Below are 72,089 nucleotides of genomic sequence, written 5' to 3'. Positions count from 1 at the left end.
GCAGTTCTGGGAGGCTATTCTGACTTCATGCAAAGAAATACAAGCAGAAACTCTCCAAAAACTCACAATTTCAATGGATGCAAGAATTGTGAAGGTGATATCAAAGAAGGGTTCCTATGTTAACATGTAACTTGGCCTGTTAAGCTATTTAACTCCAAAATATCCTTTTTGTTCAGTGAATGTGACCTCCTAATGCTGCAAATTCCACAAATGAGCATTTTCAGTTCTTTAAAACATATCAAATGTTTAGAAATTCTACTGTGCCTAATAATTTGGAACAGTGAAATTTGAGTTTTTATTCATTTTAGAGATTATACTGTTATTATTGGGAGGTTTCTTCAATAAAATTTGATGTATACTCTAACCGGTGATGACTTTTATTAGACTGACTGTCATTTGTACTGACTATTTAGGAAAATCAGAGAAAAATATCATTTGCATAATAATTGTATATCCCTTCTGCATGTTATTACATGTGCACGGTGCTGCTCTTACAGGCGCTGCAGTAAATGCGGTACTAATGTGCCTTGTGCTGGATGGCACAATATGGCACTAAGTGAGGTGCTGACATGGAAGCACTGTGGCACAAGGCAATGCCACTGGTAGGCGCTGACTCTAACTACAGTTCCCTATTACATGCGTATCCAAGGGAGGGGAGTCATAATGAGTCAGTCACCAGTCTCATGCATCCATCATTACTCACACACATAGTAACAAGAGTCTATATTAGCGCATGGCCGAGCGGCCATGCGACTCTTTTATAGCGGTGTCCTTCCAGGACCTTCCCAGTGGACCAATCCAAGCAGAAACGGAATCTGCGCATGTGACCTCCGACCTCCAATGAGAGGTTGTCCCACGGGCATGCTCAGTAATCAAAAGACAGGACTTTGTCCCAGAAGCATCTGCTTGCTGCTGACTCAAGCATGGTGTTATAGCAGAGCCAGAAGGAGCAACCTCACATCTAGCATCAGCCTGGGCAAGACACCAGGACCAAAGTCTCTGCTAAGCAGGAATCTCTGCAGCTGCAAAGGAATGGGAGACTGCAGAGGACAATGGCTTGAGATTCCCCCTGTGCAGTGGGGGAAGCTCGACACATAACACTGTGCTATATACTATGCGGGCTGTGTTATATACTATAGGGGTATATTATATTCTATGGGGGAAGCTGTGTTATATACTATTGGGGATATTATTATATTCTATGAGGGAGGCTGTTATATACTATCTGGCTGTGTTATATACTATTGGGGGTATATTATATTCTATGGGGGAGGCTGTGTTATATACTATGGGGGGTACATTATATTCTATAGGGGAGGCTGTGTTATATACTATGGGGGTACATTATATTCAATGGGGAAGCTGTGTTATATACTATGGGAGGTACATTATATTCTATGGGGGAGGCTGTGTTATATACTATGGGAGGCTACATTATATTCTATGGGGGCTACATTATATTCTATGGGGAGATTGGCTGTATTATATTCTGGGGGGCTACATTAGATTTTATGAGGCAGGATTGCATCATACTCTTTGATGGGGCTGCATTACATTCTATGGGGAGATGGGCTGTATTCTATTCTATTCGGGGCTACATTTTATTCTGTGGGGTGGCTGTATTATATTTATATTCTATGAAAGTTGATTGCATCATACTCTATGAGGGGGCTACATTATACTATATGAGGGGGGCTGCATTATATTCTATGGGGGGGTTAGATTATACTCTATGGGGTGGCTGCATTATACCATATGTGGGCTGCAATATACTGTACCGAGGACTATAGAGAATACATTATACCAGGCCCGGATTGGCAATATAACCAACCGGGCATTTTCCCGCTGGGCCGCTGTCATGCGGGCCGCGGGCGGCTGCGCCCGATCATCTGGCCGCTTGCCAGCTGCTGCGGCCACTGTTGCTCCTGCCGCCGGCCCTCTGCGGGCACGGCGGTGATAGTTTCAAGTTCCTCCCGCACTGCAGTGAGATAAACGCCCACGCACCCCATCCTCGCCTTAGCATGAGACCCCCTCCCCCCCGCAGCCACTCACAGCGTCGCACTCGCTTGCCTGCTCGCTCTGTTCGCAGGACCTGTGATGAGGTCACAGGAGGGGAGGAGTCAGGGGGTCACATGATCAGGAGCCTTTGTCCAGACCCCCGATCATGTCACCCCTGACTCCGCCCCTCCTGTGACCTCATCACAGGTCCTGTGCGCTCAGCCTTGCCTCTACCGTCTGCAAGACTCTGCTTTGCTGTTGTCATGGTCCTGGTTGAGGTAAGTATGTGTGGGGTCAGGATTTACAGTGTGGATGTAGCAGGGCTGTGTGTGTATGAGGTGTACGGAGCGGAGCCGCGTGTGTACGAGGTGTACGGAGAGGAGCCGCGTGTGTACGAGGTGTACGGAGCGGAGCCGCGTGTGTACGAGGTGTACGGAGAGGAGCCGCGTGTGTACGAGGTGTACGGAGAGGAGCCGCGTGTGTACGAGGTGTACGGAGCGGAGCCGCGTGTGTACGAGGTGTACGGAGCGGAGCCGCGTGTGTACGAGGTGTACGGAGAGGAGCCGCGTGTGTACGAGGTGTACGGAGCGGAGCCGCGTGTGTACGAGGTGTACGGAGCGGAGCCGCGTGTGTACGAGGTGTACGGAGCGGAGCCGCGTGTGTACGAGGTGTACGGAGCGGAGCCGCGTGTGTACGAGGTGTACGGAGCGGAGCCGCGTGTGTACGAGGTGTACGGAGAGGAGCCGCGTGTGTACGAGGTGTACGGAGAGGAGCCGCGTGTGTACGAGGTGTACGGAGAGGAGCCGCGTGTGTACGAGGTGTACGGAGAGGAGCCGCGTGTGTACGAGGTGTACGGAGAGGAGCCGCGTGTGTACGAGGTGTACGGAGCGGAGCCGCGTGTGTACGAGGTGTACGGAGCGGAGCCGCGTGTGTACGAGGTGTACGGAGCGGAGCCGCGTGTGTACGAGGTGTACGGAGCGGAGCCGCGTGTGTACGAAGCGGAGCCGCGCGTGTACGGAGCGGAGCCGCGTGTGTACGAGGTGTACGGAGCGGAGCCGCGTGTGTACGAGGTGTACGGAGCGGAGCCGCGTGTGTACGAGGTGTACGGAGCGGAGCCGCGTGTGTGCGAGGTGTACGGAGCGGAGCCGCGTGTGTGCGAGGTGTACGGAGCGGAGCCGCGTGTGTGCGAGGTGTACGGAGCGGAGCCGCGTGTGTGCGAGGTGTACGGAGCGGAGCCGCGTGTGTGCGAGGTGTACGGAGCGGAGCCGCGTGTGTGCGAGGTGTACGGAGCGGAGCCGCGTGTGTGCGAGGTGTACGGAGAGGAGCCGCGTGTGTGCGAGGTGTACGGAGCGGAGCCGCGTGTGTGCGAGGTGTACGGAGCGGAGCCGCGTGTGTGCGAGGTGTACGGAGCGGAGCCGCGTGTGTGCGAGGTGTACGGAGCGGAGCCGCGTGTGTGCGAGGTGTACGGAGCGGAGCCGCGTGTGTGCGAGGTGTACGGAGCGGAGCCGCGTGTGTGCGAGGTGTACGGAGCGGAGCCGCGTGTGTGCGAGGTGTACGGAGCGGAGCCGCGAGTGTGCGAGGTGTACGGAGCGGAGCCGCGTGTGTGCGAGGTGTACGGAGCGGAGCCGCGTGTGTGCGAGGTGTACGGAGAGGAGCCGCGTGTGTGCGAGGTGTACGGAGCGGAGCCGCGTGTGTGCGAGGTGTACGGAGCGGAGCCGCGTGTGTGCGAGGTGTACGGAGCGGAGCCGCGTGTGTACGAGGTGTACGGAGCGGAGCCGCGTGTGTACGAGGTGTACGGAGCGGAGCCGCGTGTGTACGAGGTGTACGGAGCGGAGCCGCGTGTGTACGAGGTGTACGGAGAGGAGCCGCGTGTGTACGGAGAGGAGCCGCGTGTGTACGAGGTGTACGGAGAGGAGCCGCGTGTGTACGAGGTGTACGGAGAGGAGCCGCGTGTGTACGAGGTGTACGGAGAGGAGCCGCGTGTGTACGAGGTGTACGGAGCGGAGCCGCGTGTGTACGAGGTGTACGGAGCGGAGCCGCGTGTGTGCGAGGTGTACGGAGCGGAGCCGCGTGTGTGCGAGGTGTACGGAGCGGAGCCGCGTGTGTGCGAGGTGTACGGAGCGGAGCCGCGTGTGTGCGAGGTGTACGGAGCGGAGCCGCGTGTGTGCGAGGTGTACGGAGCGGAGCCGCGTGTGTGCGAGGTGTACGGAGCGGAGCCGCGTGTGTGCGAGGTGTACGGAGCGGAGCCGCGTGTGTGCGAGGTGTACGGAGCGGAGCCGCGTGTGTGCGAGGTGTACGGAGCGGAGCCGCGTGTGTATGGAGTGGAGCCATATGTGTACGGGATGTACGGAGCGGAGCCAAGTGTGTACAAAGCATACAAAACGTGCTTTTCCCACGGACACAGGAGTACACGGCGGAGCCCCGAGGAGCATTTTAAAACACACACATGACATTCCACCTGAAGTGATGTGCTGGAAGCTGACCGGAAATGAGATAATTTCTTGAGGAGATTGTGACGGAACCAGGAATGCTTCAGATCCATCACCGTGTCCTCCTCCGACAGCGCAGACAGCAGGATCGCCTTGGAATCGGGGATGCCGGCCATGTGAGCGGATCATGATAGGTCCTGCACCGGGAGGCTCAGGTGGGCACTACAATGGGAGCCGGGCTGCTATAGTATCTTTGTAGAATCTTTCTTTATTTCTTTCTCTCTTTTTCTTTCTCTCTCTGTTCTTTCTTTCTCTCTCTGTTCTTTCTTCCCCTCTTTCTTTCCTCTCTTTCTCTCTGTTCTTTCTTTCTTTTCTTTACTTCTTTCTTTCTCTCTCTGTTCTTTCTCTGTCTCTCTCTGTTCTTTCTTTCTTTCCCCTCTTTCTTTCTCTCTCTGTTCTTTCTCTGTCTCTCACTGTTCTTTCTTTGTCTCTCACTGTTCTTTCTTTCTTTCCCCTTTCTTTCTCGCTCTCTGTTTTCTTTTTTCTCTCTCTCTGTTTTCTCTCTTCCTTAGTGCCAGTCAGTGTGCCCATAATGCCAGCCACTGTGCCCTCAGTACCAGTCAGTGTGATCAGCAGTGCTAAATGGGTGTGGTTGGGCGTGGAGATGGGTGTGACTAGTTGTTAAATGGGTGTGGCTGGGCGTGGAAAAAATTTGCAGCGGCGCGCTGCGCGCGCCGCAGTCTTTGTCCGTCTTTCCCTTCTTCAAAAGTTGCCCATGATAGGGGCAGCTATGACCAGGGGGTCTGGTTGCCCAATAGAGAGCAGTTCTGCCAGGAATTCTGTAATCATGCATACAAAAGGGGACAGAGATTTGGGAGGAGTACTGTACCTAAAAGCAATAAATAGGACTGAGCTGAAATACTGGGCACAGCTGTGACTACATGTTATATAGTCGTGTTAATCTCCGCTCACTTCTTGTAACCTACAAGTGTACAAAGATATTATATAGTCACCATGTGACTAGTGGCCCTGTGTAACTTCAAATGCCAGGGCTGAATTTTAGTCCCAGTCCGGCCCTGCATTATACTATAAGAAGAACTATGGGGTGCATTATACTATGGAAAGTGAATTGTACTACATGGATGACTATGGCGGTGCATTATACTATATGGAGCACTATGAGGAGTGTATTATACTATGTGGGGAACTGAGCAGTGTATTATACTATATGGAAGACTATGGGAAGTGTATAATACTATATGGAGGACTGAGGAGTATATTATACTATATGTAGGACGGGGCATATTAAATATATATGGAGGACTATGGGGTGTGCATTTTACAATATGGAGGACTGTGGTGCACATTATAATATATGGAGGACTATGGGGTGTATTATACTAAACAAGCAAAATGCTGCATATTCATTGAGTGACTGGATTGTTTATGCCGGAACAAAATTCATTGTTCTCAGCAGCACATCGCCTGTGTAAACTGTAGATGTGCTGCTGATAACATGATATTGTGTTCTGTCGCCATCATTCTTTCTCAGTTGGTGGAAAGAGGCCAGGAAACAAGCATTGAGCTATTTCAATATTGTCGATCACACTCATTTAGCGTCCTGAACTCAGCGCATGTAAATACAACCGAAATGCTTCTGTGTGATGTGCAATTTGTTAGCATTTTGGGCACCATTATAAACTTTGCCTAGGGCCCCACTTTGCCTAAAACCGGCCCTGCCGGCACCATAGTAAGAGAAACATGGCCATATCATGATGCTTGCACCACCCACCACCATGCTTCACTGTCTTCAGAGCGTACTGTGGCTTGAATGCAGAGTATAAGGGTCATCTGACAAACTGTCTGCAGCCCTTGGACCAAAAAAAAACAAAACAATTTTGCTTTCATCAGTCAACAAAATCTTTCTCCATTTCTCTTTAGGCCAGTTGATGTGTTCCTTGGCAAATTGTATCTGCTTCAGCATGTGTGCTTTCTTTAACAGCAGGACTTTGCCAGGACTTCTTGCTATTAGATAAGCTTCACATAGGTGTGGCGCCCCTAAGGTTTCAGTCACCACAGAGGCACTGCACCTCCTCCTGAGGTGTGGTACCCCACCATTCAGGTAAGGTTAACCTGAACCCCTAGCAGTGGTGCCCCTGTCCACTGTGGGTAGAGGCCGGTCGCGGGAGGAGGAAGAGGAGACGGAGGCCAGATGCCAACAGACTATCCACCAGCTGGCAGCCGAGCAGAGGGAACGGGAACAGCGGAGGATGGCAGTGCTGGGTCCTGATAAGGACCGGAAAGAAAGGGTCCGTGCCGGTCACTATGGTCCCCGGGACTCGGCAGGATGGGGTCAGGTCCGACACCCAGAGGATCTCTGACCTCTTCTTTAGCAGGAGGGATGTTGAGTCTCACCTCCGGAGGGGACACCCTGCTCGAGACTTGCACCCGGGGGAGTATGTAACTTTCACCCGACATGAGGGACTTCGTGACTGGTACGCCATGAATGTGCGCCACATCCCAGAAGACTTTATTGCAGCCTACAAAAAGGAAAAAGCGTACGTTCCCCCGGCAGGATTACCTCCCACCGTGGTAGTTGTTCCTACAAAAGTCCGGCAGGTTACAGCCATTGAAGTGCAACACCCCAAGGTACCAACAGCTGCCCCTGCAGTACCACAAGCAGTCATCCCCAAAACTCCTGCTGACTACCGACAATTCATTAATCCGCCAGGAGGGGGACATCCAAATCTTCTCCCCTGGAAGCAGCCAAAGAGACCAGGTTCCACTACCCCAGGAGGGGATCCCCAATAAAGAAACACTAACTAATTGTTACCCAGGAGGGTATTTGCACCGTTGTGCCTTCTTTTTGTTATGTTTTCTTTAGTTTTACAAGTTTTTGCCTAGTTGCATTGGCAGTATATTTTTCATTGAACTGCAGAGATCATGGACAATGAATGATCCACAAACTGTGTTGTATATAGTTGCACCTCTTTAGGTGCCCTTTCTTGGTTTTACATAGATCTTTTATGAATAAGAACTACCTCATCATGGAGCATAGCTCCAATCCAAGGACACTGCAAGAAATCCCGGCTGGGAGCGGCGTCCAGCACGTGCAAGAATTATTGATGTCTTAATGTGAAGTATTGTGTGATGTGTCTTATAAAAAGGTTGATAGATTTTATAGAGAGCTTACTGATAGTAGTATTTAGGTATTTAATTAGGAATGGATATTTTACAGAATTTGATAATGTTGAATAAAGATTTGAATGCAGGTGACGAACCCGGCATCAGCGGTTGTCACCCAAGTTGAACAGAGACAGTAAAAGAAAATGTGAAAGATAAAGAGAAGGAAAATGTGTTGATGATAGTACTTGAACTGGTAGTAAGTTTATTTTCATAGCACTTTAAAATTAGGTAATTATAGTCTGTTAAATTGTTTGCAATGTTCAAGAATGAGTGCCTCCCACATTGGGAAGTTTAGATAAGAATTGTTTATCAGCATTCAAAAAAATTTTGTATGTTCCTTTGTTTTGTCTAACTTTGTTTCACTTGCAGCCCGCGGACGTGCTGTGTTTAACGGGGGGTATGTGGCGCCCCTGAGGGTTCAGTCGCCACAGAGGTACTGCACCTCCTCCTGAGGTGTGGTACCCCACCATTCAGGTAAGGTGGAGACACCTGAACACACTCCAACACCTGCATCCCACACAACATAGTAGTGTAGCAAAGTACCCTTTGGTGGCTCCCTGCTTGGAACACGAAGCGTGCTGGGAGGCGGGTGGAGTTTAGTCTGCACCAAAAGAGCGGGAAGAGTTTAGGATTTAGGCAGTCTGACAGAGTCAGTGGAGAAGTGAAGATTCCCTGAGTGGGATGGATGAAGGAAGTGCTGCAGCCGAACTCAGTGACCTGGGTCCGCTAGCACAGGAAAGAGATATTGATGGGAAGCCTGACTCTCTCCATAAGAAGGAAGGATTAGTACGGAATGTGAGGAGAGGAGGACTAAGGATTAGAGCAGAACCCTTCCCAGGTTCACAGCGCAAGGCCGGGGTCCGGTCCCCGAGGTTGTACGGATACTAATGTCCTGCAGCAGACACCGGAGGAATAGAAGTTGTCACCACTTTATTCCCACACAAGACTTGGGGGCACAACAGCAACGATAGTGAGCCGGGACTTGGTAGCAAGGAGTCGCCGAAGCAGGCTACAGCTGTCTGCCGTACAAATAGAGTTCATAGGAACATCTGACAGGAGGAACTCCAGTGTAACTCAGTACTGAGAGTACTTCACTATAGGCGCAAAAGGGAGACGTTCAGAAAAGGCACTTATGTTGGCGGAGTGTTGGAATGGAGTACTTCATCTTGCCTGGTGGTTGGCTGAGCCCCTGACCTGGAGAACACGGCACTGAGGCGGGCACCTGTATTCATCACAGACTGTGGGTAAAGCTTTGGAACTACATGCCCTGGTGTCCTCCACTTATTCCTGCGCCAATACACTCAGCACTGCTACATCGCTGTGCCTGACACTGCACCATCTACGTCTCCTCCCTATCTCTTCACATACACTGCCGTGGGACTACGGCCCTACCTGTGGAGGGCCACAACACCATTGCTGCACCACACCATCTGTCCCAGAGGATCTGTCTGCAGTGTCAGCTTAACATCTTCATTGCCGAACACCACAGGTGGCGTCACAAATCAATCACTAATAAACTTTAATCATCATCCACACACACACTCAACATTTCCCCCTTTTTACAATGGACGCCCAGGGCCACGGACCGGGTCACAGCTACCGTGACAACTTCCATTGAAATCCACCGGGCCCGGCTCTGAGTACCCCGCCGACCTGGCGAAGACCCTGGGGGCGCTCCATAGGCATCTTCTAAAGGGTCTTTCACACATAGCGAGTTCGCTAGCGATATCGCTAAAGCGTCACCGATTTTGTGACGCAACAGCGATATCACTAGCGATCTCGCTTTGTGTGACATGTACCTGCAACCGCGCCCCCACCGACCAGCGACGCATGGTCGCAGGCGGATGCCGTCATCATCGCTGCCGTGTGACAGGTAAGAGCGACCGCCGACAGATCGCTTATCGCTGCTGCTTTGCTGGTGATATCTGCCTGTTTGGCAGGTCACTAGCGACCATTTAGCAATGCACCAGCGATCCAGATCGGGTTGTATCGTTGTCGGGATCGCTGGTGCATCGCTAAATGTAATGGGACCCTAACTCTCACAGGTAACTTGAGACTGTCTTTGATCATCCTGGAGCCGATCATTGGCTGAGCCTTTGCCATTCTGACTATTCTTGTATCCATTCTATTCCACGTAAATTCTTCCATTAATTCAAATGGTAGTCTTCCATTTTTTTCCACGTCTCTTGTTTGGCTTTCCATTTTGAAGCATTGGAGATCATTTTAGCTGAACAGCCTATCATTGTCTACCCTTCTTTAACCCCTTCATGACTGGAGGTATTTCCATTTTTGCATTTTGGTTTTTACTCTGCTTCTTCCCAGAGCCATAACTTTTTATTTTTCAGTCAATATGGCCACGTGAGGGCTTGTTTTTTGTGGGACAAGTTGTACTTTTGAACGACACCATTGGTTTTAACATATCGTGTAATAGAGAACAGAAAAAAAAAAATTCCAAGTGCGGTGAAATTGAAAAAAAGTGCAATTCCCCAATTGTTTTTTGCTTTGCTTTTTCACTATGTTCACTAAATGCTAAAAATGAACTGACACTATGATTCTCCAGGTCATTTATTTAAGTGGTGAAAAAACATTCCAAAGTTTGTTAAAAAAAATGCACCATTTTCTGATACCTGTAGTATCTTCACTTTTTGTGATCTCAGGTTGGGTGGGGGCTTATTTTTTGCGCTCTGAGCAAAACGTTTTTAATTATACCATTTTGGTGCAGATACGATCTAACATAATTCTGGCGTTTTGACTTTTTTTCTCATTACGCCGTTTAGCGATCGGGTTAATTTTTTTTATATTGATATATCAGGCGATTCTGAAAGCGGTGATACCAAATATGTGTATGTTTGATTTATTTTTATTGTTTTATTTTGAATGGGGCAAAAGGGAAGTGATTTGAACTTTTATTTTTTTTATATTTTAAAAAACTAATAGTTTCCATGGGAGACTAGAACTTGCTATAACCCGACCAGCTCTGCTACATACAGGCGATGATCAGATTGCCTGTATGCAGCAGAATTCCTGACTTGCTATGATCGCTGACCACCGGGTCATGCTTATGGCAATCTGGCAGTGACAACCATAGAGGTCTGCAGGAGACCTCTGGTTGTCATGCCAACCCATCGGTGACCTGTGATCACATGACGGGGGTCACCGATGGGCGGATTTCTGCTCGCTTGCCGTAAGCGCGTGTTAAATGCCGCTATCAGGGTATGTGCACACGTTGCGGATTTGACTGCGGATCCGTAGCAGTTTTCCAAGGGATGTACAGTACTATGTTATTCTATGGAAAACAAAAACCGCTGTGCACATGCTGCGTAAAAATCCGTGCGGAAACGCAGTGGTTTATTTTCCGCAGCATGTCAATTTTGTGCGGATTTCGCAGCGTTTTTACACCTATTCCATTCTAGGAATCCACAGGTATAAAAACGCAGGCGAAATCCGCAGGTAAAACACAGGCATTTTGACCTGCGGATTCTGCGGAAAAATCTGCAGACGAATCCACAACATGTGCATATACCCTCAGAGTTTGACAGCGGCATTTAACGGGTTAATAGCTGCAGGTGGATCTCAATTCCACCCGCAGCTGTTCTGGGCACATGTCAGCTGTGCAAAACAACTGACATGTACCGGGAAAGATGTGGGCTCAACGCCGAAGCCCACATCAAAGGGAGGGTGTCTGACTTCGGCGTATTATTACGCCCGATGTCGGAAAGGGGTTAAAAAGTTGATTGGAGGGGGTAAAATTTGTAATCCAAAGCAATGCTGTTCTTCTGAAAAATGTCTCAAACGACCCATATTTCTCAGGCTTTAAGGAGAAATGCATGTACAACATGTCCTGGCTTCACCCTTAAATAAGAGCCACCTGATTCACACCTGTTTCTTCACAGAATGATGGTCCTCATTAGTTGAACTCCAGACTGTTATTATTTTGATCACACCCCCTTTCAATTAATTATTCTAATTCACGAAAACCTGCAGATCATGAAGGCTGAATCTGTTGGTTTTCTTAGAATCTACTGCACCAACTGGTAAATTGTTTGACATGTGGTGCTATAATTTACACCAAAAACAGTGAGTAATATGGTTTGTCATACTGGACTGCTATTATTTTGAACACTACTGTACATCCACAGATATCTATAATATACCTGTATATATCTATATCTGCCTCTTCCAAGAAGTCCAAACCCTGCAGTAACCACCGATCCACGAAACCGCTCCACAACCAGCTCTACCCTCACCTATCGTATTCTCAGCCAGGTCTTGTAGACTGTGAGCCTTCAGAAGCAGGGGTACTCTCTCCTCCTGTACCAGTCATGACTTTTAGGCTGTGTTCACACATTGCGTTTCTCACGTTTTTGCGGCGTTTACCGTGCGATTTTGCCGCGAAAACGCAAAAAAACAGCATCCCATGCATTCCGCAATACTGTGGATTTTCCCATGGTGGAATCGCATTGCGGAAAAATTCACAGCATGCTCATTAATTTTGCGGAATTGCGGCGATTCCGCCCACATAGGTATGCATTGTTCTGCTTACTTTCCGCATGTGGCTGTGCCCACCATGTGCCCACCCCCGGAACACAGCAAAATACTTCCGGGGCTTAGTTAACCGGCGCATGCGCAGTCAGGCTTTTCGGCTTTGCCCATAGTTGGGCAAAGCATGCGCAAGCCAAGAATGCTTAGCGCACGTGCGAAAGATGGCGGACACCTACTCCTATTCATGAAAAACTGTGGACGGCGGCCAAGGATGGGTTGGCGGCAAAGATCGGAAACACCGCCCATCGGACCGGACAGACCTCATTTAAATAGCCCACCAAAAGTAGGTGACAGATTCCCTTTAATTCCCGAAACACATTCCGGTTCTGAATGTACTTTGTAAAGAATGGTATGTACTTAATGCTGCTATATGTATATTATTGTTCAGGGAAAGCGTAGTAATTTAGTTAGCCCACTAGAGGGGAGAATTTTTAGCAGATTAGGATAGGCAACAGTTAACTTAGGAGGGGCCAACTGTGGGTAAGCCAGCGAGTCCCCCATTTTAGTCAGTAGGGCAAGGGAGCCCAGACCGTTCAGTAGGGCCCTAGAGCCCGGGCAACACAGTTGACCACGTAACGTTCAAGCTAGGTGCCCTGTCGTCCAGGGCTTGGTAACCGAAGGTCACAGCAGCAGAGGAATGCAGGGCAGCACTAAGATGTGGCAGCTGACTACATGAGCAGATGCCCTTAGGTCTGGGGCTAAACAGATAGGGGAACTCCTGAAGGTAGTTAAGCTGGACAAAAGGAATGCTATGGTACCGGACGAGTCTGTACGACCCAGGAGCATTCTAGATGAAGCACAGGAATAGACAAGGATGTGTACTGTGGTGTTCCCTGTGATGTTGCTGTAACTGAGCTGGATGTACTGCGAATGGATTCAAGTAAAATTGTTTGGTACAAGTTGAAACTGGACTGTCTCCTTGTATGAAACCAACAATAGTGAACCTACAGCAGATCAGAGAGGACCCTGATGGTTCAAAAGGCTCTAAAGAAGGTACGCTGCAAAGGGGACATTGTATGCATGTGGTGGGAGACCAGGGCATGATTGCGCAATCTAGGTCAGCCACGACTACGGCCCTGGCAACCCTTACAACTACTCTGGACATCTCGTTCACCCAGGGAACTCCTCTGGGTGTTGAATCAATCCCTAGCCACCATAGGAGGGAATGGATCACTGTCTCTGGAAGGATTAGCTTGTCTTCCAACCGCAATACTGCCTTGTTCTCCAAGACACCACAGAAGGCTTTGTGTGTGGTACTGGGTCCATTTGACTGCTGGTATACAGGCGGTTAGCAAATCCAACAAGGACATTGCTCTTCTGAGGGACATTCTTGAACTTGCTGAGGCTGATGAGAAGGCTTTTGATGCTCCTTTCCTTCTCCGGAGGCGGCATTCCTGTCTCACCAAGTCTATCACTAGACCCAGAAAGACCTGTGATGTTACTTGTTCTAACCTAGATTTTTTCAGGTTCAGGTGCCCAAAGGGGAGAGCCCTGTACTGGAAGTGTCTGATTTGTGACTAAATCTGTACTGCAACTCTGAGGAACCTTCGATCTTGTTTGTGAATAGGTACATGGTAATAGGAATCCTTGAGTTCCAGGACTGCCATGGAACAGTCTGGAAAAAGAGCCTTCTGTGCTGTCCTTGCTGACTCCATCTTGAATGAAGGGAGTACTAAGAACTTGTATAATGCCTTGAAATTTATAATGGTCCTCAAAGATGCATCCATTTTTTTTTTTTACCAGAAATAAGGAGTAGAACTCCTTTCTTTTCCCTAGGGGAATTTCTTCCAATACATGCTTCTCTTTGAGAGACAGGACCTCTTCTTCCATCACTAGTTGTTTGTGCAAAGATCGTTGCACAGGGGTCTTCCCATATATCTCTCACGAGGTGGTGTGTGGAATTTTAATTTTAGGCCAGATCCTATGATGTGAAGGACCCAGGCACTGGAATAAATATTTCCCAGGCCGGGAGCAAGAGAGAAAGCCTCCCTCCCACCTGGGAAACCGACTCATTTGGGGGTCTTTTTGGTCTCCCGGAAGGGTTTTCCAAAGACGAAACCTCTCCCTCCCTTAGGCCGCCTCTCTGGTTTGTCCTGGTCCCTGAGCAGTTTCTTGTGGAAATAGCAACCCTTTTGAAAGGACCACCGAAAGGATGGAAAGGTTGCTCTAGGGAAACCTTTCTTCCTATCCCCTGCTTTTTTGAGGATTTCATAGGAGGACTGGACCAAACAGGAATTTCCCTTTGCAAGGGAGAGAACAAAGCTTAATCTTTGCCTGCATGTCCCCGGGCCAACATTTTAGCAAGACCGTTCTGCGACCTGATTTGGACAGTGCGGCCAATCTGGCTGCCAATATCGCTGAGGCATCTGCTAGGAAACCTGCTGCTCCCTTGATGGTTGGGATTGCCACCAGGATGTCTCCCTCGGTACTTGCTGCTCTTGACTGGTCTTCCAAGTTGTCCAGCCAGACCTCCAGGGATCTGGCTGTGCATGTGGCTACGATGGCTGGTCTTAGGGCCAGCGCTACAAAATAAACAGCGCGCAGGAGAGACAAGAGAAAGAAAAATGGCTGCACTTTCTCATAGATCACTCAGACGCTTTATACGGGTACTGGATCACGAGGTTGGATGACGTCAGAAAGATCTCCTCAGAGACTTTAGACTCCTCCATCCTTGCACTGCGACAGCTGTTTGCTGTTCCCTGCCAGAGTGGCCCCCACTGCTGCTGCTCCGACAAGGCTGCTGGGGTGCTTGCTTCCTCTTCTCATGTGGACGTGATGGGCATCTCTTTTCCTGCTTCTGGGGCAACTCCTGTTGCTCCTGCTGATGTGGTGGCTGTAGCTGCTCAGGCAATTGCTGAGCTTCCATCTTGATGCCATCTGCCTGCCAGCGTTCCCCTTCCATACTCACATGGGACCACCGGCTGGCACGCACAGCCCCCGGTATGTAGGGGCATGTGAAAAAAAGCCCTATCCTTTTGCCATTTAATCTATGTATATAATAGGGACAGTACAGTTAAGGTAATGGCCACTAGATGGGGACATGGAGTTCCTTATCCAGGTAGTATAGTGTTAAAGGTTAACAATAGGAGGGTTTAGCTGGATAGGAATAGGGGGGACTTCCTAGTTAGAAATTAGTTAGGTCAGGGGTGTTTGAACCCTGTGGACGGGCTTAGTTGCCCAGGGTTGAAAAACCACCATGGTTACTTACCGGTAGCCGGTTTTTCCGGAACCCATGACAGCACCACATGAGAGAGGGATCCGCCCCGCCAGGACAGGAACCTACTGAAATATAAGGGGTGGCACCTCTCCCCCGCTTCAGTTGGATTACAGAGCATTGAGAGGACTTCCCGGTTAGTTACATGTTTATCCAACACCATATCACACAAATACACCCGACTATTGTGCACACCCATACGGTGAAAAAAGGGGGGGAATATACGGGTGCTGTCATGGGTTCCGGAAAAACCGGCTACCGGTAAGTAACCATGGTGGTTTTCCCTTCACCTATGACAGCACCACATGAGAGATTTTTGGAGACTTCGAAACACCTTAGGGAGGGACCACCGCTTGCAGCACCCTTCTACCAAAGGTCAAGTCAGCCGAGGAGGATAGATTTAATCTATAGTGCTTAAAAAAGGTTGAGGGTGAGGCCCAGGTAGCGGCCTTACAAATTTGCTCAATTGATACCTCTGCCTTTTCAGCCCAGGAGGTCGCCACGGCTCTGGTGGAATGAGCCTTGATGCCATCAGGAATCGGAACACCACTAGCTGAGTAGGCTACACTAATGGCCTCCCTAATCCACCTGGCAATAGTCCCTTTCGATACTCCATAACCCTTCCTGGCACCCTGGAAGGCTACAAATAGGGACTGGGACCTCCTCCACTGGCTGGTTACTGATATATACTCTAAGAGGGCTCTTTTCACATCTAGATTATGGAATTTCTCCTCTCCTGGGTTTTTCAGATTTTCACAGGAGGGGAGGACGATTTCCTGGCTACGGTGAAAATCCGACACCACTTTCGGTAAATAAGCAGGGTCTGTTTTTAGGACAATTCTGTCCTGGTATACCTGGGTATACGGTGGACTAACTGATAGGGCCTGCAGGTCACTTACCCTACGTGCCAACGTAAGGGCCACTAGAATAATGGTTTTTAGGGTAAGATATTTCACTGATAGTTGTTGTACTGGTTCAAATGGTTCCTTTGTGAGAGCTTCTAACACAAGGTTTAAATCCCAGGGAGCCATTTTTTGCGATGGGACTGGTCTAGACCTGTGGCAGGATTTAATAAACCTAGCTATCCATCTGTTTGCCGCTATGTTACAATTATATAGAGCGCCTAGCGCTGAAACTTGTACTTTGAGTGTATTTACCGCTAGGCCTAGCTGTAGACCTGCCTGTAAGAACTCTAAGATAGTCTTGATCGGGGGTTCTTGGTCTAATGGTTTCCCCAGAAACTGCAGAAACTTATTCCATATTCTACCGTATATATTAGTTGTTACTGGCTTCCTACTTTTCATCAGTGTAGCCACCAACCCAGGGGAGAATCCTCTATTACTTAAAAGTGACCTTTCAAATTCCACGCCGTCAGATGGAACCCCTTGACTTGCGTGTGGAATACCGGACCCTGAGCTAGCAGGTCTGGAATCTCTGGCAGTACCCACGGATCTGAGAGGGACATTATCTGTAGTAGTGAGAACCATGGCCTTTTTGGCCAGAACGGGGCTATTAAGATCACTCTGGCCTGATCTTCCCTTATCTTTTTCACTACTACTGGGATTAGAGCTACCGGAGGAAAGGCATAACTTAGCTTGAAATCCCACGGAATTTGCAAAGCGTCCACTGCCCATGGCTCTTCCTTTGGGTTTAGTGAACAGAATCTTTTTACCTGCCTGTTGCTTCTGTTGGCAAAGAGGTCTATTATTCGCTCTCCCCAAAGATGTACTATCTTTTGGAACACTACCCGATTCAGGGTCCATTCCCCCTGTTTTAGTGTGTTGCGGCTTAGGAAATCGGCTTGTGTGTTTTCTACCCCTCTGATGTGTAGGGCTGATAGGGAGTGTAGGTGTCTCTCTGCCCTGTGAAAGATCTTGTTGGTTTCGAGCATAAGGGAGCGTGACCTTGTCCCTCCCTGGTGGTTGATGTAGGCTACTGTTGTGCTGTTGTCCGACATAATCCGGACATTGCGGCCTTCTAGAGTGGGCATGAATATCCTTAGGGCTCTGTTTACTGCCCGTAGCTCTCTTAGGTTGGAGGATGCGTTTTGCTCTAGGTGTCCCCAGGGTCCCTGGGCTACCTGTCCCCTTAGGTGCGCTCCCCACCCCGAGGAGCTTGCGTCTATCATTATCACGTCGGACACTGGCTTCTGCCACGATGTCCCTGTTAGTAGGTTTGCTCTGTCTAGCCACCATCTGAGAGAGCCTTTGGTTTTTACGGAAAGTTCCAGCCTTCCTTCTAAACAGCCTTTTAGCGACTTCTGTGCTGATAGGACCTCTGCTTGTAGTTGACGGGTATGAAATTGTGCCCATCTGACCGCTGGGATACAGGCTGTCCGAGTGCCTAACAAGGACATTGCCCCTCTCAGGGTCGTGTGAGGTTGATCTATTGTTGCCAAGATCATATCCCTTACCTTTTCCACCTTGGCGTCTGGTAAGAGACAAATTTGTTGATTTGAGTCCAAGATGAAACCCTTTGTAAGGGTTGTAGCCTTGACTTCTTGACATTCACCATCCAGCCAAGATTCCGTAGGGTATCTATCACCCTTTCTACTTGCTCTGTGCAGTGACATTCTGAGTTGCCCACAATTAGAAAATCGTCTAGGTAGGGTATTATAATTGTGTTGTGCATGCGGAGGAATGCTGTCATCTCTGCAACTACTTTTGTAAACACCCTCGGTGCTATGGATATGCCGAATGGAAGGGCTCTGAACTGAAAATGTTTGAGGTTGCCCCGAATGTAGAGCGCTACCCTTAAGTATTTTTGGTATTCTGAATGGATCGGGATGTGGTAGTAAGCATCCTTTAGATCGACTACCGCCATGAAACAGTTGTGGTGTAACAGCCTTATAGCTGAAGTCACTGACTCCATTTTGAAGGTTTGGTTCTGTATCCAACGGTTGAGGCCTCTCAGGTTTATAATCGTCCTGAACGAATGATCCGGTTTTTTTATTAGAAAGAGGGGCGAGTAGAAACCCCTTCTTTCCTGTCCTCTTGGGACCTCGATCAGGACATGTTTGTCCAGCAGGCTTAGGATCTCTGCCTCTAAGGCCAACTGTTCTTCTACCCCTCTCCTGACGGGGGTCACCACAAACGATGCTCTTGGCTGTTGAAAAAAGGGGAATTTTAAACCTTCCTTTATGATGTTTAAAATCCAAGTATTGGAAGATATATTTTCCCAGGCCTGACCAAACAGCATCAGTCTCCCCCCTACGGGGATGCCGGCGTCATTGAGGGGACTTTTTTGCGGATGAAGCGGCTCCCCCGAACATGAATCCAGACTCTTTCTTCCTCTTGTCTTCCCATCTTTTCCGATCTCCCGGAGGCCGGCCTCTATTGAATTTCCCCCTCCGAAAGGGCGGTCTTCTTTGATCTCCCTGAAACCTGGGGAAGCCCTTCTTATCACCCGCTTTTTCTAGGATTTCGTCCAGATTTTTTCCAAAGAGAAATTGTCCATCACATGGAAGGGAGCATAATTTGGCTTTTGATTGTAGATCTCCCGGACACCCTTTAAGCCATAATGCACGCCTTGCAGCATTTGATAGTCCCGCTGCTCTCGCCGTCAACCTCATGGAATCGGCCGAGGTGTCGGCTAAAAAGGCGGCTGCTCCGTGTAGCAGATACATGTCTCCTAAAATTTTCTCCCTAGACATCTTGGAAGCAATTTTTTCTTGTAGCTGCTGTAGCCAGATCATTAAAGACCGGGCTGTACAGGTACCGGCTATCGCAGGTTTTAGTCCCCCCGCTGTTGCTTCCCAAGCATGCCTTAGGTAGGAGTCTGCTTTCTTATCTAGTGGATCTCTTAGTACTCCTGAGTCTTCTAGGGGCAGGGCCGACCTTTTGGATGACCTGGATACCGCCGCATCGATTTTTGGGACCTTGTCCCATATTTCCGTATCCTTAGGGTCAAAGGGATATCTCCTTTTTGAGGAGGAAGGAAGGCTACCTGATTTTTCAGGATTCTTCCACTCCCTTTCGATGAGCGCCTGGACTTTTTCATTAACTGGAAAGGTGCGTTTCTTCCTTTCCTGTAACCCACCAAACATTACATCTTCTAGGGATTTGGTCGCTTTTTCCTCCTGAAGGCCCATAGTTGACCTAATGGCTTTAAGGAGACTATCAGTATCCTCAACCGGAAAACACGGTCTACCCCCTGTGTCACTATCCGAGGAGGAAGAGGACATGCGCTCAGCCTGATATTCGGACGAGGAGGAGTCTAATGAAGAACTTGGGGAGTTTCTTCTACTTTTTTTCTTTTTCTTTAATAATAATTTAAGTGAACCTTCCACCTCAGATTTTATGACAGATCTGAGGTGAGTTGCTAGGCTCGGCACTTCCTCCGCCACGGTTTGCTGTATACAGCTAGCGCAAAGGTTTTTTTTGCCAATCTTTCGCTAGGGGGTTCTGGCATATCGCACACTCCCTATTATTTCTTTTGCTCCCTGCTTTTTTGCCTTTCACCTAAGGAAGCAAATAACACACAAAAAGGACCCTATTAATAATGGTCTAACATTCACGAAGATCCACTCACCACCCACAAAATCGGGTACCGGGCTGGAAGGCTGCGCTGGAGCATGTGGTCTGTGTTCTCTCGATCTCGAGGAATCATTTGATCTGTGGCTCGGACGGCTGCTGCTCTTACCGCTCGAACGGCTACCGTGCTTCCGTGCCGAGGTCTGCGACGGGGGTAGACAGTGGGGACGGTGAGCGTTCCTGCTGTGACCCCCATTGTAACAGCCCGGCCGTTCTGCTCCTTGCCTCCTTTAAATAGGCCCCGGTGAGCGATCCTTTTAACCCTCCCCCCTGCGACCGCCGGCCATTCTTTTTTTTTCCTTCTTTTGTGGCCGGCGCCGCACTAGGCGCCATGTCCGTCGCGTCCGTGACGTCAGCCGGCGCATACCCAAGCTGCACCGCGCCGCTGACGTCAGGCGCCGGAAGTCGCGCCCGGCTTCCCCTGTCCCAGGGAGGAGCGAGCGGGCGCGCGCGCAGGGGGAGGGAGGCACGGAGGAGCGCCCCGAATGGAGGCCGCCTTACCGCACCCGCACGAACCCGGGGCCTGCTGGAGGAACCCCGGGGACTGCGCTTCCAGGCGCCGACGGCCAGCGCTGCAGGTAAGCTGACCTGCTCTTCCCGCACCGGGACGGCCCTGGGTCCATGTCTTCATCCATGGCAGGCACCGCCGCTGTCAGCCTGGGATCCCGCTCCAGGACAGGAACCCAACTGAAGCGGGGGAGAGGTGCCGCCCCTTATATTTCAGTAGGTTCATGTCCTGGCGGGGCAGATCCCTCTCTCATGTGGTGCTGTCATGGGTGAAGGGAAAACCCTCAGTTGACATGAGCTTAAGTGCTCAGTTCCCTACACAGACTACTAGCAACATTCAAGTAAAGTGCCAAGCTTTCCAGGAAAGAGGAACAAGCACAGCAGCAAGGGCAGGGGAATAGAGTTCCCCAGTGAAAGTTTGAGAAGCAAAAAACACAGATGGGCGAGTGTTCATTATGTGATGGCTCGCAGCCTGGGCATTCTCTAGGAGCCGGGGTGAAACGGCAATTGGAAGCACCAGTGATCTTGAGTACGGACAGAAGGGACACCGGTAATACTTACAAGTGGGTACAACCCGACCTCGAGGAACCGCAGCACTAGTGCCCAGCACACACCCGCTCAGGGAGGGAACCCACATCGACCTCCGTGGCGCTACCGGCACCTGGCGGCGGCCACAAAAGTCCCCTGTCTGCCAAACCCCGACCGCCTCAGACCCAAGCATCCTCTTCATGAGTTCACCCGGAGCACTGATGCCCTCCTGGGCAGCGCACAGCTAACAGGTGCCAGCACACACTCTCTCAGGGAGGGCACCCCACGGGGACCTCCGAGGCACTACCAGCACCTGGTGACGGCTGCAGCAGACCTATGCCTGCAAAATCCTGACCGTCCCAGGCATCCTCTTCACCGCAGATCTTACTGAGCGTTTCCCATCAAGGACAAGAAACTGATGCGGAGAGAGGAGCTGCCCTTTTTATCTTGAAGGTTTTCCAGTCCTTAAGTGGCGGATCTCCTCTCTTGTGGCGCCATCATGGGTGATGGAAAAATAGGCTTATGGTGTGCCATGACTGTAGGGAAAAAAAAAAAAAAAAAAAAAAAAAAAAAAAAAAAAAAAAAAAAAAAAAAAAAAAAAAACACACCGCGGACCACATACCCAAAATCATACATTTATCTAATGCAGACCACTACCTGAGCGAAGGCAGCGCACTAGCAGGGAGAGCAACCTGGTGCCCTTGCTACAAGGCAAAGCGCCCAAGGTTCCAGGATACAAGCCTCAGGCACTTCATCCCAGCAGCAGTTGCCACTGCACAGCACGGAAAAAAAAACCCAATTGATTATGGTGTTGGACAAACTGCACAACAAGCGTAATATACTGCGTAACCTGCATTCGAATGTACAGTACTCCTGTAGTGTCTTCACATGGGATACAAATACATGGTGCTCATGGGTTACAATTGGCTATCAATGTAATGCACAGAGACTGAAATTCTTTAGTATGATTCTTTATAAAAAATCATTTTCTGCGTCATACATTTTTCATAGGGCACAATTACCATTTAACGCAATAACATTACTTTGATAAAAAATACCGTATAAACAAACATTCCTATATAAATTATGACAGTTTCCCACAAGCCACTATGAAATGTAGTCCAATACTAAACGTCAGTCAGAAGATGTGGGGAGCTAAACTGCAACTAAACAAAATATACAAAGCACTGTAGAAGAAAATAAAATACTGTATATTACATACTGGCCGATCAGTATTTAAAAATCGTACAGGAATCGATCGCCTTGTACACTGGAATAGCGACTATACTGTCCTTCTCTGGGCACAAGGAGAACTTGTGATATAATAATCTGTATTATCTGATTCCCTGCTGCAGACCTCCCTATGCAATATAGTATATATTCTGTAGGGGGCAGAGTTGTATCCATTTCAGAAAGTGAAAGGCGCAACAAAAGAAAAACCGTATAATTCCAGAGACCCACTATAGTGAATGGCACATGACATAAGGTGCAATGGGTAATCATCAGGGATATCGGCAGGTCATGTGAATGGCATACATTGCCATTCTCTTGCTAAAAATGGCAAATTTGATCTTGAAACAAAATTCTACAAAAATATATTTCTATACACACACACAACTATTCTGTATACAGCCTCTCTCATAAAGAAGCCATCTGCGCTAAAGAAAGTTTAAAAAGCTGCGCCTGATTGGCCAGTTCTGTCACACGGTCCACCATGTCCTGCAACGACGCGGCACTCGGGTAGTTCAAGGCGGCCATTTTAGTGGCCAGTACAATATTTTTAAGTAGTTCGCACAGCTGGTTACTGGAATTCATCAGTCTGTGGCAGATCTCCTTTGTGGAAACTTGTCTTGAAAGAGTGTCACCAATAAACACCAGTTTGTGTGCACTCAGGATGACAAATTTGCTGTGAGCAACAAAGATCCTGGGGGGCTGTGCCGTGCTCATGCAATTGAAGAAGGCGTCGATGGAGTTAAGAAGAGAGATGAAGAGGGTCTCGCACTGGTCCGAGTAGAAGGACAAAAGCTGCTTATCTTGAGGAGTCAGGGAACTGTTCTCAGCACGAACGCTGTGAGGCGACTTCCACTTTGAGATATCATTTTCCATTGGTGTGGTAATCTCGCGCTCCAGCTGCTGGAACTGACTCAGCTGCAACACAGATAATGAAAATCAGAAGCTCAGTCCATCACTTCTGCAAATAGCGACCGACCGGCAGGAAAAAGGAAAGAAATGGTAGAAACTTTACCTGATGCTGTTCCAGCTGGGGCTTCCCTTGCTTCATAATATTTTCTTTCTCTAGAAGTTCTTTCTGCTGTCGCTCAAATTCTTCTTTACCCTAAAAAAAAAAAAAAAAAAAAAAAAAAAATATAATATCTATCTTCAGTAATTACGTAATGGAAATTTTACCAAATCACATTACAAATGATAATGATCTCATGCTTCTAGCAAAATAGAAACTGAAATGTAGCAAAAGTTTCCAGATATGAAAGGACCTGACCCAGCCTGACAGGGGATGGGAAACTTTTGGGAAAGTACCATTTTTATTTATTTTTTAAACAGGTACAAGTAATTAAAACAAAGTCTAACAACCACACTGTCCCCTCCTGCACCCTTCTGGCCATACATTAATTTCCTTACAAATATATGTAAAACATGGCACATCAGTGAAATGAAGGGACTATTCAATAGCTAAGCCAGGCCTCTACTCAGTCATGACTGACATTGCTATAGAGGAGGGGGTGGCCAGACAGGCCCTTCATATCACTTTTCACACGCAGACAGACAGGGCAAGGGTGAAACGTCTTACTAGCCGGACATAAAGATAGATTAGAAAACCCCAGGGGAAAAAAAATAAGTTTTCACAAGTTACTTTATTTTCACATTGCAACAACGGTGAAAAAAAAAAAAATGTAATAGAAAGTACCTCAAAAAATAAATTAATAAATGTAAAATATATACATATTGTGAGGCAGTGACTGGAGTCATATTTGAGGGTCGCTATATGTTCCCCGGATGCGCTCAGAAGTGTATTAGAGCCGCTGGAGTGCTTTGTGGTCACAGAAGCATGCCTGTAAGTCACAAGGCAGAATAAAAGTAAGTCTGAACATGGTCAAGTTATTTTTGACCATGGAGCTTGTTCAGGAAAATCCAGTATGGGCTTTTATTTTTGAAACGGACTGCAGGAAGTTTCTTATAAGTGGCCCATGGCCACAGAGTGGAGTGAAGGAAAAATAACCCTGCAGGAAGAGTTTTGGGTTTGTCAGTTTTGGTATTGCGAGAAGATAGAGCAGTTGGTCTGCAGAGCACTCCCTGTGTGAGGCAACACAGAGCCAGGCGGAGCCAAAAGGTCTGGCACCACCTGCGTACACGGCAGTGCGGTCGCTCAAGAGAAACAGTCCCGGACTGTCGTTTTGTTTTCCCGGCTGCGATCCGGAGGATACAGTGTGCTGCGCACTGTGTGCGTTTTGGACATTAAACACATTTTGTTTTGAACTTGCTTGGGTCACTGCCTCATCACTGCATAGTGTGGACACCGCTGCATTACAATATACACAATATTTGATATACAAGCACATTTACCACTGACCGAAAAAAAGGCCAAGCCTTAATCTCACTATAATTACTATGACTAAAATTACACGTCCTAATAACTAAGTATGTGGGTGCAACTGGGATGAATAAGATTTTGCTTTGTGGAAACCATTTGTCATGATGGATATATGACGACCGGCTCATGCTCATAAACAAGTCCTTGTGCAGTTTAACACCCACTGGCTTACAATTACTAGGGCATCAACCATACACATCCTTTTTATGTAGAAAAACACATATACAAAGTATCGAGTCTTAAAAAGGCATTTCCAGCTCCCCTTTCTTTCATGATACAACATCAGGCATGAAGAAATGTAGCTGTACGACGTGGGTGGGGCAGTTGCCAACGATCTGATAACCAGTGGTCTGGTCGAATCAATAAGGATGTCCACTACTTGGACAACTCCTCAATTCATACCGTGACACACAGTAAAACACCACCATTAGTAAAGTAAATCTTGCAGTTTTCACACTAATATTATTCGCTTACCTCCTATTATTTTCAGCAGCCATATTGATCTAGACAACAATGTACAGGCGATAACTGATTGACTTCTATACAAATATCTTCTGGGTATGCTCTGATCTGGGCAAAGTTTATTGTGAAGCATGGGGGGGGGGGGAGGGAAGTGAGCTGTGACATTATTGTATATAGTGGATAACATAGGTTCCAGTTTCATTGTAATCTTATCTTATGATAAGACTTTTGAAAAGTTATTTGTACAGAACTAGACGCACAAGTCTAGTATTAGGCTTTGGAACCAGTGTGAATATAGCAACATTGTTTATTCTAGCGATATAATTGGGAAAAATAAAAAAAAAAGCCAAAAACCCCCAAACAATTTAACAAAAACTTTATCAGAAACTGACATGCATGTTTAAATGACTTTCCTTTTAATAAACCTGAAATCTTGCAAGGTAGCATTACATAGAGAGCACTTTATATGGATCACTGGGTGTTCTACAAAATACTACATACAAGAGCATGTACACAAGAGCCACCCATTATAGTTACCTGTAAGTGGACATAATCATAGTCGTCCATCCAACTTCTTATTGAACCATCCCGATGCTTGAAATTTGGATTGTGCTCTTTTCCCATTTGTGACAATGGCTGAACACCATCTGCTTGCATAATCTGGGCCTTTGTGCTGTTGTACATAAACTCTGAACTACTGGTAATGGCGTCTGAAGGTTTTTGCTTTTGGACATTTGCTTTCTTAAATAAAAGTTCAGCATTAATACTGATAGTGGTGGTTAGCTGCTTAGCATCATCTACTATTGTCCTGGCTACCATGACAAATCTTTCTAGACTGTCACATTTGTTCGCTGCTTTATTGTAAGAAAGGACATTGAGAGACCAGTTGCAGTTGGTGAGGTCCTGGCTGGTCTGAGCCAAGATCTGGTGGGAATCATCCAGTCTGTGCAATTCTCTTTTCATTTTACTATAAAGGCCAGGTTCGGAAATAAGAGAGGCATTTATGGTAGCCCCCTTTGAGAAGTGGATATAGTCCTGCAGGGCCTGTTGTACTTTGTCTACAGCAGAATGTATTTCATTAATGTGTCTTTCCATGTAACCATATGATCGCCACTCGGCTTTAACAAAAGTTAATAACTTAGACACGGAAGTTTCCACCGTTTGTTGAAGGCTCAGTAACAATTCTATGGCAGAGTCTGGATCCATTAACAGTTGTTTTTTGTCCTGAGATGGAGAAGAAGCTACAGAGGATTCCTTGGAAGTTGTAGAAGATGTAGACATGTTGCTTCTAGTGCTTCCAGTGCTAGAGAAGGACAACCTATTTACACCATCAGTTACATCCTGCACTCTTTTGCAGTCCTGCTGAACCTGTGGTGGGAAGTCATAGATTCCTTCTTGGTCATCAGATCCAGTGTCGCCAAGGCTGTGAACTCCTCGAGGAAAGTCATAATCATCTGATGTTGTTTGATTGAGCTGGTTACGAGGAAAGTCATACACGCTACCTTTCCTTGAATTAGCCTCAAAGTGCAACTGGCTGACGCCATTAAATTTTTTGCACTGCTCTTGACAGGTTTTAGAGCTTGGAGGCAGAGTGTCATAAGTTGCTTCTGGCCTTTGTTTCATTGATGATGGAAAGTCATATGCTTTATCCTTAGCAGAGGGTAATATATTGTAAACCTGAAAACCGAAGTATAAGAGATTAGTTAATTATAACACTTCTTGTCTGCATTAGTAATAATATATGCAAGGGTTAATAGTAGTATATTTAATTTGATGGAGAAGTCATGACAAAGGATCTGTCACCAAAACTAACACTAATCTGTATCAGTCAAGCAATAGATCATTTAAGCCTGACGAGGATGGTGTATGTTTTGCAAGTCCACTCCAGATTAATTCTAATATTTTCATCCTTGCCACCATGGATGTGGAATCTTTGTACTCTAATATCCCACACCAGGATGGATTAAATGTCTGCAAAGTCTTCATGGAAAACACTGAGAATGATGCGAATTCTGTGGTGAAACTCACAAAATTTATCCTCACCCACAATTACTTTGAATTTGACAATAAGATCTATTTACAGGAGACTGGCACAGCTAAGGGAAGTAAAATGGCTCCACAGTATTCAAATCTCTTTATAGCCAAGCTTGAAAGCGACTTTTTGTCCTCATGTCCCATCAGGCCTCTGGCCTACTAATGCTTCATTGATGATATTTTAATCATCTGGACGGAGTCTGAGCAACAGCTAAAGACGTTCTACGAACAGTTTAATCAATTTCATTCCACCACCAACTTAACACTCAACTATTCCAGCACTGAAGTTAACTTTTTAGACACCATCATTAAGCTAAACAATAATGAAAGAGACATCCTGTATCAGAAGCCAATCGACCGTCCAACAGACCTTAAATGGGACAGTTTCCATCCAAAACACACCAAAAAACTCTATTGTCTACAGCCAAGCCATCAGATACAATTGTATATGTTCCAACCCCATGGATAGAGAAAAACACCTTGGTCGCCTCAGAAAGACCTTTTTGAATCAGGGCTACCATCCAAGAACAATTGAAAACCAAATTACAAGAGCCACCAGAATATCAAGGAATCACCTGCTACATTACAAAGCTAAAGAAGAAAATAACCGGGTGCCTCTAGTGGTCACCTACAATCCAAATCTGGAGGTGCTAAGAGGAGCTGCACAAAAATTACAACCTTTACTGCAAAAAGATGCCCGATTACAATCCATATTTCCAGACCCCCCACTGCTGTGCTTTAAGCAGCCCCCAAATTTAAGAAGCATAGTTGTCAGAAGCTCCCTGTCCTCTCCAACAGCTGCAGGAACCTTTCCTTGCAACCAGAAAAAATGTAAAACCTGGCCATTTATAATGACCATGGACAAGATAAAGATCCCCAACTTGCATCAGGACTACAAGATCCCAGGTACTTTCAGCTGCATCACATCTAATGTGGTGTACTTAATTATTTGTACTAAAATGTCCAACTGGGGTCTTGTATGTGGAGGAGACAGGGCAAAAACTGAGAACAAGGATGAATTCTCATTGTCACACAATAAGAGAAAAAAGTATGGATCTACCTGTGGCCAAACATTTTTCTACCCCATGGCCATAGCATGATGGACATTAAATTACTTGTATTAAAAGGTAACTTCAAGTCTCAGAGAGACAGAAGAATCTCAGAGTACAAATTTATGAAATCTACTGCATTATTTCTGTGCTGTCTTGTGTAAAAATATGTGATTTTTCAGATGTTATATTAGTCCAGCCTGATGAAGAGACCCAAGTAGCCTTGAAAGCTTGCAATTTGTTACCATCTTTTCAGTTAGCCATTAAAAGAGGTAACCATTGAGGACTCTCATTTCTAAATATTCTTCTAATATTTTCAGAACGCTCAGTAGTAAATACGTCTGCCGCTCATTTGACAAGTCCCATTCCATGTCGACAGCCAAGTTCCTAAAATCTTGCACATGCCCAGTGGAGGTTGTACTTTCCATAGTACTGCAGTGAGAAGGTGCCTCTTTTCCAGCAGCACATTCAGGGTATAAGTTTCTAACATCATCTGCAAGAACCAAGTTCAGTAACTGCAACTGTATGTACATAGTATCTATGGAGGGAGATTAAAATACTGGATATTTATGAGGCATAAGCCTGATAAAACTACCTCATGAATTACCCAGTTGGGGCGAAAAAAAAAAAAAAAAAAAAAAAAATGCAATTTGTGTGTATATATATATATATATATATATATATATATATATATATATATATATATATATATATATAGAGTCTAGAAACCTTACTTACAAGTGCTGTGAATGGAGTTTAATGAGTCAGACACTGGTGACATTAGATGGACACTAGCGATGAGCGACAGTGTTCGGATACAGTCTTATCTGAGCATACTCGGGTGTTATCAGAGTATCTTGGGCGTACTCGAACAACATGTTAAGAGTTCCCACAGCTGCATATTTTGCACCTGTTAAGACAGCCGCAACACATGTGGGGATAACCTGTTTGTTAGGCCATCCGTGCATGTGTTGCAGCTAACAGGCGCGATGCATGCAAGCGAGTGGACTCTAACATATTAATCGAGCACGCCCAAGATACTTTGATCACACCTGAGCATGCTCGGATAAAGACTAACCGAACATGCTCGCTCATCACTAATGGGCATGGTTTATAGTGAGAGTTACATTAAAACAGGTCTAATATTGTAGGGTCAGGTGCATACTGTCCTGAATAAAGCTCTTCATTTACAGGAATAAGTGGTCATGTGGATGCTGTTGTAACGAGCCAGGTGCGTATGTCAGACCCAATGTAGGAAATAAGATACAGTTTAGTTCTCCTAAAAGGCAATAGCACTTACCGCTTGGGAGGGAGGTACATCATAAATTCCCTCTTCTCTGGTGGGACTTAAGTACGTGTTATTTTTAGCAGCTGGTGGAACATCATATACCTGAAATAAAAGGAGATTAAACAATATTATGAGATTTTACTCTAACTGGACAAATTATATTAAAGGCAGGTAAACAAGCGGCAGTGAATCCAAATCCATATTACATCCATTTAGTTCTGTACATACCCCTTGAGGTCGAGCAGGAGGAGTATCGTAGACATTCGTCTGCCACTTTGGTGAAGAGTCATAACTGTGTCCTTGTACGGTCCTTATTGGTGTTATAACCTGTAATATAACAAAATCCATTTTAGTAATAGAACCATATAAATTTGTGACCCATGAGATGGGTATTACAAGCAGGCAAAACATGGTTAAATGGGGCTTTACACATAGCGATATCGCTAGCTATATCGCTAAAGCATCACCGATTTTGTGACGCAGCAGCGATATCGCTACATGTGATACTTACCTCCGACCGGCTCCCCCGCTGGCTATCGCTGATCGCGCAAGATCGTCCACATTCATTTCTCGTTGTTGGCTTCCTGCTGGCGCCGACGAGCGAGCTATGGACGCGGGCGGAAGACGGCGGTCATTGCTTCGGCTGAAAGGCAAGTACGACCGCCGAGCATCGCTACATCGCTGATGAGATCTGCCTGTTTGGCAGCTCACTAGCGACCATTTAGCGATGCACCAGCGATCCTGACGGGTCGTATCGTGGTCGGGATCGCTGGTGCATCGCTAAATGTAAAGGGGCCTTAAGCATCCTTAGTAGTCCCATGCTGTGCAAAGCTGCAATGATGTGTGAAAAAGGCATTATCAGGGTGTTGTGTATCTCAATATTTGCTCCACAGAATACAGGAGTCCAGTATCTTAAGGCCACGTTCAGTATGTGATCGGCATTTGTAAGCCAAAACCAGGAGTGCAACAATCAGAGGAAAAAGTAGGATAGAAACAGAGAAAAATGACCAGCCAATCCAAGCTAGTGTGAACAGGTGCCAACAAAAAAAAAAAAAAAAAGCGTATACCAGTAACTTGAAAAACGATAAAGGCTGCACCTTTGTTTTTCCATATACCGTAATAGAAACCTATCACCACTTCTGCATGTTTCACCCACTCCTGGTTTTCACTTACAAAATACTGATGTAAAAAAAACAAACAAAAAAGACTGCATTTAAAAGGGGTTTTCCCATGAAAAAGTACTTTCTAAACACTAGGTCTTAAAATGAAAATAAAGTTCCACAATTGATAATAAAGGGGTTTTCACATCAAAGTTAAAGTCCATTAGAAATTACATGACATAACTAAAGCACCAGACATTACTGCAATTATCTAAATGAATTCCTTAAAGGACAAGGCTGGTGAAAATAGAGATTGCTTAATCTATCAAAATGAATAAATCAATCAGCATTTTTTTAGTGCACATTTCTTAAATGGTACAATGCCAGCTCTGTTTACTCCATGGCCAAGTTTTGATATTCTTTGTAGAAGTGACTTTGTAGATTGTGAACCCCAGTACTGTGGAAGCAAATAATTTCTTCATGCGTCTAGTGCTGGCTTCCAGACATCCGCGTGGGACGACAATACTGTCTCTAGAATAGAGTATATTTTCATTGTAAACTGCTCATCCATTAAAGATAATCAGTAGACATTTCAGTGAAAGAAAATATTTCCATTCTTCTGTACGCAGTCCCCGGGAATGCACTTCCTGACTTCCATGATAACGAGCTCCAAGCCATTAGTTACCAGTCCATTACATAGTCATTTGGTGGAACATAGTGAATTCTGACCATATAATTCTGCCTTGATTGTGAAATCACAGAGGCAGCTGGAAAGATAATAATGCCTGTCGCAACCCAAAACACACCGAGTGTACACGGCTGGCCGACTTGGTTATCATAAAGTACACAGAACCTATAACAGGCAACAGTGATTTTAATCAGGTGAATAGTAACAAGTAGACTATACAGAAAGGTTTGCTTTACACATTAAGATTTCCATCTAAGGGTATGCGCACACGTTGTGGATACTGCTGCGGATCCACAGCGGATTTGGCCTTGCGGGTCCGCAGCAGTTTCTGCTGTATTGTACAGTACCTTTATACTCAATGGAAATTGAAAAATGCAGTGCACATGCTGCAGATTTTTCTGCGCGGATTAGCTGCGGTTTTAAATCCGCAGCATGTCAATTCTTTGTGCGGAATCCGCAGCGGTTTGACACCTGCTCCATGACCAAGTGTCAAAACGCAGGGGAAAACCGCAGGTCTTTTGACCTGCGGATTTAGCCAAATCCGAACGGAAAAATCTGCAGCACAATTAGCAACGTGTGCACTTACCCTTAACATTAGCAGGCCAGACAAAAACCACTGTGACCTATATATCACTTAGGGTAGGGACTAGATTTGCAGCCAAGCTGAAACCCACACGTCCCCTACACGTACAGGACACTATTTTAACGCATCTTCGAATCTACACATTTTTGCCAGCATCACAACCAAATGTAATTATATTTATTATATTACACATACCATGACAACATATGGTGGGTTGTTTTATTTTTCTTTGTGGGGGGGGGGGGGGGGGGGGGGGGACAAAAAAAAAAAAAAAACAAAAGCACAAACCAGCCATAAACCACCACTGTTTATATTTGCTCCGGAGGCCTCATCATGGGTTAGACAAGACGCCAAAATAGAAGAAAAGTTAACCTAGTTATTCCACAATTTCTTATACAATAGTCATGTGCTGTAGATGCAAACATCATTACAGAGGCCTGTGAATGGCTGTAATGGTCATGCTGATTATGTATGGGATGTGATCTCGGGACTAGTGTAGGGCACTTTAGGCGCCACACAGAATATAAATTAGAAGTATTACTAAAAGCTTAAAATGCAAACCAGAAAACAAAGTTTTGTTTCTACTTCTGCCACATAAAAAAGAAACACACGACACAGACATGTACTCTAGTCTATTACAGATTACAAAGGGAAACATCATCTTGATTTCTTGGACAATCTACTTTGGCATATCAATATATTCTTCCAGTAGTATTGTACAAGAGCTGAATGAAACCCTGAACATATTAGTTATAGGAATAATACTACACGTAGGAGTTGTCTAGTTTAGGCTGGTTTTACACTTGCATTGTTTTTTGCAACCCATATGGTCATTTTTTTGTGGCATTTGCAGCCCGCAAAAAAACCTTCGGAGCCGCAAATACAGGGTACCGCAAAAACAAAGCTACAGTTGTTTTTAACGGAACCATTGAAATGCATTGCAGCAGAGTCCGTAAGCCGTGAAAAATATTGAGCAAGCTCGATATTTTTTCACAAAAGCAAATACGGCCCTCACGGCCATACGGAGCACGGCCCTCCTACTAATTTTTGCAGGCCGATTTTGTGGCCCCATAGGAATCTATTGGGGCCGCAAAAACGGCCCGCGAAAACACTAAGTGTAAAAGCAGCCTTAGAAAAACAATTTTCTAATATCCTATTTAGAACTTACAAATCAGTGGAGTACAGATGTGCTACAAAAAGTGTGTTACTGTGGAGGACCTAGGATATCCATGCATTATATATTGATATAAGGCTATGGTTCCTAACTTGACTCCTAAGAGTTTATGAACAGCTGAGGGCAGGAGGGAAAGCACCCATCACCGCATAACACAACACCCACCACTATATGTTTAAAGCTTGGTTCAACTTTCTCGTATTTCCAATTTGTTCCTCAATCTTGTTTCTTTCTCCCCTCGCAATCACAATCTAACTTCAGTGCATCAATCTGTCATTTTTCACAATGATCTCTCCATTGCTGGAGAAGAATACTTGTCCCCCCACTGTGTGCACACCCACAGTTTCTTATAAACCCTAAACAGCACCTCCATAGTGAGATCTGAAACAAAGTTCATAAAGCCATAAAGAATACAGAGGCGCAGATCACAACGGCTTCTTACAGTAGCAGCCCACACTGAAGTCATGCACTGTACGGTGTAATTTCCTCTGAGGTTACTAGACTTCCTGTTGCTCACATTTCAGTTCCTGCTCCTTCCATTAAGAGGCTGATTTTCTCATGGAGGAGCATTGATAGAACAATAAAGGATTTTGTGTGAGAAAATAATAGAGAAACAAATCGCTTCTTTCCGCTTCTGGACGTGCTCCAGACATCAGAAAGGCAAGGTGACTGCCTGAAAACTGGACTGAGATCACAGAACTAGAGCCTGACTTCTGGCCTTACATATCTGCTGTCACTTCTTACAGGCAATGACAGGTGTTTTGGCAAGGAATGCCATTAATGCTAGCTACTGTCCTTTATTGAAAGAAGTCATTACTAGTGTTTAGGTTTTCCTTTGATCAGCATCATTTCATGTATTCTAGTTTTTTTTTCTCCTTCACCAATTCCCATTTTACATTTATTGCTTGGCGATTAAATATATATTTTTTACATGACATGACAACCCGTTACATGGTATCCCTTCCTACATTTATTGGAATGAGAGTATCAAACCAAACTAAAATTGGCCTCCATACCTTTAGAGTAACGTATAGCAGTACATCCAGTATGGTGGGCCAATGAACAGCAGTGTTAATGAACCTCTCACCAATTGTGCTGCCTGGCAGGACTTCAATCACGGATATCACAGAATCCATATATCCTGCAGTAACACGAATGAGTAAATTATATTCTGAGAAGCGTTTCATGACCAACAAAAGCTTTACTGACTGCACATGAGCCGGAGCTGCCCCAGGTAAGAAATGAAGTGTATGGGACTGGGCAAACAGCAGGTGTTGCCGCTGTACAAACAGTCAAGGCTGAAAAGAACAGAGCCTATCCATTCACTACATGGCTTTTAGTTAACTCTTTAAGAACCAATTATCTCAAAATTCAATAAGACATGTAATGCCAATTTTTGCAAAGTACTAAATGCAATCAAATATACTAAACACAAAATTAAAAAAAAAAAATTTTTTTTTATACATACATACATACATACATACATACATATACACACACACACACACACGGTAAAACAAATTACTACGCATTTAACTATAGATTTCATTCTACACGTAATCCAGACAATCCCATGGACCTAAAACCATGTTTACTTTGCAATGGTAAAACCCAAGTGGCTGCGACAAATGGTGTTTACATCAGGATCCCACTAGCTGTGTTTTCTTTCGGGGTGGATTTTATCCTTTTGTGGCCAAAGATCTGACTCATGCTCGCTGATCATGCTCTTTAGGACACGGACTAAAAAAAAAAAAAAAAAAAAAAAAAAAGCAACAGCTCTGGCTTGGCTTTAGTAATGATCCAATTTATTTGTATACATAGCAACAGCCTGATTAGTGAAAATCCAAAATCGCAGGGGTCCAGCCGAGCAAGTTGTGAAAGTGAGGAGGTCTGCTCCGGTACTTCATTATTAGACCATTGTAATAGCACTCATGGCAGGAGTTAGGGTACGTCTCCACATTCCGGATTGACAGCGCTTTGAACACAGCAGATACCCGCCCAAAGGCTGATGTTCTAGGAAGTGAAGTAACGGGAAGGTGTCCAACTTGGCTTTTTTGGCAACTCCCATAAAAAGTTGAAGAAGAGACATCTGGCAAGCAGAACCCATTTCGAGTAACATGTGAGTGTTTCAGAGATGAGACCTGCTTAAATAAGTAATTTATGTGGATGTGTAGAATTCTAAAAGGTAATAGTAGCTCTATAAGAATAGATTGGGTGTTATTAGTTTTGCAATACACTGTATGGAGAACAAAAAACACTAAAAATTCTTCCAATTAGAAAAGCCGGATTACTTACAGGTAATGCTCTTTTAATGAGTCCACGACAGCACCCACTGGAGGTATCGGATCCGCCCCATTTGGAACAGGAAACCCTACAGGAAAGATAAAAGGGGGCGGTCCGCCTCTCCTCCTCAGTTTTGCATTTCAGAGTACCAGGAGGACCGCCAAGGATTAGGCAATGTCTTGTACTTATGACTTTACTTATCCAACTTTAGCAGATATACTTTTAATATTGATATTTCTAGCAGGGAGGGAAGTGAGCGGGTGCTGTCGTGGACTCATTAAAAGAGCATTACCGGTAAGTAATCCGGCTTTTTACCCTTCGCCACGACAGCACCCACTGGAGAGATTCCAGAGACCATCACCTGGGTGGGACCACCGTGCCAAGGACAGTCTTGCCAAAGCTTAGGTCAGAAGTAGACGAAAGGTCAAGTCTATAGTGTCTATAGAAGGTAGAAGGGGATGACCAAATTGCCGCCTTACATATGGTTTCAATTGGAACGTCTCCCCTCTCCGCCCAGGAGGCCGCCATTGCTCTGGTGGAATGTGCTCTGATGTCTTCCGGAGGTTCTTCATTTTTTGCAGAGTAGGCTAAACGGATGGCATCCCTGATCCATCGGGAAATGGTGCTCTTTGTGACTCCATACCCTTTTTTATGGCCCTGAAAAGAAATGAAGAGAGCGCCACACTGCCTCCAGCTCTCGGACCTTTCAATATACTTTAGGACAGTTCTTCTGACATCCAAAGTGTGGAATTTCTGCTCTTCCGGAGTGGAGGGGATCTTCAAAGAAGGTTGGGAGGAGTATCTCCTGAGACCTATGGTACTTTGTTGATACCTTAGGCAGGTATGAGGGGGTCTGGCTTTAATATTAATCTATCCCGATATACCTGCAAGAAGGGTGGATCTATGGACAGGGCCTGGATATCACCCACTCTCCTAGCGGATGTCAGTGCTACCAAGAGGGCCGTCTTAAATGATAAATATTTAAGGGATATCGTATCTATCGGTTCAAAAGGTTCTTCTGTCAGGGCGTCTAACACCAAGTTTAAGTCCCATGTAGGGATTGTGGGTATGTGAACCGGAGTTATTCTTTCACATGCTGTAATGAATCGTGATATCCACTTATTCCCTGCTATATTATGGCCATACAGCGCCCCCAACGCAGACACCTGTACTTTCAGTGTGTTTACTGACAAGCCCAATTCCTTCCCTTTTTGTAGGAATTCTAAGATAGGAACTATTGGGACTTCTGCTGTATGAGATGCTGTATGAAACTGTAGGAATTTTTTCCATATTCTTTTATAAATTTGGGTTGTGGACTGCTTTCTGCTCTGTAGGAGCGTAGTAATTAATGATTGCGAAAACCCTCTTGATCTTAATAGGTGCCTTTCAAGTTCCACGCCGTCAAGTGTAAGTTGTTCACTTGAGGGTGGAAGAAAGGGCCTTGGGAGAGTAGGTTGGAGTTTGAGGGGAGAACCCAAGGATCTGTCACTGACATAATTCGTAGCCACGAGAACCACGGTCTCTTGGGCCAGAAAGGTGCTATCAGGATTACTCTCGCCTTTTCCGGATCACTTGTGGCAGGAGAATCAATGGCGGAAAGGCGTATGCCAGTTTGAATTTCCATGAGGCCTGAAGGGCATCCAGTATGTCTGGGTGATCTGCTGGAGACAGGGAAGCAAAGGTTTTTGTTTGTCTGTTTTCCCTTGTGGCGAAGAGGTCCACTTGAGGATGCCCCCATAGCGCTACTATGTCCTGGAAGATCTGGCGATTGAGGCACCACTCCCCTTGCCGAAGTGTGTGTTGGCTTAAGAAATCTGCTTCTTGGTTATCCTCTCCTCTGATATGAAGAGCTGAGAGGGATAACAAATTGCTTTCGGCTAAGTTTAAGATTCTTGCCGCAGAAGACATCAGAGTCTCTGATCGAGTACCTCCTTGTCTGTTTATGTAGGCCACCGTGGTGGTGTTGTCCGACAGGATCCTGACATGTTTCTGTTGAAGCTGTGGAAGGAAATGATGTAGATCATAGTATACTGCTGTCAGTTCTTTTAAATTAGACGAGTATTCTCTTTCCTCTCTATTCCATCTTCCTTGACAAAAGCTATTCCCCATATGGGCTCCCCAGCCTTGGGGGCTAGCGTCGGTGGTTAGGATACCAGATGGTACTATGACCCATGGGACTCCTGATGATAGATGGTCATCATCTAACCATTCCAGAGAAGTCAAGACCTCCTGAGTTAGAGTTATCTTGCTCTCAAAGGTGACCACCATGTTGCTTCTCCTCCTGGAGGATCTGATGCTGAAGTGTGCGGACATGATAATGGGCCCACCGGACTGCAGGGGCACAGGAATCTAGCGACCCCAATAGCGACATTGCCTCTCTCAGAGACATGCGTGGTCTATCTATGGCTGCCTCTACTTTCTCTTTTGTTAGTGCCATCTTTACCTGAGGAAGTAGACATTTCTGGGTTATGGAGTTCAATTGGAACCCCAAAAACATCTGGAGGGATTGCGGAACGAGCCTGGACTTCTGTATATTGATGATCCAGCCTAGGTCCTGCAAAGATGAGATTGCATCAGCCACTCTTTCGGTACACTGGGTATCTGAGTTCCCGATTATTAGGAAGTCGTCTAAGTAAGGTACGATTAAAGTATCCTTTTGACGAACATAGGCCATCACCTCTGCCATCACCTTGGTGAAGATTCTTGGCGCTGTTGAGAGGCCGAAAGGCATGGCTGTGTACTGAAAATGACGGACCTTGCCATCGAACACCACTGCGACCCTTAGATATTTTTGGTATCTATTATGGATAGGAAGATGATAGTAAGCATCTTTTAAATCAATTCCCGCCATCACACAATTTGGAAAGAGAAGCTTTATGGTGGATCTGATTGATTCCATCTTAAACTTATAATTTTTTATAAACGTATTAAGCTTCTTTAAATTAATAATTGTTCTAAATGTACCATCTGGTTTGGAAATTAAAAATAAGGGAGAGTAGAAGCCTCTACCTTCCTGTCCCTCTGGGACCTCCACTAAAACCCCCTTGCTTAGTAGGCTCCGAATCTCTTCTTCGAGGGCCTTTTGTTGGGCTATAGAGTTAAGGCGGGTTAGGATAAAGAAATCATAAGGGTATTGAAGGAATTCTATTTTCATTCCTTCTTTAATAATACCCAAGATCCATGGGTTTGAGGATATTTGTTCCCATTTTGGATAAAAGAACCGTAATCTACCCCCTACAGGTGGGTCTGATTTTTTAATTTCTATTTTCCCTTCGGAATGTTGGACCCCTGAACATGGTACCCTTTTGTTTCTCTTCTTTTGCGGCCCATCTATTTGATCTTTCCGTTTGCCTCCTTCTTCCAAACGGTCGCCTCTTAAAGGTTCTCCTATAGAAAGGGATAGAAGAGTCAGGGAACGCCTTCTTCCTCTCCTTTGCTTTGGCGAGTATCTCGTCTAGGGCTTTTCCGAAGAGAAACTCACCCTCACACGGGGTTGCACAAATCTTAGCCTTTGATTGCGCGTCCCCCTTCCAGCTCTTCATCCACAACGCCCTTCTGGCGTTGTTCACCAGAGCTGCTGATCTTGCTGCCAGCCGTAGAGTGTCCGCCGACGCATCAGCCATAAAGGCAGCTGCCCCTCTAATTAATGGGATAGCGGCCCGTTTTTCTCTGGACACCTTTTGCTCGATTTGCTGATCCAGCTGGTCCAACCATACGAGCATAGATCTAGAGGTGCATGTGCTGGCTACCGCTGGCTTAAAAATACCCATGGTAGCTTCCCAAGACCTCTTCAATGATGATTCTGCCTTGCGGTCTAACGGGTCTGCCAACAAGCCTTTGTCCTCTACTGGAATAGCCGATTGTTTTGAGGTAGAGGATATAACGGCATCCACTTTTGGCACTTTAGTCCATTTTAATAGCTCCTCATCGCTATATGGATACTTTCTTTTTGAGGCTGATGGGAGAAAACTTCTTTGGTCATGTTTTTCCCATTCCCTCTTTATTAGGGCCTTAATCGCCGGTATTACCGGGAACGCTCTCCTTTTCTTTACCGCCAATCCCGCAAACATTATGTCTTGTGCGGTTTGGGCACCCCTTGGTTCCTCACACCCCATAGTGCTTCTCACCGATTTAACTAGGTTGTCCACACTATCCAGGGGGAAACATGACCATCCCTCTATGTCTGATGATGACGAGGAGGTGAGTGAGGAGTCAGAGATTAACCCCCCTTCCTCCTCTGACTCTGAGCTGAGGGTTAACTGCTTTTTGCTGCCAGTCTCTGAGGGAGTTTTGGCGCGGTTAATAGCCTGTATCTCCTCCCCGATTATAGTTCTAATGTCTTTTTCGACAATGTGGCCCCCTGCTTTGTCTCTCTGGTGCACTGCTTACAGAGCTTCTTAGGGTAGGAGTCAGGGAGAGGTTCAGAGCATAACGCACATTCTTTATGCTTGGATTTCTCCTTTTTCTTGGTCTAGAAGGGGACACCAAGGCGGGGGGGGGGGGGGTGGAGAGGTCAGCTTAGTAGGCAGAGTATATACTTTGCACACTCACCCAGTGAAGCCTTATATTACCGGATCAGATGGCTGAGATCCCGTCCTAGGTCTTGACTCTCCAGTTTCGCTCCTGCGCCCGGTGTCTGTCCTAGTGTTGCAGTCCCTGGTGGAGCTGCCCCCCGCAGAATCTCCTGCTGGAGCGTGCGCTTCCGTTGGGGACGACATGGCTCGTCCCTGCTCAGCTGCGCGCTGTTTAAATAGATTGCGCGCTGCTTCTCTTTTTTTTTTTTTTTTCTCTCTCTCTCCCCGGAAGTCGCTCCTCCCCGGGATTTCCCCGCACATGCGCCGTCGCGCTCAGCCATCCTACCCCGGAAGTTCAATCATTACTTCCGGGGTTAAGGAGTCTCCACGCCGGCCGGCAACCGCGCCCCCGCCTGTTCTCTGCGGCCTGCGCTCACCGCCACCGCTGCCTCACGGGAGCCTCTCTTCCCTTTTTTTTTTTTCTTCGCGCCACAGGCGAACTTACCCGGGCAGCGACGGCCTCTTGGTGCCTCCCCGGCGCACTCCTGGGTGAGACCGGGCGGCCCACCCCGGACCCGGTCATCACCCTCCACCTGCCAGACGAGGGGGGAGCCGTCTAGCGGAGTCTCCCCCGACGCTGCCTCCGGACCGCAGCCCCTGCCGTTCCCAAGGAGACTGCACAGGCGGCATGCATGGCCCAGGTAAGCTTCCTGAAGGATCCTGGCTCCGTTTGGAACAGGAAACTAAAACTGAGGAGGAGAGGCGGACCGCCCCCTTTTATCTTTCCTGTAGGGTTTCCTGTTCCAAATGGGGCGGATCCGATACCTCCAGTGGGTGCTGTCGTGGCGAAGGGTAAAATATAGTATACTTCTTTTAATTCAGTGTCGCTTACCCCATGTGCAGGGCATTGCAGTAGCTTAGGTATCCATGGTTAACAGTTAACTGTTAAGTGCACACGTACCGGACCTCTCGCGGAAATTACCGCGAGAATGCCGGAATTCCATTCCGCGGGGGGGGAGGGGGGAAAAAAAAAAAAAAAAAAAAAAAAAATAAAAAAAAATATCGCATTTTAAATTCCCGCGATTTTCCCGCGGAAAAACTAGCATTTTGCAAGCGTATTTAGCTTGCAAAATGCTAGCGTTTTCCAAGCGATCTGTAGCATCGCTTGGAGAACTGATTGACAGGTTGGTCACACTCGTCATACATAGTGTTTGACAAGTGTGACCAACTTTTTACTACTGAGGCCGCCTATGCAGCATCAGTAGTAAAAGATAAAATGCAAAAAAAAAAAAAAAAAAAAAAAAAAAAAAAAAAAAAAAATGGTGTTCTTCTTACCTTCCGACGTCCCGCGCAGCCGTTCCCAGTAAAAATGCCCGATGACGTCAGTTCTCGCGGGATCGCGATGTCTCGCGGCAATTCGCGATGATGTCGCGCAAATGACCGCGAGACTTCGCGATCCCGCGACAACGGACGCCATCGCGGGCATTTTCGCAAAGGATTACTGGGAACGAGAGCGTGGAGAGAAGCGGGAAGGCTGCGCGGGACGCCGGAAGGTGAGAATAACAATATTTTTTATTTTAAATTCTAATTTTTACAGGGATATGGTACCCAAAGCCCGGAGGACAGTCTCCTCTCCTCCGGACCGTGGGTACCATCCGTAAATGTTCTGCTTACTTTCCGCATGGTGTGCACAGCCACATGCGGGAAGTAAGCGGAACAATGCATTCCTATGGGTGCGGGATCGCCGCGATTCCGCAAAATTAATGAGCATGCTGCGGTTTTTACCGCAAAGCGATTCCGCCGCGGTAAAAACCGCAGCATTAGCACAGCATTGCAGAATCCCATAGGAATGCATGGGATGCTTAGTTTTCGCGGCAAAATCGCGCGGTTAAAACCACCGCGGAAACTCGAAAAAAACGCCACGTGTGAACTCAGCCTTAGTGGTCGTAACCATCGATGCTCAAGCTACTGCAATGCCCTGCACATGGGGTATACTATATTTCTAATTGGAGGAATTTGCTAATATTATACCAACTACATATTTGGATAGGATCTTACAGATAGGAATACCGCTTTGAAGTTTAAAGGGAACCCCTCACCTGTTTTGGCCACTATAAGATGCGGCCACTGCCTTTCAGGGCTTATCTACAGCATAAGGGGTGGTCCGGTCTGATGGGTCCGGCGCCTCCCATCTTCATACGATCGCCACCCTCCTGATTTTTCATCACTCCCCGGCATTGCACTCCTGCACAGGCGTACTTATCTGCCCTGCAGGCGCTGGGCCTCTCTGACCTTTCCCAGCTCACTGCAGTACTTTGCTCTGCCCTCAACATAGAGAAGTATGCCTGCGCAGGGGGCGATGCTGGGGAGCCATGAAGCAAGCATGAGGGCAGCGTCGCATGAAGATGGGAGGTGCTGGACCCGCAACACCCATTGGACCAGCCAGCCCCCCTTCCCGGGTAAGTATAATAAAACTTATTTTTCTTATCTTGCAGGTCGGATCAGGGGCTTATCTACAGCATTATAGAATGCTGTTGATAAGCCCTGAAAGGCGGTGGCCGTATCTTATAGCAGCCAAAACAGGTGACAGGTTCCCTTTAATTGCTGCTTGAAGCCAAGAAAACATTGCCATATAGTACACTGCCACACCACTGAATCACAGGAATAGACCTTTGCAATGGCTGCCTGGCCAAAAACACACAAAACCCATGTAGTCACTGCTCTTATCACTCACCTTTGGACTATTTAGCTACATGCTGGCCATAAGAACAGCGCTGTCTAGATAACAGTGCTCTGTAAAAGATCACTGCTGAGTAATGACACCTTATGAGGTTAGTCAGTCTTCAACCTCTTCTAAATGCCATTGTCATAAGATTCCAAGTAACAGTGTGTCATTCTGAGATACTAACTGGAATCACATAAACTGAATATATGTGGAGAGTAACTTCATCTATATATTTAATTGCCTTAAATTGTCTGTCATCCACTTCCGTCTGGATGTCCCAGAATCCCACAATCCACCGACCCACACCAGAAGTACGCCGACCGCCATTTTTGAACACCCAAGCAATGCCGCTCGGATCCAGGCCGCCGCTCAGATCCAGGGTGCTGCTGCGATCCCGACCATCACAGGGATCCCAGTTGCCGCTCGGATCCCAATTGCCGCTGCGATCACGAGGCTGTGAAAGGGGTGTAAAGAGGGGTATAACGAGAGGGGTGTAATGAAGGGGGTATAATGAGAGGGTGTAATTAGAGGGATGCCGCCACCGGACCCCCGCCAGGACCCACTGCCTGACTACACACGCCAGATCCTGCCGCTGCCTGCCCACCCACCTCCGTGCAGTCACAGCCGGCAGGAAAGTCTGCGGCTTGAGGCCTGTGCTGGAGATTGGGTGCGGCCACCCCTCTGGTGGCGCTGCACATCATCTCCAGCACAGGCCGCAAAACACCATCTTTCCTGCCGGATGTGACTGCATGGAAATGGGTGGGCCGCCACCCCCCAGCGCCACAAAGCTGCCCCCATCGTGATGTTACTGCCCTCCCGATGCGATAGCATCGGGCACACATCTAGTTTTAATATAAAACCACAGTACATTTGCTTTCATGATTTATCCAGAGAACACAAATCATATGACACAATTCGAGCGCCATATATTCTATTACACGTCCACAGGAAATTGTAATCTCACTAGACCAGGGGTCCCCAACTCCAGTCCTCAAGGTCCACCAACAGATCATGTTTTCAGGGCTTCCTTTGAATTGCACAGGTGAAGCAATCATCACCTGAGCAATACTAAGGAAATCCTGAAAACTTAATCTGTTGGTGGGCCTTGAGGACTGGAATTGGAGAACCCTGCACTAGCCAATCCTTTATTTTAGTGCTCTGGGAATGAATGTGGCATCAGGAAGACAGTAAACAATGAACGACTTATTAATCATTCTACTATTGGCTCGATGGGCCAACTGATCAATGTGTGGAGGATAATAAATAGGGCCATGATACTTTTCATGTGTTAGACAAAAGTTTCCCAGAAGCGGGATTTTCCTTTCACTCAATCTAATAAAGGCTGGGTGTGAACTGACAACCAGCACTTTCAAGCAGTTCCAGGCTAAACTGCAAGGGAGTAGCTCAAGGTCACAATGTGGTTTACTGGTGGTTTTCATCAGTCCTTTATTGCATTCCACTGAAACAGATGGATGAGTGTTATATATCGACTTTCTCTGAACTTCACAAGTTCACAGAATAAGTCTGAAGGTCTATGTTATGTGGAAACTAATCCTCTGTTCACTATGCAGGGATTTATCTGGAATTAACACCATGTAATTGCTCAGTTTTGCTTGGTCTCAGAAAAAGACAAGAAATACAAATTTCACTTGTAGGCTGCCCAAGCAGAATTTTTCATAAAGTGTCATTTCCGTTTTTTACATTGTATCCATTTTTTTTTTTTTTTTTACATAAAGAAATATGCAGTGATTCCCATTTATAAATCAAAACCCACAAGAGTTATTTTATCCATAGTGGTTATTTAAATAAATGAAAGAGAAATAAGCAACCAGCATCATATGTGGCACACTATGAAGCAGCCACCTGTAAGTGGCATGCTATGTGGCAGAGTCTTTCTGAAGTAGCTCACTGCCTAGTAAAGGGATCACAGCTATTACTAGAAAGGTAAATGAGGGGAACAAGGCGTGAGTAATGAAAGCTCTTCTTTCTTTGGGTAAAATACACTGTATGAAAATCAATCCTACAACTGGCTTTAATCACAACCAAGAGCAGAGTCGATCACTAGTATTATGAAACAGAAATTCCACATGTAAGCCCTGGTTTTCCAAATATGCATTAGAGCAAGAGAAAAGATAAATGTCGGCTGGAGTCCAAGTCCCACAAGAAATATTACAGAGGCCTGTAAGCAGAAGTATTGGTCTAAAGAGGAAAATGTCTGACCTATCTGCCAATATAAGCCGGCATTCCAAGGCTAAAGTGCAGTGGCAGCCAAGTATTTCCACCACCATCCTGCCAGAGTCTGCTCATGAATGGTGGAAACATATTGAGGAGTCTGGTGCTTAGGAAAGCTATGAAACAGATGCATAGCTGCAAACTAATGCATTCTTCACTTGGTAAATGCATATCAGTAAATGGTCAAGTGCCCTATGCTTATATTAACAGTGAAATCGCAGAAAAACAAAATTATTGCAAAGTGTTTGCAATATACACCATTTTAAAATATGGTTTCAAGCGCCGTGTCATTTTAGATCATTTAGACATCACAGACAGAGTCCTCTGCTTGGGACCGCACTCCATAAGCCAGAGAGGACAGCTATAAACAGGGTAAGTTGCTAACAGTCTGCATCTAGATTTTCCTTGTAGCAACAACCACAGAAAACCTATAGCCAGCCAAATCAGCCGTGTGCCAAGGGCCTCTGGAGAAAAAACAACTCTAAACCGCTAATTGCAGCAACTCTCATATTAAAAAGAAGTCATGCGTGATGAGACCATCCTTTTAGAGCGATTACACAGAATAATGACAAATCTTTAAAATCTAAAAACTTCCTTCTTACTTTTCTAGAATGCCTCCTTTTCTGTCTCAATGATTAAATTTAAAAAAAAAAAAAAAAAAAAAAAAAGTTGGAATAAAATGTTGTTATTAAGGTAAGGCCAACTGGATCAGACAAAAATGGTCAGTTAATGGCTAATTTTAAGATTGTTAAAAGAAAGAAAATCGCCTGAACTTAGAAAGGAACTCCAGCTTCACCCCTAGAACTGCAAATTCCAGCTAAAAATTGTGTGTAGGTCATTACTGGTTGTGGCTTTGCGACTGTTTTTCAAGCAAGGACTTTGTCGGGTAAAATAGCCGTAAGGCTACTTTTACACTTACCATATTTTTTGCGGCCCTTATCGCCGCAATTTTTTAAGGTCCTCTGCAATAAAGCTTGCGGATCGCCGTTTTTTCATTTTTCCAACACTATGGAAATAGTATTACAAAAAAAAAAAAAAAAACAAAAAAAAACCAAACAAACCACACAACGGAATTCACGGTGTACCGCAAAAACAAACTTGTGTTTGTTTTTGCGGCCCCATTGATTTACAATGGGGGCCTTGTCCGTACGCCGTGAAAAAGATCGAGCCAGCTTGATCTTTTACCATGGCCGCAAATACGGCCCCCACGGCCGTAAGGCACACCGTGTAATTTTTTGGGGCCGATTTTGCAGCCCCATAGTAATCTATTGGGGCCGTAAAATCGGCCCGCAAAAAACACGGTAAGTGTAAAAGCAGCATTACCCAAAATGTTTTTGTAGGCTGCACTATTGCTACATATTGGTAGCACTGTATGGCCTTACACTTTCAAGAACAGATGTTAATGTAATAAACTTACCTTAGCACCTGGAGAACCACCCATACTATCCACAAACTGTGGAACTTGCTTTAGGTCTTCTAAGCCATGACTCCTGAAAGACTTTAATGTGGCTGGACTATGCTGAGATGGAGGAACATGATAGACAGAATCCTGAAAAGAACTTTGCGGAACTTGATAAATCTGATGTTGGTAGCAGGATTGAGGCGATGCTTCTTGCTTTGGAAGGTCATGCTTAGAACTGTCTGACACAGGGCCAATAAGAAGCTTCAGTCTATTTCCTGGCGCGATACCTTGGCGTCCATGCAATGAGCAGAGCCACCACCCTTCCAAACCTCCAGTGTTCTGCTCAATCACTGTTAAGATATCCCCTTTCCGGAAAGACAGTTCTTCTGCACATTCTGGAACATTATCAAACAAAGCCCTTGCCATAAGATTCTAAAACACAAAAAGAAAAAAAAAAAAAAAAAAAAAAAAAAAAAATTTTTTTAATTATAGCAATAGAAATATTAAAAATGCTAAAAGATGTTTGTTCAAATACATGCATGAGTCATACAAAATCCATCAATTGTCAAAAGACCAATAATCCGAAACTAATTTTCTCAGTCTCTTCATTTTTCCATGAAACTGGGCAATATTTTGCTGTACTTTAAGGCTATGTGCACACGTATGCAGAAAATTTCTGCATAAAAACAGGACTCCTTCCCAGAAAACATGCGTTTTTTTCTGCGCATTTTTGCCAGTTTTTTTCCCCAGACACACAGAAAATAGTGAAAAATGCGGAATTTACCGCAAAATTTTATGAGCATGCTGCGTTTTTTTCCCGCAAAGCGGTTTTTTTTTTTTTTTTTTTTAGATAAAAAAAACACATCAATATGCACAAAAAGTGCAAAATGCATTAGAATGAATGGGAAGCTTCTTTTAAGCTTTTTTTTTTTCAGCGGATTTTTTTGGTAAATCCGCGGGAAAAACGCGAAAAAAAAAACGCTGTGTGTGAATACAGCCTAAAAGTCATAGCGGATTCCCTTGTGGAAAAAACAAAACAAAAAAAACAAAAAACAAACACCACATTGCTAGTTATCACACAGATAATCTGATCGCTGATTTACATTGCACAGACTGGTTGCAATCAGCACTGAGGGTTCCCATTGTGAATATTCATGTTTGCCTATTGTTACCATGAACCAACACTGAAAGCAATTCACCTGACAGTGAACCATTTATCCTTGGATATCCAAGTTGTGTTTGATTTCACACAGAAAACAGTGAAAAGGTAATATTTACCATTGGAACAATTAGATATTGTTTAGCTGTAGATAAGTCCCAGTTACCCAACATCTTCCTTTTCTAACCTAAAGCCTAAGGGCCCCATTCCCAGTGGACAGCCATTGGCCAAAAGATGTTTCAGCTGATTGCTTGGGCAGCAGCTGTTATCTCTCCCATCTCCTCCTTTTAAAGGAAAATTCACTCTGCTATGCGGTCCTCTGTTCTCTATAAGATCGCTGCTGCCAGCCTCCATTGGCTGCCACTTCTCTTCAGGAGGGGAAAAAGATTTGGATCGGTATTACAGAAATCGGACAGATACTTGTATTCCCTAATGACAAGATAAACTGCCACCATACGGCGAGGGTTGGGAGACCCCTATAAATATAAGGCGGTTGGCAGGTTCAGCCCATGTTAGATTAATGTTATTAAGAAATAGAAACTACTACAACATGATGCTCTTGACTCACTTGCAAGGTGTTTTATAAGCCTTCATTAAAACAAAAAAACAACAACATTATAGATAACCAGAAATCAAGAAGTCTCCCTTTCATTATTAAGGTGTGATCACACACTTTCTTGTAATGAGAGAAAGATATTTCATGAATCCTTCTTTAGCAGATACAACGTTATCCTTAGGAATGTAATAATACTTACTAGAGAATGGAGTCTCAGCAACGTCAAGTAAGGGCAAGATAAAAAAAATAATGCAGGAGAAGGAGTAATAATCTTTCCCTAGTCTTGTGATAGTTTAATATTATAAGACTATAGAGAACCTATTCAGCCTGATGAAATGATAACACTGGACCAATGCCAACCCATGAATATGACTGACGTAAGGATGCAATAACATTTTTTTGGCAGTGGTAGCAGGAGAAAAGTTTCACTATTTTCCAAGCGGGTCTTTACCATAAGGAGAGAACACACAACAAACAAGCTCTAATGGCAGTGACCTAGACAAGTCATTAAAAATCATTCTTTTAAATTCTTATACATTGCCTTTAGTACAAGTTTTTGGCTCCCGTCAGGTCTTGCATCCGAATACCCCCCACAAAAATGGGATTTAGATGCATATGCTGACAGGGCCATAGACTATAATAGTGTTGGCAGTGCGAAAGTGCGCTCTGACGTGCATCATTTTCAGGCGTATACACCTACTGGGGGCCGACATTCAGACATAGTAGACTGCATCTGGGTGTATGCCTGTAAATGATGCACGCAAGAGTGCACGTTAGCACCATTATAGTCTACGGCCCCGTCATCACATACGTCCAAATCCAGTTTTGGGGGGGGGGGGGGGGGGGGGGGGTCGGACTCAAGCCCTGATGACAGCCACGAACTTGCCGAACAGCGCACCGTAAGAGCACTTCTGAGTTAGTCTCAATCAGGAGCCTCCATCAAAGATGAATTTCGCTGAATGAACCAGTGCAGTATACTGTGCAATTTCTTGTTTGATAAATTTATGGACACCATGACAAAGTCGGACCCAAAATGGCTTTATAATCCTTTACATTTTCATAAAGCGGTGGTTCAAAAGTACCAATGATTTTAATCCTGTGTATTTAATGTAAAACTAAATCACTTAATATATTTTACGGTAATTAAAAAGTTTATATTGCTCCCTCTCTAATCTAACTGCTATATTTTATTTTTTTATTCTACTTCCGATTGATGAGATTCCATTTGAAAATCCCGAGTGCATGCTGGGATACTCAAATGAGACATCATAAAGTGAGGCATTGGCTGTGATCACTGCCGCAGCCTCCTTACCCACCTGGAAACATTGACATTTATATCAGGGGCTGGGCTAGTCCCAGTTCTACTGAGCATGTATCGGTTGTCAATTTCCGACGTATGCTCAGTACGAGCTCCATTGCCACTGTGCGATATTACATTCAAATGTGACCATGCACTGTGTAGCCGGCTCTGATGAGAAGTGTCATGGGTTTGTTAGAAGAGCGCACCATCAGTACACATTGTAAGGAGAACATTCCAGAGCACTTGCTCAGCAGGAGAGAAGTCTTGGAGATGGGAGCGAGGTTAGAATTATTGAAGATGTTAGTCTTAGGACATTAGCAGAATAGAGGACGCGGGTAGGTGATAGACATGAGGTAGGAGATGTAGGGCAGAGCAAAACTGTGGAGAGCTTTGTGGGTGAGAGAGTGTCAAGTTTTATATTGTATTCTGCAGCAGATGGGCAACCAGTGCAATAACTGGCACAGGGTGGAGGCATCGGATTAGGGATTGGACATCCTAGCTGCAGCATTCAGCATGAATTGGAGGGGAAAAAACCTTCACATTAATATATACACACTCTAAAAATGACAGATGTATCAATGCTGGGAATAATTAGCATTTATATAATTCCTGCAAACTATAGGGTGAAAAGCAAAAGTACTTTTTTTTTCTTTTTTGATAGTCTGAGTGTATAGGACTTCTTATCAGCTGTAACCCGAGTGAAATAAAGTGTGACTTTATGTGGAAACTTTAGTATCTGAATAGCATTGCTCATTGAGTCATATGTTGAAGACACTAAAGTGAAGGATGTTTGTACAGTCCATTAAGCTAGTTCAACGTCCAGTGCATTGTACTTGATATTTTAGAAGTGCAACAATAAAACTTTGTTAATTATTCACTCATGAGAAAGGAAGGTGCTATATCTAAATCACCTTGAAGAATCGTAACCATCATAAACATCATTCTCTGTAACCAGTAAAGCTGCAAATGGTCACGTCCCATGTCAGGTAAATTATAGGTGTGTCAATATACTGTAGATTTTTCATACATACACAATGAAGTGACACCCAATTCAAAATCGGTCACTTACTTTGACCCCAAGTAGTAAAGATCGAAGAAACAACAAAATTTGCTGGACAGAGAAGACTGACAAGATCAGGGAGCCCTAGATTAATTGAAAAACTGATCAGTTATCGATTGCCTTTATTCCTGTGAACTGGATGCAGCAAAATGGTATTCATGCTGTTAGACCAAAATCATGTTAAGGTTATGTACTTTTATCTAGTGCTCCTAATGGCGTTCATACACAAGACAGTAACGGGCCATCAATCAAATGATTGGATGTTTGTTAGCAGTAAAAGAGAAACAAACAGCCTGTATAGATTTCTTCAGCCATAGATTCAGCTAGTGCCCAACATCGGCCAAAACATTGCAATAACGATCGTTAATCGGTTGAAACTATTGTGTGGTTTCCGAAAACAACCAAACATTTCTTGTGGTCGAAATCAGTTTTGTCTGACTTAAGCATGCATGGTCCATAAAAGTAGCAGAACGTTATTTCACCCATAATATACAACTTACAAATAGCCTTTGTGAGAAATATGCCTTCACATATTGGAATAATAAACCTTGGGTTCAAGTTGAAATCTCAAAATTTCAATGTAAACATTTCTTAAAAGGAAACCCGTCACCCCCCCCCCAGGGCATTAAAAGAGCCACCTTCAGCAGCACTAAGGCTGCATTCTTTGAAGGTGGCTCTTCTGTTTCTGACCCCCATCAACGGCGAAATATTGAATTTTATAATTAGGTCCTCATACCTGGAATCAGTCAGAGCGGTATGGCGTGTCCCTCTGTATAAGCCACCTCCCAGCTGTCCATCAACCCCTCTGTAGCGTCCGGCACTGCCTCCTCCTGTCTTGGATGCTGGAGGGTGCCTGCGTTGTTCCAACAGTTCTCCGGCATGCGCAGTGACATCAGGCCATCAAGCCTGCGTGTTTTGGAGTCCCCTGTTCCCGCCCTGCAGTGTGTTATGAAGTACTCACACTGCGGGGCTGGGAATCTTGCACCTGCGCATTGAACAGCTTTAGCTTTGCCTGCCTCCATCTCCCTCCTCCACTTTAGTTTTGCTCCTTTGGCAGCATCTGATCAGCTGAACTGCCAGTGAACCGCTCAGATGATCAGACGCTGCCAAAGGAGCAAAACTAGAGTGGAGGAGGGACATGGAGGCAGGCGAAGCTAAAGCTGTTCAATGCGCAGGTACAAGATTCCCAGCCCTGCAGTGTGAATACTTCATAACACTGCGGTGCGGGATCAGGGGACTCCAAAACACGCAGGCTTGATAGCCGGATGTCGATGTCAGTTCCCGGGCAGCGCACACTGCGCATGCCCGAGAACTGTTGGAACAACGCAGGCACCCTCCAGCATCCAACACAGGACGCTACGGGGGGGGGGGGGGGTTGATGGACTGCTGGGAGGTGGCTTATACAGAGGGACACGCCGTACCTCTGACTAATTCCAGGTATGAGGACTTAGTTATAAAAGTCAATATTTCGCCGTTAATGGGGGTCAGAAACAAAAGAGCCACCTTCACAGAATGCAGCCTTAGTGCTGCTGAAGGTGGCCTCTTAGTTAAAAACGCCCTGGGGGGGGGGGGTGACATGTTCCCTTTAAGTCCCCCATTCATATACTGCTAACATAGCACAAATTTGCTAATATTAGCCAAAAGTCTAAGCATTTGGGGAACTCTCAACTCTTCCCCCAGAATATGGTTATTTGGAGGAAGAGAAGAGTCCAGCACGTCCAGTATAAAATGTGTGTGCATGCATGGGTGTAAAAAAAAAAAAAAAGGAGGACATAGTAATTACTAGTTTTTTTTTTTTTTGTTTTTTTTTATACAACTCACCTAGTCAAGTCAGTGGGTGCACACAAAACAAAAAAATAAGTTGTTAAAATTTAATGTACTAAAATAAAAATGAATGCCTTACAGCATGTAGCTGACAAAGATGAAATTCATGCTGATGTGAACATAACCTAATGTATGACAGTTGCCACAGAGATGTGCTAAGTAACCACTCTATTCTCTGGATAAAACTTAGTATTTTATATTAGAACGTATAAAACTGGATGTTGGAAACTAGACAATGCCTTTATTATTGTGTCTTTAAAACACAAAATGTATATATTCATGAACTACTACAGGAGGAGCTTCCCTAGCCTGACCTGACACCATTATTAACCAACATAGATTATGACAAGATTTGACAGGCTAATAAAAATATTTGTAAACGTTCACATCCATGACAGTATTAGTTTAGAAAAGCAAGAAACACAGCATTATGACATCGTGAAATGATCTCACTGTGACTAAAGTGAGCCACACCAAGTAAAAACACAAACATCTACTCGTTGGCGTGTGTGAAATCGCAGGTTAATTACTCCAGGCACTGCCAAGGTGTATTATTATGTACTTAAAGTAAAAGGTGATGATGCCAAAGGCTACTAGAACTGGAGTGGGAACAGCTCGTTAGGTAATAAAGCAAGTGGCTATTAAGATGAAAAAGAACCCACAACTGCTGCACTCAAACAGTCAGACAACCGCTCTAATTAGAAAGGGTAACATTGGGAATAAGCTTACTGTCGCCCCTCTACATGCCTGGATGGTGGTTAGTACCATGTGGTTTCCCACCATTCACAGTTGGCTTGATTTCTCTACAGAGAATTAAAGAAGAGACTATAGGTTATTATCTGTATATGTTACTATAGCCCTCATGTTTTCATAACTAATCTTAGTGTTTTGAGGGTGGCTTCAAGTGACTTCAGTACAGAAGATTTTATTGCAGGCCTTTCAAAAATTTCCTGTAAGACTTGCTTTCTTCTCCATTACGTATTTGATAGGAATGTAACCACAATATGATACTTTCCTAAAAGACTTTCACTTTGATTGCTGCATGCATGAGGAGGACCAGTTCCTTCCTCTCTTAAAACAAACTGATTGGATCTATGGGTCCAATTCTTTTAGACTGGCGTTTTGCTTACTAGTCTTGAAAAAGAGACCGCTGGAGTAAGACGTGACTAAATCAATAAGAGGCGCGAGTCACATAATGAATCAGCTGCATCCTAGAATTGGCAGATGCCTCTGCCAGAAATCTAGCTGGATTAACATTCTGGAAGTTTAGCCACTTCCCACCCAAGCTTCAGCCACTTTGGGGAAGTGTATAAAAACACCAACATTTTTGCAACAATTGAAGGTGTTTTACACCAGAATCCTGGCAAAATCATCATAATGAACTGTGCTTTTTTTGTTTATTAGTGGTCCTAATGTTAGCACAATGAAGGGTCACTTTTTTTTTTTTTTTTAAAGATATCAGTGAATATGAAGGCACTAGGAGGATATATTTACCAGAGATATTTGTACCTCCCAAATTAAAGTATCCCTCCAGAAAGAATTTGTAACCATTCTGCCAACTTCCTGACTAAGCAAATGACCATGAATGTTGCAGGAAAGTAAAGGCTTTTAAAAGGGGTGTTCTAAAAAAAAAAAAAAAAAAAAAAACCACACATGACATTATACGAAATAAGATGTTTCCTCAATGCTGTGTGTGTAAAGCGAACAATTTTCTCATCCCCCTTGGGGCCAGGAAAAGCCTTCCTCCGTTGCTCTAGTCCAACTGCAGTGGTGAAGACTCGACTACAGCTCACATCACTCTGCTCTTGCGACCTGTGCCTTCAAGTATGATCAGTTTGAACAGTGGTCTATGCCATGCCAACTGGCAGACTATCCAACACAAAACTTGGTGAATTGGGATACATTATTTATCTATACAAACATAAGTCTAGTATACGAGACTACAACCTTTAAAAACCCCAACCCTGCAAAGTCATCTTTCCCATAACATCATCTCTAGAATACATTAGAATTAAACATCTATTTCGGTATTAGGCGTGCCAGAAATGGAAAGGCATGTCATGCTTTTCATTAGAAGTTAGTTTGTCTAAAGGATGTTCTTTAGAGTTTATTCACAGCTCTATTTGCAAAGTTACCAGACATTTAATAACCACAGGGATCAGGAATGCGAGGGGTAAGAAACTCGAAGCCTACAAAGCACATTCTGTTCCCCTTTTCTCTGTACATAGCAAAATATGTGGAGTCTTGTGTTGCCTAGGTAATTACTGTCCCTCTATTGCTATTCCTGTGACTCTCTCCAGAAACAGTTCCCATGTTGCTACAGACTTGAGTATTTTCTAGTAAAGTTTAGTTTCTACGTAGCTGCAATTCACAGGGCTTTTACTCATTTGAAATTAAATGGCCTGATTAAGAAAATGCTCATTTGTAGTTAATGTTACCATTAGAGACTAGGAAACCCAAGGAAATATAGTGCAGGACATGAAGAGGTCTCTAATTCAATTGTGACACATGTCTGGAGCAAGAACAGTGCAGATCGACCTCTGACTACCTGAATGGCTATTTGCAATAAATTTGTAATAGTTTGATATGACTTTATGAAGGAAGTTTGCTCACTGCTGCACATGCTCTAGGTCATGGGTGGGCAACTTTCTTTTGACAAGGGCCACTTGGATATTTATACAATCATTCAGAGGCTGCCGAAAATTATCTACTTGATGTTTATCCTGCTATATATTAACTTTTAATTCACACCAAAGAGAAGCAGTTCCTTTAGGGTTTGTGCACACGGTGCGGATTCTGCTATGGTTTTGCAGCGTTGTACAGTACCTTTATTTCCTATGGAAATTAAAAAACGCTGTGCACATGCTGCAGATTTTTCTGCACGGTTTTGCTGCAGTTTACAATCCACAGCATGTCAATTGTTTGGTGCAGAAATGCTGCAGTTTTACACCTCATCCATTATGAGTTGTAAACCGCAGGACTTTTGTCCTGCGGATTTACCTGGCGTTTTTTTCTCCAAAATCCGCACACAAAAAAAAAACTACGTGTGCACATAGCCTTGGGTGCGAATTAGTTAAATGTTAGGTGGTATCAATGTTGCTACGCGCAACTGATTTTCCACATCTGTGTCGGTTAGGAGAGCAGGTGACTCTCTGCGATGAGTTCTGAAAAGAGGAGAGGGCATAACGCTCAAAGGAAGGCCCTAGGGGCATACACCTCACAGGAGGGGGCTGGGGCTGTCACTGCAGTCTTCGCTGGTGGGACAGTAGTGTAGAGCGCACTGACTCCGCCCACAAAGTAGGTCCTCTCTCTAGCACTGGCCAGGGTGAGGCTGTAATCCCTTGTCGCATGCGCCCAACGTTCATTAGTGAACGTGCTTGTGCTGCAAGGAGGGATTAAAGGGCCCAAGCACTCCGGTCTCAGGGAATCTGCCCGGTGGGACACAGGAAAGGACTTTGTGAGTTGTAAATAGCAGACGGGCCGGAGGTTCCTCGCCAGGGTTGTGGAGTCGGAGTCTGAGCCCATTCTGGTGGAGTCGGAGTCATGGAAATTGAGGAGTCGGAGGTTTGGCTTACCGACTCCACAGCCCTGTTCCTCACTCCTGCTCTAGTTGAACTAGGAGGCAAGATGGTCAACTAAGGTCTCATTACGACACCGAAGTCAGGTATGTGTTTTTGTCTTCCATGCATAGAACTCCTACCCATTATAAATTTATGGAGCAGATCGGATGTCCTGATTTTTATTTTTTTTTTAATTTTTTTGTGGATCGGGTGACAAATGAGAGCCGAGACACTGTTGAGCAATGCTCCCATTTTTACATACGAGAAAAGTGTCTGGATGAGGCCTATAATAGTATTTTGGCGAGATTTGTGAAAATTGTACTCAAACAATAAGCATTAATCAGGATATTATCCAGTTAGATTTCAAGTGCTAATAGTTTAAAAACGCCAAACTTATATTTTCCTACGTAGCAAAGCCGCAGATGCAGCTTCTGGCATGCTTGAAAGAAGAAGGTGACGTTTATTGCAACACACATTTAATCGAAGTTTGAGATTGTGGATAGGTAGACATTTTATAAATAGCACTTTTAGAAAACAGACCACAAGGTGTGCGGTAAGTGAAGATACTGAAGCACCATCTGTCTTTCTACACTCTTTCCATAAAATTAACAGAGCTGGAGGCATTACACTAATCCACAGAGTTGGGAATATTAGGTTTCCCTTTTGTTTTTTTAAATCACCTCTGTAGGGACTTCGGCAAGTCAACAATCACAAATTTCAGTTCTTTGAATAGGGAAACTTACATTCATTCATTCATTCCATTTCTTGAGACTTGCATCATGGACAGAATCTTTCTTCGGAATTGTGCAGTATCTCCATAACTTATTGTGATTGGCAGCAATTGGGACAGGGTACTCTAAAGTACATGCAGCATTTTATGGGGGTAGTATAGTTAATTAAATTCTATGTCAGCCTCAAATTTATTCTACTTATCAAGGCAACAGAAACAAGATGGAATGGCAAATTAAGTTAGACAAAATCTCAAACAACTTTCATATAACAACGGAACATTATGGGAAACAATTTTGTTAAAGTGTCTGCGTGCTTTGCCCACTTACGGTACATCCTCATGTCAATATTAAGCAAGCTAGGCCCCCATGGATGTGACTGATACATTCCTGTACCTGCACAGAAATAATATCTGCAAATAACACTTGTAAATCTTAGTGAAGGAACACCAGAAATATACATCTGCTCATGGATCAGTACATAGTTTGTCATCCAGCTAGCAGTGCCAATAAGGCTACATGCCCAAGATCAGGCCAAAATGCTGCGCTCTACATTACGCATGTGTCTTAAGAACCCTGCGGATTTACTAATGACAGTTTTCAGGGAAAGTATGCAGAGATAAGAGTCTCCGCTACAGAAATTAACATGCTGTGGCTCGTAAACCCGCACCACAGGTCAGTTTACGCAGCCTTAAAAATAAGCATAGTGGACATGGGTTTTCTAGAAATCCCATCCACGGTCCTTGTAATGTAGAACGCAGAGCAAATACACAGGGTCCAAAACGCTACTATTGCTGCTCATGGGCACGGAGCCTAAGAAATTGTATGGGCAAGTGATGACTCAGTCTGAAACAAAACCCATACTATGGGTACAAACAAGAAGCCCCACAACTAGATGAATAGGAGTAGCAGGCTCAGTGCTGCCAAATGAAGATTTCTGAGTGCACCCTTAAGAATAAGTAGCACATTGTGCTGCTGGGCCTTGTCGAGCTGTCTTATTTCAGTACAGATAACATGTCAAGCAGCAATCACAAAGAGCTTGTTCTGGGCCTTACAGTAGACACAACGTCATGTATATAAAGTAAGGACATAGACATGCTGAAACACGAATCCCTCATCTTGACAGCTTGTAGATGCCGACCCTTCGCCTTTTTATATAGTAGATAACTAGCGTTGCATACATCGTAATCTGACATCTCTAGTACACAAGTTACATTCATACTATAAGATACATTACAAGATACTCCATGTTTGAGGGGAAAAAAAAAAAAAAAAAAAAAAAGATCATCAGAGTGCTCATATAAATGAGTAAAATCTGTTGATCATCTGTCAAATAGACTAGTATTAACTTACTGGCTTGGGTCCACTAAACTAGCATCTCATTATACAGCTGGAGTTGAGCAGTTTAAACATGTCCATGTCAAAAGCAGCCTTTTTAGCATTGAGTACTAAATGGTCTACTACACACCAAGATAAGTCCATGGGCTGCGGTGAATAAAGCAAGCGTAAGGTCATCGGCTTCATCAGCTCAATGCGCATACTCCGATTGGACGCATCGGGAGAACCTTATAAACTCTTATTGCTGAAAAGCTGGTTTCACATGTCCATGAAACACACATACTGTGCTCTTATAGGACTACCAGGCCCGACCAACCAACCAGTCTACTGTCCCAGGGTAACTGCCTAGTAGGCATAAATGACAGATTTCATATTTTATGGTCCAGATTCTCGGACTGACTGTGGAACTTCCAAACTGAAATCAACAGCCTCATCAACAGCAAAACGGTGGCAGTTCTGTATTCAGACCGCAGAACAGAAGTGTGAAAGCAGCCTACTAAAGTGCTTGGAAAGCTGAGCCTTGCTATTCTGGGGTTCTGGGTTCAAGTCCCACAAAGGACAACATCTGCAAGGAGTTTTGTAGGTTCTCCCCGTGTTTGTTTGGGTTTCCTCCCACACTCCAAAGAGAGGCAAATTTAGATTGTGAGCCCCAATGGGGACAGTGATGAAGAGGTCTGTAAAGTGTTGTGAAAATTAATGGCGCAATATAAGCAAATAAAATTGTTTACTGGCTCAAGCATTGAGGTCCATTTAAACCCAATATTGGCTAGCTCATGATTTCATTATTTCACAAAAATGTAAACAAATGTGAGACGATAATTCAGTCGATGCTTCGTATATGCTCATGTAGGCCAGGGTTACAATCTGACTTTAGTCATATGACAAGGATATCACAATATTGCATTGTGACATTGCATTCAATGACAGTCAGTTACTATGTTGCAGCATGCATCAGATGATATGACTAGTCTAAAATCAGAACCAGCTACATTTTTTCTTTTAGCCAGAAACGACTATCAGAAATCACAATCTAAAGGGCATGTCACACTAAGAGATATCGCTAGCAATATCGCTATAACTAGTGACGTTATAGCGATATTGCTAGCGATATCGCTATGTCTGATACTTACCTACGACCGGCTCCCCCGCTGGTTATCGCTGATCGCGCGAGAACGTTCAGGACTGTTTCTCGTCGTCAGCTTCCTGCGGCGCTTCCTGCTGTGACGACGAGCGACGCGTGGAGCCGGGCGGGAGGACGCAGGATCGCCTGGTGTGACAGGTAAGTAACGACCCCCGTCCCCAGCGATGTCGCTAGTGAGATCTGCCTATGTGGCAGCTCACTAGCGACCACTTAGCGATGTACCAGCGATCCTGACCGCGTCATATCGCTGGTCGGGATCGCTGGTACATCGCTAAGTGTGACAGTACCTTAACTGCAACTTGCTTGTGACCACTCTGTGAATGAGTTGCTTCAAAACAGCTACACTAACGTACCCACGTGACAAGAAGTCAAGACAAGTTGCAGAAGTTTCTCGGTCCTGAAACCTGTCTGAGACTTCACGTCACTTAGTCGCCATGTAGCCCTGACTTTGGCCATAAATAACACCAGTGAACTCAGAAAAGCCATTTATCTGCTGATATGGAGTTAAGGTACTGTCACACTTAGCGATGTACTAGCGATCCCGACTAGTGATATGACGCGGTCAGGATCGCTGGTACATCGCTAAGTGGTCGCTAGTGAGCTGCCACATAGGCAGATCTCACTAGCGACATCGCTGGGGTCGGGGGTCGCTACTTACCTGTCACACTAGGCGATCCTGCGTCCTCCCGCCCGGCTCCACGCGTCGCTCGTCCTCACAGCAGGAAGCGCCACAGGAAGCTGACGACGAGAAACAGTCCTGAACGTTCTCGCGCGATCAGCGATAACCAGCGGGGAGCCGGTCGTAGGTAGGTATCAGACACAGAGATATCGCTAGCAATATCGCTATAACGTCACTAGTTATAGCGATATTGCTAGCGATATCTCTTAGAGTGACATGCCCTTTAATCTGCAGGTGACTAGCTTTACAATGTTTTCTGGCTGAGTGCAACTACTGGGAGAAAATTAACTTATTTCCTCCCCGAAGCCTACATGGAGAAGCTATAGCCATTGCTCACCATACTGTAGCACAGCTGTGCAATGTTCCAGGGCGAGATTACAGCTGCCGCGAGCAGTGACTGCAGCCGCTCCGGGCACGCCTCCATGACTAAAGCTGGAGGCTGCAGGGAGGAAAGAAGTTCATTTTCTCCCAGTAATCGGCAGTGTCAGTAGTAAGAGGGCTGGGCAGTATTCAAATGCTACTTTCAGGCAGATTAACCCCATAACTGCAAGTAAATAGAGACGTCTGAGGTGACAGGTGCCGAGTTGTTTCATAAAAAGAAAGTGTGCCATAAGTGAAGCCATTACACACAATGAAGGATTTGTAGCCTCTAAAATGTCTAAAAATCTTTATACCCAGCACCGATCCTGTAAGGACCTCCATTCAGATGTCCGGCTTTTGTGTACATGTTACACATACCCAATGTAATCTATGGGGCTGTTCACATGTCCTTGCTCGTGTGCTAAACCAGCATCTTCGGCGTGCTTGAAAATTGTTCAAGTCTCCACAACTGTCTTAGGCTGTGTGCACACGCTGCGGATTTTGCTGCGGTTCCGGCCGCTGCGGACACGCAGCAGTTTTTGCTGCGGTGTACAGTACCATGATTCCCTATGGGAATCAAAAGCCGCAATGCAGACGGTGCGGAATTTACCGCGTGGAAAATCTGCGGTTTTCAATCCGCAGAAAGAATTGACATGTCAATTCTTTCTGCGGATTCTGCTGCGGTTTGCCATCTCCTCCATTGAGATGAAAAACCGCAGGGCAAAACCGCAGAGCAATCCGCAAGTAAAACTGCAGGTATTTTGACCTGCGGTTTCACCTGCGGATTTTACAAAATCCGCGTGGATGAATCTGCATCTAATCCGCAGCGTCTGCACACAGCCTAACAAACAAGCAGTCCCTTCAAGTGTTTGCACCAAACAGCCATGAGACATGCAGCTGCAAGGACTTGAACATGATATTCGAGCACGCAGAAGGCACTGGGTTAGAACACGAGCATGCTCAGATAACACCTTAACACGTTCACTCATCACTAGTAAGGTTCGGATTAGAGTTTGAACACAGAAAAAGATTTTCATCTGTATACTGTCTATGGGTTTTTTTTTTGTATCCATGGACATACATCCTAAAAAAAACAAAAAAAAAAAACAAAAACAAAAACGACAAACTACAAAGTGCACTTGGACCAATGCTATTCAACGAGGCAGTACAGATGTGTGGTTCTCATTTCACTGATGGAATGTGCATCGAGGGTTATAATCGGATGCCATACATATAGCACTTTTTTTTTTTTAAGTCGTCATTGTAATTCCTTAACAAAGTGTAAGTGGTCTTGTGAGTTATCTGCAGAAAAAAAAAAATAAATATACAGGGTGGTCCAAAAGTAGGTGGACTGAAAATAACATTTATTTTGATTTATATATAAAATTATATTTACTAACACAAGGATAACATGGACAATTACATTTTATTCTGAACAATAATACAAAAGCCCTTAAAATTTTATCAACATGGGTGCTCAAACTGTCTTCCATCACAATTTGCACAGCTTTGAAGTCTGACTCTGATGCTTCGACAAACATTTTTGCACAAGTCTCTTTGGGTATTAATTTCTTGAAATGCATCTCTTATGTCATTTTTAAAGTCACTGACACTTTTTGGTTTTCGACTATAAACTTTGTCCTTGAGTACTCCCCAAAAAGAACAAATCCACAGGGGTCAAGTCTGGTGAACGTGCTGGCCAATCCATTTATTAGGAAAGGTTTCATTACCCTATTACACATACTGTCCTACTTTTGGAGATATATATATATATACATACACACACACACACACAAACCTGAGTTTTCTAGGTGAACCTGACGGTTTTTTGTGCTCGTGTGAACCTGGTCTGAGGCTACACACTGTAGTTGTGACAGGTAAAAAGTTATTTTCATGCAACCTAAAAAAAAAAAAAAAAAAAAAAAAAAAAACTTGGTGGCAAGCAAACTGCACACACTGATTATTATACTGTTGCCCCAACCTCTTCCAATCCCGAGAACATAATAATGGAAAACAATACAGAGCAAGTTTCCATCCTGAGGCAGGCTGACACCAGGGATCCTGCGGTCTAATTAGGGGGAGAGGATTTGCCAGAATTCCTGCGGGTTGTGGCAGCAGCACAGTGAGGAGTTAACCTCTGTCATTACACAGCCAGCCTGCGACCCTCATACTGGGAAGCCCCCACTGTGGAGCAGCACCAGCCTGCCATACGGAGCCTTATATAGGCAGAGCCCGACTCAGAAGCTGCCTCACCTTGTACTTCATGCTTGCAGCCTTCCTGGTCTCTGGAGTTAAGCAGTCCACATTGGTGAAGCGCAGCAATGTCCACCGGACCCTGTGAGACGACACTCGCACTCGCACAGGACGCTCGCCGCTATCTGAGAGCTCTGTTTGGGTCGCACTCGCAGAGTGTACGTGTCATTAGCATCCCGCGCATCTGATTGGTGGGGGCGGGGCTTGCAGGCGGCGGGCTCTGCTCTTCCCCTCGGTGCGCACAGTTCCCGACCCGCGCACGTCGCGGTGCTGTGAGGAGATTTCTATATCAGGGCATAGCTCCATATAACAGGCCGGCACACGGCAGCTCGCATTCTTATGTGCTGACAAAATGGCTTCCTGTGACCTGATGGAGATCTCCGAGTAAAAGAGAAAAATACTTTGCTGAGGCTGAGTGCGGGACAAAGGAATGTCTGTCCAATCCCCCCGCAGCCATACTTGCTTCTTTTTACCTCAGGCTCTTGTTTTTCTTTCTTGAAACTTCAAAGTCCAGCAGCTGACGAACTGTTCCAGTGTGTCAGCAAAGTGTCCTAACATGAGGGACAAGAATGTGATGTGCTGCGGGCTTAATAAAAGTGTAGCTAGCAGCAAAACAAAGAAAAAATGGAGGCGCCATAAACCAATGATAATAAAAAACATTTATGGAAAGAATTCACTTAAAAATAGTTACCATTAGTTACAAATATGTCAAATGAGGAGTAAAGATGGAGTGCATCGAATATCAAACAGCACTCGATGTGCAATACACCTATACAGCCAGTCTCAGCACCCTGTACAATAAAGGGCAAAACAGGCACAGAACAAGACAGAGACAATAGGTTATGATTGATGTTGCTTAGGCCCCTCTCACGTATCAGTTTTTTGCCATCAGTTGCAATCCGTCAAATTTTGAAAAAAATCGGAACCCTCGACTGATGCCGCTGGATCCGTTATTTTCTCATAGCCTTAGCAACGGATGGCCTCACGTTTCATCCGTCGTTCGCCGGATCCGTCGGAAATTCTCTGTTCGGCGGCCAGAGACGATGCACAAAGGGACGTTTTTTGTCTCCGTCGAAAAGTCGGACAGCGACGGATCCGTTCACCGTCCGTCATCTGCTAGAATGGACACCTATGGGTGACGGATCTGTCGTAGTCCGTCACATGACGGAATCCAGCAACGGATTCCATTTTTTTAACTGAGCATGCTCAGTTTACCTCTGGTCACTGGTGTCAGCTGATGGGACAACTGATCCCATCATCCTAAACCTACTACCATGAATTGCAATGAAAGCAGGAGCAGCGGATGGGAGTATTCATCTGCCGCTCCTGCGCTGAATATCAATAAATATCAAAAATAGAGGGGTTCTCATGCTTTTTTAAAATTATTTAAATAAATAATTAAAAAAAGGTGTGGAGTCCCCCCCCATTTTTGACAACCAGCCTTGCTAAAGCAGACAGCTGGGGGCTGATATTCTCAGGCTGCTAAGGGGCCATTGATCTTGGCCCCACCACAGCCTAAAAATAACAGCCCGCAGCTGCCCAGAAAAGGCACATCTATTAGATGCACCAATTCTGGCGCTTTACCTGGCTCTTCCCACTTGCCCTGTAGTGCTGGCAAGTGGGGTAATAAGCCTGGTTAATAATGGAGAGGTGTCAATAAGAACCAACAATATACATACCTCTCCGCAGTTCAGTCAGGTCCCCCGCTGCAATTCATAACAAGGGGTTAACTAGTTTACTACGGGGACCGGTGCTAATGCTACCGCCCCGCTGTACACCACTGCCGAATGAATGACTTCATCTTTGTGCAGCCTCCCCGACTGACAGGAGATGAACTGATAAGCGTGGGCAATGGGAATAGAGATGCTAAGTGCCAGAAAAGGCGCATCTAAGGCCTCTTTCACACATCAGTTTTTTGGCGTCAGTCGCAATCCGTCGGTGCGATGGATCGACAGATCCGTCACAGATTATGAAAAACTGATGTGACAGATCCGTTTTTTCGACTGATCCGACTGACGGATCTGTTGAAAAAATGGATCTGTTGTATCCATTTTTTCATCCGTTTCTTCCGTTTTTTGACGGATCAAATCCGTCTAAAGAATCGATAGATAGAAAGAATAGATAGAACAGAAAGAAAGAACAGATAGAAAGAAAGAAAAAATAGAAAGAAAGAATAGATAGATAAAAAGAATAGATAGAAATAAAGAATAGATAGATAAATAACTAGATAGATAGAATAATTATAATAATCTTTATATAGTGCTAACATATTCTGCAGCGCTTTACAGTTTGCACACATTATCATCACTGTCCCCAATGGGGCTCACAATCTAAATTCCCTATCAGTATGTCTTTGGAATGTGGGAGGAAACTGGAGTACCCAGAGGAAACTCACGCAAACACGGGAAGAACATAAAAACTCCTTGCAGATGTTGTCCTTGGTGGGATTTGAACCCAGGACTCCAGCGCTGCAGTGCTATCCACTGTGCCACCGTGCTGCCCGTAGAATAGAATAGATACATTACCTGCGGTAACCTCTTCCCTTGGATTTTCCCACGCTTCAGAGTTCACTCCAGGTCAGGCTGTGAGGGGGCTGAACTTCAGTGACATCAGTGCTAGTCACTGAATCTCCGCTCCCAGCATCTCATTCCTCAGTGCTTTACAGCCGGGGTGGTCGCATTAGCACCGCTCCTGGTTGTAAAGTATTTACCCCCCCAGATATGGATTACACTGTGGGACTTGACTGTTCGCCGGACAGGTATGGATATATTGTTGGTTTTTTATTTATTTCAGGAGATCGAAGGCTTTGATTGGATTAGGACAGTGGTCCCCAACCTTTCTGACCTTGAGAGCCACATTCAGCTTAGAGAGAGGGTTGTGAGCCACATCCAGCACCCATTCCCTTCAAAGTAGTGTCAACCAAAGCAACCATTACAGGTATAATGATAACCAAAGGTTTTCCACGAAATCACTCCAAAGCAGTACACTGAGATCAAGGGGTTCCCACAATACCCCTATTCAGTATTCTCCCATCAAGGACTCCCAACACATTGTCACATCCAGCTTTGAGCACCTCCTCTAACAGGTAGTACCATCCTCCAGCGTACCATACCTAAAACATCTCTAAACCCCTAAGGCCTGTTTCACACTTACGTTTTTCCTGTGCGTTGGCAGACGCTAAAATGGCGGATAATGGATCCGTGGGCGATGAAACACCAATGGGAGCCACCGGACCGTTGGTGCGCCAGGATCCGCCGATTTCGGAATTTTAAAGGAACCACGGCTGAAAATAAAAAAAGACTACCGGCGATGTCGCGGTGAGTGGAGGCGAGATCTCGGGCGATGTCGCGGTGAGTGGAGGCGAGATCTCGGGCGATGTCGCAGTGAGTGGAGGCGAGATCTCGGGTGATGTGGTGAGTGGAGGCGAGATCTCGGGGGATGTCGCAGTGAGTGGAGGCGAGATCTCGGGCGATGAGGCGGTGAGTGGAGGCGAGAGAGAGAGAGATTTTTATCCAGCAGCCAGATTGGATTTGGGTAAAAAATGTAGCAAAAGAGGAAAATACGGATCCGGACAACAAAAAAACGTTGCATTGTCCGTTCGGTGATCTCAGCGGACGCCAAAATTTTGGCGGATCCGCAGAAATATGGATGCAACGGACGATCCTCAGTCAAAATCCACCGATAATGAAAGTCAATGGGGAAAAAATCGGATCCGCCAAGATAAATGGCGGATCCGTTTTTTTTGCAAATCGGCGGATTTTGACTGATGGTGACAAACGGATGTGTGAAACAGGCCTAAGACCAGTAAATGTGCATCCAGATCTGCACTTCTGTGCAGGGCTACTCACAAAATTCACCATTTTAAGATGTACTCTTCATACCTGTTTGCTAGACCTGGAGCTAATGCACCAAGCTGGCAGACAGTAGTGAGCCACAATTCATGGAACCGCGAGCCACATGTGGCTCCCGAGCTACAGGTTGGGGACCCCTGGATTAGGAGAACAATAAAGATGGAAAACCTGTGTGTTTATTTATTTCATTAAAATACTTTATTCTTATTGTGTGTGTGTTTATTTATTTAACCCTTGAATAACTCTAGGATTAGTAATGGATAGTTGTCTTATTGACACCTCTCCATTACTAACCAGGGCTTAATGTCACCTTACAAGCCGATCCGTCGCTGTCCGACTTTTCGACGGAGACAAAAATGTTCCTTTGTGCGTCTTCGGCCGCCGGACAGAGAATTTCAGACGGATCGGGCGAACAACGGATGAAACGTGAGGCCATCCGTCGCTAATACAAGTCTATGAGTAAAAAACGGATCCAGTGGCATCAGTCGCCGGATGTTTTTTTCAAAATTTGACGGATTGCGACTGTTGGCAAAAAACTGGTATGCGAAAGGGGTCTTATAGATTCACCTTTTCTGGGGTGGCTGGGGGCAGATTTTTTTTTTAGCCGGGGGGCAAAAACAATGGTCCCTCTCTAGGCTATTACTATCTGCCCTCACTCTCTGGCTTTCCGTCTCTGGCGGAGAAATTACAGTGGGAGCCCACGCAACTTTTTTCAATGAATTGACCCCGTAATTTAACACCTACATGTCTCAAATTTTACACCCATATCCTAATCTAATTATTAGTCAAAGACATATAAAAAACTAAATTAAATGAAATGGTTTACTGTATCTAAACCTTGTGTCATTTCATGTCTACTTTTGTAAAGATTTTACAGAAGATTGATTTAGAAGCTATTCTGCTTTGTAGAACTCTATGAAATATAAATATATATGTATCTCAATGACGTGTGTATATATATATATAAATATATATGTATCTCAATGACATGTGTATATATATATACATATAAATATATACAGTATGTATTTTATGTGTCTAGATCTATTCTCTCGTTTGTGTTTTAACCTGTCATTGGGATCCATTATATGTCCATTTTGCAAGCCGGCAAGAAAATCTCATCATACGGATGCCATACGGTTGTCACACAGATGCTTAGATGCGAGAAAATCGCATCCTCGCAGTCCAATCAGATGACATGCGGATCACTGTTCATGAAACATTTGTGCGATTCTGGTCCTTTAAAAACGGACCGATTTTTTATAGCTTGTGTGTGACTGCAACCTCATGCTGAAAATGGTATATGATCTGAAGGCAGGATGTTATAGAGCAGGAGGAGCTGATCTTATACATTTTTGTGGGAAATTTTTTGTTACATTTTATTTACATTAGATACAGATATAGAGATATTTGTCAATCATTGAGTAGGACAACCCATTGGACTTGTATGCATACAAACACCATGGATTTAATTTAATAAAACACAAGTTATTCTGAGTCTTTTCTAACAAACCTACAGTTGCAACTAGAAGTTTACATACACTATATAAAAAGACACCTATGTATGCTTTTCTCAATATCTGTCATGGAATCAGAATATTTTATGACGTGCACCAGTCCCTCCTGAAGCAAAACAACCCCACAACATGATGCTGCCACACCCATGTTTCACAGTTGGGATGGTGTTCTTTGGCTTCCAAGCTTCTCCCTTTTTCCACCAATCGTAATGATGGTCATTATGCCCAAAAGGTTAAATTTTAGTTTCATCAGTCCACAGGACATGTCTCCAGAAATTAAGGTCTTTGTTCCTGTGTTCATTTGCAAACATTGATCTGTCTTTTTTTATGTTTCTTTTTGAGTAATGGCTTCTTCCTGGCAGAGTGGCCTTTCAGCCCATATTCATACAGTACTCATTTCACTGTGGACATTGATACAAAGAGAAGGCTGGTAGTGCAATAAGAGACTGCACTACCAGCCTTCTCTTTGTACCAAGTCCTTGGACCTCGTGCAGACTGCTGCAGCTGTTCTATGCGATTATAGGTGTTGTGACTCTCACAACCCTATCAGGTGAGCCTAACATTTGCTGTGCACTCATCTACTTTCCATACAGACCTACGCATTGGAAGCACCCTGTCTCCCCCTTTTTCCTTCCAAAGTGAATAGTGATGAAATCTTACCAGCTTCCGCCATTAGTTTTCACAAGGTCTTTTGCTTGTGTCCTTGGGTTGATATGCACATGTCGGACCAAAGCACGTTCATCTCTGGGACACAGAACCCATCTCCTTCCTGAGTGGTATGATGTCTGGACATTCCCATCTTGTTTGTATTTGCATATTATTTGTACAGATGAACGAGGCACCTTCAGGTATCTTGAAATTGTACCCAAGGATGAGCCAGACTTGTGCAAGTCCCCAATTTTCTTCCTGATATCTTGGCTGATTTCTTTAGACTTTCCCATGATGCTACCAAAGAAGCAGTGTGTTTCAAAATACATCAACAGGTGTGCCTCTAATTAACTTAGATGTTGCCCAAAAAAACAGAAGCTTCCAAACACATGACATTATCATATGGGCAGTCTAGAATTGTTTAAAGTATAGTAATCTTAGTGTATGCAAACTTTTGATTTTTCAGAAAGTAATAAAAATGCCTTAAAACATTCTCTCTCTCATTATTCTGGTAATTGGCAAATAGTACTAATAATTATGGTAATCCTAATTGACCTTAAACAGGAAAGGTTTATTCTGATTTCATGTCAGATATTGAGAAAAACATGCATATGTGTCTTTTATATAGTGTATGTAAAGTTCTAGTTTCAACTGTATATGTCATTCTGTTCAGCATTTCCTTCTCTTTACCATGCTGTCTACAGATCAAACTGCTGTACAACACAGCAGAATCCCTTTAAAGGACTTTTTGAATGGACATTGAGTACATACAATCCTGGTTGTGAGTGGATCTCTTGATTGTATGAGCATTAACCTGATTTTATTATGTAAAGAGTTCTCCAATATTATACAGTTACGGTCGAAAGTGTTGGCACCATTGAAATTATTTCAGGAAATTAAGTATTTCTCCCAAATTATTGTAATTACTCATGTTTATTTCCTTTGTGTGTATTGGAACAACAAAATCTGAGGGAAAAAGGCAAATTGGTCATCATTTCACACAAATCCCCAAAAAGGGCTGGACAAAATTGTTGGCACCCTCAACTTAATATTTGGTTGAACACACTTTGGAATAAATTACTGCAATCAATTGCTTCCTATAATTATCAATAAACTTCTTTCACCTCTCAACTAGAATTCTGGACCACTCTTCTTTTGCAAACTTCTCCAGTTAAGTCATATTTGAAGGGTACCTTCTCCCAACTGCAGTTTTATTTCTTCCTCAGGAATAATGTTATACCTGAGGAAGACTCAAAGAAGTCGAAACTGGTTGTGTTTTAGTTTTAAATAAAAATCACTCTTGAATGAGAATATCGAGTTCCATCATCATCCTTCAGGAGCGCATATTGCTAGGAAAAATGTTTTACAAAGTATTATCATCTATGAAAGCACTGTTCAGTTCTCTTATTTGTTCCCAAATCTCTGCAGCAAACTGAATGGAAAGAGGAATGGAGTGATCCATGAATTGGATCTATATGCATTATCTCAAGACACCAAAAAAGGTGAGTGGATTCACACTGGGTATATACCTTTGAAAACTAACTACTACACTCAGAAGCCTGCGCTTCCCATTTCTCTCCCTATAATCCCTGTCACGGTCACTGTGTGTCTGGACGCAGATGTTACCGCAAGGCGAACACATAACACACGTGACCCTGGATACAGCGCCTCCAGTGGGGCGAATTTAAATAATAAAACGTGCAGATGGATACACCGCCTCCACCTGGCGAATTTAGGTATTACACGTTAATATAAATTCTGGAAACCCCGCCTCCAGTACGGCGAATTTAAATAATAAGGGGGACCTGGGAAACATTAACAATGGTGGGCCCTGCGATAGGGAAAAGGGAATTGGAGACCTCCTGAGCTCCCCTGAGCCAGTGTCCCTGCACTCCTAACGTTCCCTATGCCGGTTCCGCACCGGGCGCCGCACGCGTACCTCAACGCCCTTGCTCGCCCTGACCCTAAACCCTCACTAGGGAATTGGTCGGTGCGGAGACTAATCCCACCACTGCACTAACAACACACATGAGGGAAAGAGACAATACAGGGGGACACCACTTAGCTTTATGCTCTGTGCTTATGCTCCTGCAACAGAGCCCTCCACCTGCGTGCGTCTTCTCCTCCACCCGGATCCATCACCATAACAGGATCCTTCACCATAGAGCAGCCTTGGAGCAGAGTCCACCACCAGTTGCTGCTGCTTAGTAACAGAGTCCCAAAGACGAGTTCAGCTTCTGACACGAAGTCAAGCATGCTTGAGTCCAGCTCAGCAGCCAAGTCCCACATGGTGAGTGCCACTCTCCATAGTCGCCACTCCACCAGTCCATGCAGACACTTCCCGCTGACACCATCACTGCGACCCCACCACGCCATGCCAGCCCTTCGTCCAGACACCATAGCTGACACTCTTCCCCCCTGGCTAAGCTGCACAGGACTCCTCCTCAGCTCCATCCTACCACCAGGCTCTCACAACTCAGAATCCATGAAAGAATGAATCAGTATCACCAGCAGTGATTGCACACCCTGAGACTCATTTATAGAGCCCCACACCTGAATCATAATTACAGAGAACTTTAAACTAAAAACCTAAGGTGCGATACCACTAACCACCACCGGGGACAGCCAAGTCACCTTGGCAACTTGCCAAAAGGAAAAAAAGTTCACCCTGTGCTTTTAAAACTGTCAGATCACTTCAGATCATGACAATCCCCTCTTGTTTTATATATAGAATGGGAAGAATAGAACTAAGCAACAGCATGTGTGAAAATGTCTTGGGTATACTAATAGATCACAAACTGTACTGCACATGAGTCAACAGTGTGATGCAGCAGCAAAAAGGAAAACACAGTTCTAGGATTTATTAAGAGAAGCATAGAGTCAAGATCATGTGAAGTAATTATCCCCCTCTACTCCTCCTTGGCCAGACCTCATCTGGAATACTGTGTTCAGTTCTGGGCACCACATTTAAAGAAGACATTGAAAAACTGGAGCAAGTTCTGAAAAGAGCTACCAGGATTGTGAGCAGACTGCAAAGTATGTTCTACAAGGAATGGTTAAAAGATGTGGGAATGTTTAGCTTGCAAAAAAGAAGGCTAAGAGGAGACTTAATAGCTGTCTACAAATATCTCAAGTGAAGTCAAAGTGTAGAGGGACCATACTTATTCTCATTTGCACATGGAAACATGACAAGCAATGGACTGAAATTGAAAGGGAGAAGATTAGATATTAGAAAAAACTTTTTGACAATGAGAGTAATCAATGAGTGGAACAGGCTGTCATGAGAGCTTGTGAGTTCTCTTTCAATAGAAGTCTTCAAACAGAGGCTGGACAGATATGTGTCTGAGATGGTTTAGTGAATCCTTCATTGAGCAGGAGGTTGGACAGGATGACTATTGAGGTCCTTTCCAATTCTAGCATTCTATGATTCTATGATTTCTGGTTGCTAATTGAAGTACAGTGGGTACAGAAAGTATTCAGAACCCTTTACATTTTTCACTCTTTGTTTCATTGCAGCCATTTGGTAAATTCAAAAAAGTTATTTTTTTTCTCATTAATGTACACTCTGCACCCCATCTTGACTTAAAAAAACAGAAATGTAGAAATTTTTGCAAATTTATTAAAAAAGAAAAACTGAAATATTACATGGTCATAAGTAGAGTTGAGCGATACCGTCCGATACTTCAAAGTATCGGATCGGAATGGATCGGCCGATCTTAAAAAAAAGTATCGGTATCGCCGATTCCGATACCGGAAGTCCCATTCAAGTCTATGGGACTTCCGGTATCGGAATAAGAAAAATCCTGTTTTTCCCTTGTACAGCCTCTCTGGGGTCTGTACAGGCCTTTCGGGGGGCTGTGCCGGCCTGCCAGGGGGTCTGTGCAGGCTCCGGTGGTCTGTGCCGGCCTGCCGGGGGGCTGTGCCGGCCTGCCAGGGGGGCTGTGCAGGCTCCGGTGGGCTGTGCCGGCCTGCCGGGGGTCTGTGCCGGCCTGCCGGGGGGCTGTGCAGGCTCCGGGGGTCTGTGCCGGCCTGCCGGGG

At 45.0% G+C, this 72,089-nt stretch overlaps 2 protein-coding genes across 3 annotated transcripts; both read right to left on the bottom strand.

The window, feature by feature from the left end:
* Positions 1 to 21,891: 21,891 nt before the first annotated feature.
* NEDD9 (neural precursor cell expressed, developmentally down-regulated 9) lies at positions 21,892 to 62,305 on the bottom strand. Of its 2 annotated transcripts, XM_073566631.1 has the most exons (8): positions 62,036 to 62,305; positions 61,581 to 61,682; positions 46,093 to 46,509; positions 29,605 to 29,703; positions 29,389 to 29,478; positions 25,543 to 26,682; positions 23,182 to 23,271; positions 21,892 to 23,084 (listed from the first exon to the last, which is right to left on the bottom strand). In XM_073566631.1, the coding sequence occupies exons 3-8, from the start codon at positions 46,501 to 46,503 to the stop codon at positions 22,575 to 22,577; spliced, it is 2,340 nt and encodes a 779-aa protein (XP_073422732.1). In that variant the 5' UTR covers positions 46,504 to 46,509; positions 61,581 to 61,682; positions 62,036 to 62,305; the 3' UTR covers positions 21,892 to 22,574. The 2 variants fall into 2 exon arrangements, with proteins under 2 accessions (XP_073422732.1, XP_073422728.1); XM_073566627.1 differs by lacking the exon at positions 61,581 to 61,682.
* Positions 34,612 to 39,706, bottom strand: LOC141082700 (uncharacterized). The gene is made up of 2 exons (XM_073566639.1): positions 38,686 to 39,706; positions 34,612 to 38,591 (listed from the first exon to the last, which is right to left on the bottom strand). The coding sequence occupies exons 1-2, from the start codon at positions 39,317 to 39,319 to the stop codon at positions 37,456 to 37,458; spliced, it is 1,770 nt and encodes a 589-aa protein (XP_073422740.1). The 5' UTR covers positions 39,320 to 39,706; the 3' UTR covers positions 34,612 to 37,455.
* Positions 62,306 to 72,089: the final 9,784 nt, after the last annotated feature.

Source organism: Dendrobates tinctorius, unplaced genomic scaffold (genome assembly GCF_039654945.1).
Source record: "Dendrobates tinctorius isolate UK_male_01 unplaced genomic scaffold, ASM3965494v1 ptg000004l, whole genome shotgun sequence".
Lineage (NCBI taxonomy): Eukaryota > Metazoa > Chordata > Amphibia > Anura > Dendrobatidae > Dendrobates > Dendrobates tinctorius.
The sequence above is the reverse complement of the archived record's forward strand: the minus strand, read 5'-3'. Positions and strand labels throughout refer to the sequence as shown.

Coding starts and splice junctions, on each gene's coding strand:
- LOC141082700 (XM_073566639.1), bottom strand. CDS start 39,319: ATGGGGTGTGAGGAACCAAGGGGTGCCCAAACCGCACAAGACATAATG. Junction 38,592..38,685: donor TTGTGCAACCCCGTGTGAGG/GTGAGTTTCTCT, acceptor CCCTTTCTATAG/GAGAACCTTTAAGAGGCGAC.
- NEDD9 (XM_073566627.1), bottom strand. Junction 26,683..29,388: donor ATGTACCTCCCTCCCAAGCG/GTAAGTGCTATT, acceptor TTCGGTTTTCAG/GTTTACAATATATTACCCTC. Junction 23,085..23,181: donor CCCAGCTGGAACAGCATCAG/GTAAAGTTTCTA, acceptor TCTGTGTTGCAG/CTGAGTCAGTTCCAGCAGCT.